The sequence below is a fragment of the Arvicanthis niloticus genome, chromosome 18, assembly GCF_011762505.2.
Source record: "Arvicanthis niloticus isolate mArvNil1 chromosome 18, mArvNil1.pat.X, whole genome shotgun sequence".
Classification (NCBI taxonomy): Eukaryota; Metazoa; Chordata; class Mammalia; order Rodentia; family Muridae; genus Arvicanthis; species Arvicanthis niloticus.
The window spans coordinates 37,695,364-37,755,626 of NC_047675.1; the positions used below are offsets into that span (position 1 = coordinate 37,695,364).

A 60,263-nucleotide genomic window follows, 5' to 3' on the forward strand; every position below is an offset into this window, starting at 1 on the left:
ACCTTGTCTGTGTGTCACCTCCCTCAGCCTTTCTCTCAGGAGCCTTGTGGTTGGATTTAGGACTCAAACCGGTCTACTCATGTCAAGTTCTATAATGGAATCATATCGTACAATCAAGCCTGGCAGTGTTTGATGTATTGCTTATCATACACGAAGCCCTGGGTTCTATCCCTAGCACCACATGCACGCGGCATGGTGGCACAAGCCAGTCTTTGGGGAGCTTAGGTGAAGCAGGAGTTCATGGTTGGGGCTGATGCTATGACTCAAGGTTAAGAGAGCTTGCTTGCTTCTCTTTCGGAAGAACTGAGTTTGGTTCCCAGCACCCACATCCAGCAGCTAACCACTGCCTGGAACTCCAGCCCTGGGGGATCTGACACCCTCTTCTGAAGTCCATTAGGACCCACCCTCATTTCCCTGGGCTCCCTCCCACCTCCCATAAAGAAAATAAAATCTTTTCCTTTTAAATTCAAGGCCATCCTTAGCTACATAGAAAGTTTGAAGCCAACTTGGGATACATACAAGACTCTGTCTCAAAACCAAACAACAACAAAAAAGACTTTTTTCCTTACAAAATAGCATTTATAAGTTCCAGGCACAAAGATGAAATGCCCCTGGTAGCTATCATTTATCCTGTTTTTATATGCATAATTACACCATCATTTAATCCATTATCATATATATTTGCAGAGTCCCTAAGGCAGCAGATTTGGGAAGGGGGTGGCTGAGAAATTTTCTGAAACAGGTTTGAAAAAAAAAACAACTTTTTGGATGTTTTAAGTTCTGTATTTATTATTTATTATTATTAATTTTTGTTTTTTTTCTTTAAAGACAGAGTTTCTCTGTGTAGCCTTGGCTGTCCTAGAATTTGCATTGTAGACCAGGCTAGCCTCAAACTCACAGAAATCCACCTGCCTCTGCTTCCCAAGTGCTGGGATCAAAGGTGAACACCACCACACCCAGCTAAATTCGGTTTATTTTTATTGCATGTGTGTATGTGGGGGGTGGAGCACATGTATGTCAGCACATTCTTGTACAGGTTGGAGGACAGCTCTGTGGAATTGGTTCTCTCCTTCCTGTTTATGTGGGTCCCCAGGTGTAACTCAGATCATCAGGCTTGTGGGACAAGCACTGAGCCATCTCACATACATACAAGAATTCAACCAAGGATAGAGCACAGAAGAAAGCAATGGACAGGGACATGGCTCAGAGAGAGCACTGGCCTGATGGTCACAAGCCCCAGGTTCTGACCCTAGAGCAGCAAATACACAGAACCTAACATCAATGGTTCAAGCCGAGCAGAGTTTGAAAGCATAGATGATAGATAGATGAGAGAAAGAGAGAGAGAGAGAGAGAGAGAGAGAGAGAGAGAGAGAGAGAGAGAGAGAGAGATCGAACAGTGAGATAGCCCAGTAACTCACGTCCTGCCAACCCTGATGACCGGAGTTCAATTCCCAGGACCCACTTTTTGAAAGGAGAGATCTGGCCCCAGGAAACTCCCCTCTGGCCTCCACATGCCCACACACGTGTGCACTTGCACACTAAATGAATGTGATAACGTTTTTTAATCGGTAAAGGAAAAAATGTCTAAAACTGGTAAAGGAATAAACATTTACCCAGTGCACTCTGTGTGAACAGTAACACTAGGGCCTTACATGACAGGCGGGTGGGGGAGGGGTATTCTACTGAAGAATATTCGAGAAAGGTATAAGACTGAGATGAGACTTAGTCAGCCGGGCAATGGTGGCGCATGCCTTTAATCCCAGCACTGGAGGATTTCTGAGTTCGAGGCCAGCCTGTTCTACAGAGTGAGTTCCAGGACAGCCAGGGCTACACAGAGAAACCCTGTCTCGAAAAAACCAAAAAAAGGAAAAAAAAAAAAGACTTGGTCATTCTCCAATAAACAGCATTGAGCGTTGCCGCTGAGGTCAGGTACCCTTACAGGAGGCAGCCCTGACGCAAGGGGGAGCCATTCCATCTGAAACCTGGCAGAGAGATTGAAGTCGGGCAATCTAAACTCCCCAAGGGCAGAAAACACTGCGGACAGGGAGGGGCGAACAGGGAGGGGTGAGAGTGTGGAAGCCATAGAGTGATGTTTTAACAACCAGAAACTGAGAGCCGGGAGGAAGAGCTCAGAGCGAGTGAATCTGGAACAAAAGCAGGGGTGCCGTCTGCAGCAGGAAGGATGCTGTTAGGATATGGGGCACGGGCACAGGAGCCTAAAGGCACAGAAGTGTGTCTCCAGAACAAGGCTCACCACCATTAGATGTCTGACCCTTCGGGGCTGTGGATGATATAGTCTGGCCAAGGACTACTGCCTTCCAGAGAGCCCTGTGCTTCTAGCTGGTTCTAATAGATGTAATCTGAGTTCTGACCTAGGGTGGGGTTCTAAGAAGCAAAGCGGGGAGGCAGAAAGAAGGGCCATCAGGGTATATGTAGCTTAAAGGGAGGGGCCAGTAATCTGTCCCCTTGGTAGATGACAGGGATCATTCCAGTCTTCTGTCCTCTGGACCACAAAGACACAGAGAGAGCCAGTGTTCTAATTAGATGATTTTATTGAGATGCTTGAAGTGGGAGAAGGCAAGAACCATGGACTCAGTTGGCTTCCAAGATCTGCTGAACCCAGGGCATGAGGGCTGTGACTCGGGCGTACACGGCAGGAGTGGAAGTGGAGCAGACACTGCTGCCCCAGGACACAATGCCTGCCAGGGTCCAGACTCCATCCTTCTGGCAGACGAGGGGGCCACCAGAGTCACCCTGAAGAGAAAGATAAAGGACTCTTCAAGCCTGACCTGGGTGCGAGGCAAAGTGTAGGGCAGTTCCTTGGGGTTCACTGACACCCCCAACTGTGCTCTTGTACTCTTGGGGGAGACCTACACAGCCATCTTCCCTCTGTGAGTAAGAGACACAGCTCACAGGGGAAGGGTGGGTTCCGTACAGGCAGTACAGAGCCAGTCTGGACAGAGGTGCTTCCTAGGGGTGTCTGTTAGCCTCAGCCCATCCTTTCCTGGTCCCTGTGTTTTCCCCTAGCCTGATCAGGTTAGGCAGGTCTGTGAGTGGGTCAGGGGTAGGAAGCTGTACCATGCAGGAAGAGACGCCACTGGCGCCTGCGCAGATCATCACATCGGTGATCTTGGAACCCCAGAATTCCTTGCACTCAGCAGGGGACACGATGGGCAGGGCTGCCTGCTGCAGCTTGTCAGGGGTCTTGAGGGCTGCAGGGAGAGAGGGAATGCAGTCAGAGCCCCTAGGCCTATCAGCCTACGGGATACCACCATGGGTTCTTTCAGGAATCGGCAGGGAGAGCTGCCATTAGGTTCCATCACAGGCAGGGCCTGGACCTTGTGGCCACGGGTAGTGGGTGTATAAAATTTTTTTCAAGAGAGTGCGGGTCCCACCCTGTTTAAGGGATATACAATCAGGTCCCGACGCTGAGAGAATCCTCCCTGTTGAGCTGAGGGCTTCCTTCAAGCCCCATCGTATCAGCAACGCTTTGTTTGTGTTGGATGAGTCTTAAATATTAAGTCTTAACTGACACATAGTAATTGTTAATTTTATAGATTATTAGTTAATAAATTTTTTTTCAGACAGCATCTTATTATGTAGCACTGGCTGGCCCAGAACTCATAGGCTCTGCCTGCCTCTGCCTCCCAAGTGCTGGGGATTAAAGTGTGCCACTCTGCCCAGCTTTAATTAACAGATTCCAATTAAGAAATGGAAAGATAGGCCGGGCGGTGGTGGCGCACGCCTTTAATCCCAGCACTTGGGAGGCAGAGGCAGGCGGATTTCTGAGTTCGAGGCCAGCCTGGTCTACAAAGTGAGTTCCAGGACAGCCAGGACTACACAGAAAAACCCTGTCTCAAAAAACCAAAAAAAAAAAAAAAAAAAAAAGAAAGAAAAGAAATGTAAAGATGTATTATCGTTGAAATTTAGAGCAAAATAAAGAAAGGATGGAAGGAAAGAAAGAAGGAAAGAAGGAAGAAGGGCCTGGGGAGATGGCTCAGCGGTGAAGAGCACTGACTGCTCTTCCAGAGGTCCTGAGTTCAATTCCCAGCAACCACATGGTGACTCACAACTATCTATAATGGGATATGATGCCCTCTTCTGGTGTGTCTGAAGACAACAACAGTGTGCTCATATGAACAAAAATAAATTTATTTATTTATTTTTTTAAAAAGAAGGAAGACAGACAGACAGAGGGGGTCACAGCTGGAAGAGCCTGCCATCTGGGCTCCCATTGCAGCAAGGCCACACTCACCATTGTATTTGGTCTTGCCCCAGCCAGTGGTGGCGCACACTGTCCCAGGAGGGAAGTCGTCATCAACAGTGGGCAGACACACGGCAGACACAGTGTCAGAGAACTGGGCAGGAGTTTTCAGCTTCAGCAGGGTGATGTCATTACGCACAGTGAACATATTGAATTTGGGGTTCTTAAAAACCTGTGGGGACAAGAAACTCAGCTAAGACTTGGGGAGGGGGTGGGACCTGGGCTCTGCCATGTTCCAGGGGACAAGCTTCTTTCCTTTTAGCCCCATCAGAACAGACCCAGAAAGAGAATTCTAAGACCAGTCCCAGCTCCACTGTGCTCCCGTCCTTTAAGGAGCTAAGGGCTTCTCCTTCCTGGGCTTGCTCCCCCGGCTGGCAGCCTGTGTACCTTGGCGATCTTCAGGACCTGGACGTTCTCTTCATTGGATCTCTGATCAAACTCCCCGGCCACCACCACATCGGATGTCCTGGGCATTGAGACACATGGGGTGAAGATGAAGAGGGGTCTGATCCCTGCCCCATCCACAAATAAAGCTGGAAGCAGAACCCCGACATAGCCTGGGACTCACTTGACTCCGCAGTGGGCAGCAGTGACCACCCAGTCTTCGCTGATGAGGGAGCCTCCGCAGAAATGGAAGCCAGTGTTGTCCTGGGGAGGGTGAAAAGTAAGGTCAATGGCTCCCACCTTGGCAGCACCCCAGTACAGGCCCTCATGTTCCCAGAGTCTTCCTCTCACCTGCAGGGACACCTGCCAGGGCCAGGAGCCAGGAATAGCATCCTCTCCGTTGACAATCCTGGACAGACCGGCCAGCACAGGTTGGATGGCAGGGACCCCACAGCCTGGGGAGATAATAGTAGTCATGTTGTGGATAGAACTCCTCAGCCAACCCAGGACCCCACTGAGACCATACCACCTCCTCTGGAAACATCTGGCTCCCCTTCACCCTCTTGGCTTAGGGGTCCCTCATACAGACCCTGCTGACCCCAGTTATCCTCCCATGGATGGAGAGAGGCACAGCTGCCCCCAACCAGGTATGTCACAGCAGGAGGAACAGAAAACAAGCCGGACCACCAGGCTGTCTGGCTCAACCGCCAGGCCGGCCATTTCTGTGGTACCTGCCTATTTCAATAGCTATTTGTCATGTGACATTTGGTTCCCCCTCCCCAACTTTTTTTCCTAGACAGGGTTTCCCTGTGTAGCCCTGGCTGTCCTGGAGCTCACTCTGGAGACCAGGCTGGCCTCGAACTCAGAGATCCCCTGCCTCTGCCGCCCCAGTGCTGGGATTAAAAGGAGGACACCACTACTGACCAACTTTGTTCCTTAATTTATAAAAGATTAGACTTTGTTCTAGGTGTATCAATACACTTCTTTAATCTCAACACTCAGGAGACAGGCAGGGAGATCTCTGAGTTTTAGGTCAGCCTGATTTACATAGAGAGTTCCAGGCGGCCAGAAACGGGTACATAATGAGACTCTGTTTCAATTTTTAAAAAAAGAAAGGAAGAAAGAAAGAAAGAAAGAAAAGAGGAAGAAAAAGAGGGCTCAGACTCTACTCCATGAAAGAACACATCACAGAAGAGGGAGACGAGCAGAGGGCGTGGTCAGGCATCCTGGGCATGCTAGGATACACTTGCTATAGTGGCTGGGGGATGTTCACGGTTTGGTTGTACAGTGGCCCCCGTGACCAGCCTCTCCACTTCTGAAGTCCTTTGACCCCCACAAGGGGCCAGCACCTGTCTCTCTTCAGCACAGAGACTAGGAAATGGAAAAGATTCTCCACTGATGACTGAAATACCCCCACAAAGTCACAGTCATCTATTTTATACTAGCCAAAAGATGAGAAACGAGAGTGATGCATTCTCACAGCGCAGTGTATTTAAGTGAGCAAGCTTGGTCTCCATAGTGACATGGCTGGATCTTACACGTTCTGAGTGGAAAAAGAGCATGTTGTAAAACCGACAGAGCCAACTACTATTTATGTAACTTTAAGGCTCTTTGCTTATGGATTTATAACTATGTAGCACATTTGTGTAAGCCTGGAGAGAAATGACTCAGAACGGGACCAGGGAGGGAGCAGCCGGAAGCTCTAGGCTGAATCTGGGTTATCATTCTTAACAAAGTATCTGAGGCTGGATTAGCGCCAAATGCCTGTAGTCTCAGTTGTTCTGAAGGCTGAGGCAGGAGAATTGCTTGAGCCCAGGAGTTGCCAGGCTGAACAACGGGGTAAGACAGTGAGTGTTGCAGGGTAAAATAAACAGCAGCAATAAAAAACAAATGGTGGGGGCTGGAGAGATGGCTCAGAGGTTGAGAGCACTGACAGCTCTTCCTGAGGTCCTAAATTCAATTCCCAGCAACCACATGGTGGCTCACACCCATCTATAAGATCTGATGCCCTCTTCTGGTGTGTCTGAGGAGAGCAATGATGTACTCATATACATAAAATAAATAAACAAATCTTTAAACAAACAAACAAACCAAATGGCAGTGGTGGCGGTGAGAGATGCCTCTGAACTTGACTGTGGAATATGCCATAATCCTAGCATTTGGGAGATGGAGGCAGGAGGATCAGGATAGACTACAAAAGACCCTGTCTCTGTAAGGAGTACCTGTTTCCTAATTGCTAGGACTACAGGCGTGTACCCCAACCTCTAGCTAATCTCTCCCCCTTTTGTTTTTCCTTCTTTTTATAAATGAAAAGCAAAATGGTAAGCTAGATGTGGCAGCATAAGTCTTTAACTGAAGCACTCAGGAGGCCCAGGTAAGAGGATTGCTCTAAGTCTGAACCTGCCTGGGTTACATAGTAAACTCCGGGCTAACCTGGGCTACAGAGTGAGATCCTGTCTCAAACAATAAAACATAAAGGCAAATAGAAAGAAAACAAAAGGCTTGGCATCTGCCAGCCCGCTCCTGCTGGGCTGCCATAGCGCCCCCTACCTGAGCCACATCTGGATCTAGAGACCACAGCTGGACCCAGGCATGTCTTTTTGCGCCTGAAGCAGGGCATAAGCCCAGAGAGTCCTAGAAGGACTTCTGTCCTCCCTGAGGCTTCAGGGTACTGGTCCTTAGATAAGGTTCAAACAGGAAGGGTGGGAGATCAGCTATTTCAAGATAAACCCCGCTCTGCCCTTCCCCCTCTAATAATGCCTGGTTAGGCCAGCTGAGCCCCAGCACTTACCAAAGGTGGTCCCCACAAGGGCGAAGCAGGACACGAGCCAAAGGAATGCCATGGTGCTGGTCTAGGGAATGAGGCTTGCCTACTCTGAGGCTCTTTTATGTCTCCTAGGGTCCTGAAGCCCTGCCCAATCCCTATGATCCTACCCAACCAGGAAGGTCCAAGAGCTCCCCTCCCTGTTATCCAGAGACCTTGGATGGAAGTGGGGGGCCAAGCTCCTTATCGTAGTCTTGCTTGGCTCTTAGCCTGTAACGCTCAACCCATGGGAAAAGGACAGCTGCCCTGATTAACAGTGCCCATGAACATTGGTAATGCCCCAGGACACCTTGTAGCATCCCCCAAGGCACCGTGGGCAAGAGCCCTTCTGGAACAGAACCATGCGCACTGCAGAGCCCTGCTCATGCAGACTTTCTGGGAGGTGGGCTAGGAGACTCAGTGCCCATCCTGATGACACAGAAAGGCTTCCCAACTCTTAGCTGAAGGAAGTCCCAGGATGGACTCAAAGGAGATGGTGGCTGGCGGGTTCTCCACATGAGCTGATAGTCCATGACCACAAATTCGTTCACTCATTTAAAACAAAGGATTACATGGCCAATCAGGACTATCCAAGGATCACCCTGTCTCCAGTCCCACCAAACAGTCTAAGTATGGAGAAGACAAGCAAGAATGAGTGCAGGCAACAGGGCAGGACCCCTGTGAGGCCGCTGTGGTCAGGGGAGTGCCTGCCTAATACACATGAGGCCCTGGGTCCAGCTCCCACTGCCTCACCTATCAGACTTGCTGGTCTACACTATAATCTGAGCATTCCAGAAGTAGAGGCAGGAGAATCAGAAGTTCAAGGTCCCTCTTAGCTACATAGTGCATTCTAGGCTAGCCTAGGCTACATGAGAGCCTGTCTCAAACGAAGAGAAGGAGGAGAATGAAAAGAAAGAGGAAAGAGAGAGAGAGATAGTCTTTGTCTTTGTATAACATTTTGTATAACCTTTTTTTTTGTATAACATTTCTTTGTATAACATTTCTTTTCAAAAAGATTTATTTACTGCACTGGAGTAATGGCCCAAGGATTAAGAGCACTGGTTGCTCTTCCAGAGGACCCAGGTTTGAGTCGAAGCACCCACATGGCAGCTCACAACAGTCTGAAACCCTGGTTCAAGGGGATCTGACTCCTTCTTTCTGTCTCTTTTGGCACTGCATGCATGTGAGGGATAGACAGATCTGCAGGCAAAACACCAACACACATTTTTATTCATTCATTCATTCATTCATTCGTTCGTTCATTCATTCATTATAAATACACAGTAGCTGTTTTTAGACACACCAGAAGAGGTCATCAGATCCCATTACAGATGGTTGTGAGCCACCATGTGGTTGATGGGAATTGAACTCAGGACCTCTGGAAGAGTAGACAGTGCTCTTAACCACTGAGCCATCTCTCGAGCCCCACCAACACACATTTTAAAAAATTGCTTCCTTATAGGGATTGGCACACATGCATGGCATGGTGCACATGTGGAGGTCAAAGGGCACCTTGTAGGAGTCACTTCTCTCCTTCTATCACATGGGTCCTAGGGATTGGACTCAGGTTTTCAGGATTGGTGGCAAGCTCCTTTACCCACTGAGCCATCTCACTAGCCCAGAGCTTTGCTTCTGTAAAACGAAGTTATATTTTTGCCTCAGGTGTGGGGCTGAGGCCGGTGAAATGGTGCCCCTGCCTGTATGGGCAGAGGAGCCAGAGACAAGAGGGGACACTAACTCAATAAGACTATGAAGCAGAGACAAGAGGGACAAGTTAAGGATTTTGGTGGTGGGACTGCAGCTGTTGCAGAGGGTGCTACACAGGCCTTGCAGTCCGGGCAGGTGACAGCAAGGCAGTAGGGCGGCTATAGTGACACATGCCTATGATCCCAGCACTATGGATACAGAGACCTACAGATTGAGGTTAGCCTAGGGACTATCCCCAATCTCAGCTATGGCTTTTCAACCATTATATAAGAGACTGGCGAGATGGCTCAGTAGTTAGGGAGCATTTGCTCTTTATCCAGGGGACCAGAGTTTTATTCCCAGCACTTTTGTCCAGTGGTTTGTAACACCTGTAGCTCTAACTTTAGGGGATCTGACACCCTCTCTTCTGCCTTCTGAGTATACACATAAGTGCACATTCTTGGACACAGCCACAGCCACACTCAGCCACACAGACACACACAGAGAGACAAAGAAATAAAAATAAAATATTTAGAGGATAGCCTGGACTACATAGCAAGTTTGTAGGTAGCCTGGGTTGGAGATCATGTGTTAAAAAAAAATGTTGAAAGGAGGGTGGGGGAGGAGGCAGGAACTGTAGAGGAGGCTTCATCTAAGGCCCTGAGGCCCTTTGGTCATCAAGGCTGCAAGACAGTAGCAGAGTTGAGTCTGAGTCACGGGACACGTGTCCCTAGGCCTTCTGAAGCAAAGCTGTTCATTTGAATTTGTTTTAGTCTTTAACTCACAGGTTCCTTGTGAGCAGATGTCTCTCCAGGACATTCAGCTCTTCAGCAGCTAGAGTAACAGTCAGGTCACCCTGGGAGGGTCCTGCAGACCCTGGGCCAGCAGCTCTCCAGCTGCTGCTAGGGCTTTATTCCCGTTGTAGCATCTGTGCAGCTGTCCAGGGGCGTGACCCTTAGCCACTTTGATGTGAGGAATCCATGCTTCAGCTCCAAGCCAGAGTGACTTACTGAAACCTAGCAAATGCTATACTTCTCTCGCCAGCTTTTTCAAGCAGGTGGCCCCATTTGGACTTTCCGTGCCTAGGGGATTTTTCCAGAGCAGAAGACAAAAGCAGCTCCCAAATTATTGGCTCATCTGGCTTCTGTGAGAGCTACTCATCCCAGAGTCGAGGACAAGGGTTGTCTGGCTCCAGACAGAAGAGACTCTAGGTTACATCCCAAAGGGCTACCGTGGAGTCTCTCTTCTCTTTTTCTCTATCTTCTTCTTCTTCTTGATAAGTGAGATTAAAGGGTACCTTGGACAAGGTTGCAATCTGATAAGATAAAGCCATGGGTCACAAGGGTTGCACAAGGGAGTTGGGACATGTCTCATGTCTCTTACTGTAAATGGGATTTTCTTCTCTTTCTTTTCCTTTCCTTTCTTTCTTTTAGAGATTCCTAGAAAACTGCAGGTTCACTGCTGGGGAGGTCCATGTACACGTGGCCTTCATTACCAGTCACTCCTATTTTAATATCCTCCTCTGAAACATCCCATATAAAGAGAGGTTGTCTCTGTAGGCAACTTCTACAGAGTCTGTTGTGCTGGGATTCTCAGACTCCCAGCTGGTGAAAGACTTCAACCAGACTCTGGGTAAGGCTGGCTTGCCTCAGGAGAAAAGAGGATCTATTCTCTGGCTCCTGAGAGGGCTGTAGGTGGCTGTCTCTCTCTCCTTAGGAGGTCCTCTGTACTATCTAGCCATTGTTTCTGTGTCCTATAATGACCTCTAACCTTGTCCCTTTCAGCATTCGGGGCATGTGTTCCTGCTCATTTCACTAGCTTTTGCTGGCTTCCACAGGCTTCGCCCACCTCTGTAACAATAGCTTTGTTAAAGCCCTTTTCTATCTATCCTGCTGTGACTCTCCAAATAATGCCGGCTTGGGGACTGGAGAGATAGCTCAACAGTTAAGTGCACTGCTGCTCTTTCAGAGGACCTGGGTTCAATTCCCAACACCCACATGTTACCATTGTCCATAACTTCAGTTACGGTTACCTGCGGCTTACCATTGTCTTACCATTGTAATGCCCTCGCATTACAGGCACAGACCTGGTGCTCGTACATGCATGCAAACATTGAACATAAATTCAATGTTTTCTGATCTGATAACTGTAATTCCAACATGCCAAGAGGTAGAGGCAGGGGTGTTGCTGGACTCAACCAAACAGAAATCCTCCTCCAATTACTTGGAGATTTTTGTTTTGGCTTTTGGAGACCAGACTGTAACTAAGACTAGCCTGGAACTCATGATGTAGCCCAGGGTAGCCTGATGATTACATGAAAAGATGGGAAAGGCCACCAAGGAGGACAAAGGGCAAAGCAGAGCCGTGTGAGGCATCACTTCCTGGCTACTAGGATACCTGCAGGATCTCAGTCTGTAGCCCAGGCTGACTGAGAATTTATCATATAGCCCATGCTGGCCTTAAATTCCATGCTGGAATTAGAGGCATGAGCCCGCCATGACTAGCCTATAATTTAAACCACAAAAATGGTTCTGCAGATGTAGCTGGTTGATAGAGTGTCTCAAAAAAAAAAAAAAAAAAAAAAAAAAAAAGGAAAAAGAAAACACAGGAAGGAAGGAATGCTGGAGAGATGGGGGAGGAATAAGGATGGAACAGCTGTCGAGGAGAAGTTCACAAGCTCCCAGAAAGCTAAAAATAGCATCGTTTAATGACCTAACAATTCCATGGGGAAAAAAAAATCCTCAAAAGCAAGGACTTGAACAAACAGTCACACACGGATGTTCACAGCAGCCGTGTTCACAAACAGCCAGCAGTAGCCAATTAACCAATGAGTGGCTGGATGCACACAATATAGACTAAATGCATAATTGAATATTATTCAGTTATGAGAAGGAATGCAATGTAGCCACCAACCACTGTAGTTAAGTCATGAAAACAGAAAGACAAAGGAGGTTATATGAGTCCCTTATAGAAATATGGGAACGTGATGTTCCCATAGGGAATCATATGTTAGCAGGGACTACAGAAAAAAAAAAAAAAACTAAAATTGGATGTTAGGTTCAGTGGGCAGAGTTTCTGTTCAGAGTGATCAAAAGAAGTTTGGGGTTGGAGAAGTGGCTAGGTTAAAGGCTAGGTCCATGACCAAAAAATAAAATAAGTCTTGAAGACTGGCATGGTGGTGCACGCCTTTGATTCCAGTACTCAGGAGGTAGAGGCAGACAGATCTCTGAGTTTGAGGCCAGGCTGGTCTACACTGCAAGCTCCAGACCAGCCAGGTTGACATAGTGTCATCCTGTCTAAATCAACCAACAAACCAAAACCAAAACCAAACAAAAGCCCCGACCTAATCTGTGCAGAACTGGCTCAGCAGTTAAGTGTAAAATGAATTTGTAATTCTGGCTAAATCCAGGTATTTTATTTACAAACCATAAGCCTAGATTGGGCAGGTTTGGAGCTCTATTGACTTATTCCCCAGCTATAAAGTCCCTTGTCACTTGCTGTTTCTCCTGACCATGTGGTCCATCTCCTCTCACGGCGGCCTCCCTCACCTCCGTCTCCTTTCTTCTGCCTTCTTTCTCCCTGCAACCCCTCACTCGATCCTCGAATCTCACCTTTCCCCCTCTGCCGCCCACTCACAGGCTCTAGCCTTTTAGTGACCAGTTAAATCTCGGGGTGCAAGTTTTCCACAGCCTCACCGGGGGTACTTTAGGATTCAAGTGACAGGCAGTATTTAGCATTAGAATTAGAATACAAACAGCATCAGACCGACCCACTACAGTTAAGGGCACTGGCTTCACTTCCAGAGGACCTGTGTTTGATTCTCAGCGTCCATATGGTGGCTCATAACCATCTATAACTCCAGTACCAGGTGAGATCTCAAGCCTTCTTCCAAGGACAGTCTCTAGAATACCAGGCACACTTGTACACACATATACATATAAGCAAAACACTCATACACATTAAATAAATGTGAAAAGAGTGCAGATTCTTCCCATGGGGTGAAGGCATTTGCTGCAGGCTCGATGACCTTTGTGTCCCTTGCCACACCGACATTCCTCCCCCTCTGAGGAAGCCAACCTTCCTCTGTATAAAAGCTTCCAAGCACACCCAGATTAGAGGCTTCAGGGGAGATATAAAATCTTCTCAGAACTGGCCCCCATTGGGTCCCCATCTCTCAGGAGACCGGGGAATGAACCCAGCTTTCCACCTCCTTGCCCATAGTTTGCTGAGAAACAATGTATGGACTGTGACTGAAAGGAACAATGTGTAAAATCAGAACCCTGGCCCCCTCAGAGCAGCCAGACCCAGGAAGCAGAGCAGTAACAAACTCCAATCACCACGTTGGCCAAAATGGCTGGCACGCCACACCTAGCGAAGGCTTCTGTCTTAATCAGTCTTCTACTGCTGTAAAGAGACACCAAGACCACAGCAAGTCTTATAAAAGAAAACATTTAATTGGGGCTGGCTTACAGTTTCAGAGGTTCAGTCCATCATGATGGGCAGCATGGTGGCATGCAGACAGACACGGTGCTGGAGGAGCTGAAAGCCCTACCTAGTCTTGATCTGCAGGCAGATAACAGGAAGTGAGTGAAACAGGTGGGCCTGGCTCGGGCTTTTGAAACTTCAAAGCCCACTCCCAATGACACACTTCCTCCAACAAGGCCACACCCACTCCAGCAAGGCCACACCTCCTAGTCACTCCCAAGTACCGCTACCCTGATGACTACATATTCAAATATATGAATGAGCCTCTGGGAGCCATTACTTATTCAAACCACCACAGCTTCCCGGTCTTCTTATTTCTGATTTAGGAGAGAGATCGCCCAATATAACCCCTTTTCCCCCAAACAACCCGGCAGGATGTCCCACTTGTGTTAACTTGTTCTTGCATCCGGCTTGTGCTGCCAAAACAGGGTACCCATGTCCCGACTCTTAAAGTGGCGAAAGGTACCTTGGCAGGCTAGGGGCCAAGGTGTCTCATGCTGCTAAGATGATCTAAGAGAGAGGTTGTGAGAGAGCAAAAGGCTGTCTCGGAGCGGGAGCACGAGAGAGAATTAGACAGAGACGGAGACGGGAAACAGAATAAATAAGACACAGAGTAACCTGGGCTGGCTGGGACCTTTTAAGGGTCGTGCATGTCGTTCAACCCGCATCGGTGGAAATGGGTCACACCTGGCCGCGGGGTAAGCTGCGTGATGTAAGCTGCGTTGCTCAAAAATGGCAGCTTGGCATAGCGCACCTGATTTATAACACAGACAACTTCTAGCAAACAGAAATTGAGTTTTGCCCTGTTCCAGAGGCTGCAAGTTCAAGATCAAGGTGCCAGTTGATTTGGTGAATTTGAGTCGAAGACAGCCCCGGGAAAGAAGACCTTGCAGGTCTCCACCAGAAGAAGGGTGGAAGGGCCTAGAGCGGCAAAATGGGCCCTTTCATCGGAGTAAGAGACCTTAGGGCCCAATCATCTCTTAAAGGTCTTGTCTTTTAATAGTGTTCTGATGGCTCTGTGCTCCAGCCTCCAGCCTGGGCCTGGTGCTTTTGCACTGGCTATGCAGGTCCTCCAGTGCTGAGCTACAGCCCCTTGTAACTGCTCTCAAAGGGTGCATTCAAGCAGCCACCCATCCTGTAGTGAGACTTCTAATATTTGGGCTAGAGTGTTGTTCAGCAAGACAGCTTTTTGCCCACCATGCACGAGAACCTGGGTATGATCTCCGGCACTGCCCTCCCCGTCCCCCAGTGCTGGATTCGGGGTAACAAGGTCTAGGTTGATTCCCAGGACTGGAAAAAAACAAAACAAAACAAAAACAACAACAACAAAAAACCCCAAACAAAACCAAACCAAAATCCTGTAAGACTTAAGACATGGGTGTATTTTTAAGCCAGTGAAATGGCTCAGCAGTAAAGGTGCCTGTTGCCATGTCTAATGACCTCAGTCCCAGGACCCATATATACGGTGGAGAACTGATTCTACCAAGTTGTCCTCTGGTGTCCAAACTTGCTCCTAGCCTATGAAATAAAAATGATCCATGAATCCAGGCATGGTGGCCTATGCCTGAAAATCCCATCGTTCTAGAAGCTGTTACATGAGGCACATGCATTTGACGTCAGCCTTTCTGCTTTAAAAAAAAAAAAACAAAACGGTGACATCTTCAGCTAACTCTCAAGTAGTGCAGCAAAATGTATATGTCTAGTGCAGCCTGTTGATGTGTTCCTGTAATCCAAGCACGGTGGTTCTCAACCTGTGGGTTCTGACCCCCTTTAAGGGTGCATATCAGATATCCTGCATATCAGATATCTACATTATGATTCATAGCAGTAGCAAAATTAGAGTTATGAAGTAGCAACAAAATAATTTCATGGTTAGGGATCACCACCACGTGAGAAACTGTACCAAAGGGCTGCTGCATTAGAAAAGTTGAGAACCACTGTCCTGGCACATTGGGAGGCAGGAGGGTTGCTACAAGTCTGAGGCCAGCTTGATACACATGTGCGTTCCAGGACAGTCAAGACTACGGGGTAAGACACTGTCAATCTGTGTGTATCAATCAACGTGTGTCAAAACATGTTAGCCGGCTGTAGTGAGAATTTTGGTTTCTTTAAAACACACAGAAATAATATAAGAATGTTTTCCTTTTAATCCCAGGTGTGGGAGGTAGAGCTGCTTCAGACTGGACACAGCAGCTGACTGTGATTTGCCTCGTGCTCTAGCAGGGGCGTGGCCTTGTTACCCGCATCGAGTTTCTGCAGCTGCGGTGTATAAATGCTAGAGCCCCCGACAGAAGGGGCTGGTTGCCTGGCTGGTTGTGGTTTGTCGAGTAGTCATATATAAAGAGGCGAAAAGAAGAAATTAGGTGGCCTGAGGATGAAAAATCAAACCTGCCCCAATGTATTTGACACCTCTAATCAGCAGGAAGTAATCTAAGGAGATTGTCATCTCCTTTCCCCTCTATCCTTTTTTTCTCTCCTACCTACGGTTAGGGGGTTGAAAGGGTGGAAGATAAAAGAATCCACAAAGTAGCCAAAAAAAAAAAAAAAAAAAAAAAAATCCAGCTACAGCTGGTAAATCTAGGTGAATTGGAGTGATCACGAGCCTAATTTGATTTTTCTGAAGACCTGAAGATTCTCTAAAGAAAAGTTGGAACAAAGTATTCTTCTTAAAGTCTCTTGAATGAATGGGGTTGGAGAGGTGACTCAACGGTTAGGAGCACTGGCTGCTCCCGTGGAGGAACCAGGTTGGATTCCCAGTGCTCACGTGGCAGCTTCCAATTGCCTGTAGCTCGAGTTCCAAAGGATCCTATAGCATCTGTTGGCACCAGGCACCCATGTAGTACACAGACAGACATGTAGGCAAAACACCCATGTACATAAAAATAAATAAGCCAGGGCTGGAGAGATGGCTCAGTGGTTAAGAGCACTGACTGTTCTTCCAGAGGACCTGGGTTCAATTCCCAGCACCCACATGGCAGCTCACAACTGTCTGTAACGCCAAGATCTGACACTATCACACAGACATACATGCAAGCAAAACACCAAAGCACATAACATGAAAATAAATTAATTAAAAATAAATATAAGTAAATACATCTTAAAAAAGCAACAGTCTGGTTTCCACAGCACTGACAGCAGCCACCAAGAGTGACGCACATGGTGACATTCCAGGGCAGGTTATGCAGGTAGGTTCCAGGCTGGCTGTAATTCTGTGGGTCTGCCTTATCTGCATGGTGGCTTCTTTTGGCACCAAGAGACAGCTGGAAAGAAGAAAGTATGGAGGTGCCACACTGGGAGACTTCCCTGGGCTGAGTTGAAAAGTGGAGAACAAGCCGGGCGGTGGTGGCACACACCTTTAATCCCAGCACTTGGGAGGCAGAGGCAGGTGGGTTTCTGAGTTCGAGGACAACCTGGTCTACTGAGTGAGTGGCAGGACAGCCAGGGCTATACAGAGAAACCCTGTCTCGAAAAACCAAAAAAAAAAAAAAGTAGAAAACATCAGACACTCCATTGTCCAGTCTGAGTTACATGGCCATGACCTCTTCTGAGAACCAGGGCTGTCCAGGGACTAGAGGGCCCATTTGTTTTGGTAAGCAGGTAGCTCTGAGTGTAAGTGGGAAGCATTCATTTAGGAACACAGGAGTTGGGGACACGGATAGTCGCTGGTGTTCCATCCAAGGTGTTGGTGACTCTGGTATGTTTGTTCTTAGCACAGGTTGGGTGTCAGGCAGGTGTGGGCAAATTATTATATTTACCTCTCTGACCTATTTAACATATATATATATATATATATATATATATATGTAAATACTTATATATACATACATTCATCGTGTGTGTGTGTGTGTGTGTGTGTGTGTAATACACATCACAGGGAGCTGAGAAGGTAACTATTTTTATCATTATTTGACACAAAGGACAGGGACCCACTCTGAAGCAGACAGTCTGCCTAAGAGCATAGAGGACACTGAAGGCATCTCTGGAGGAGGTGGCATTTAGGCCATCAGAAGAGCAAGGCAAGCATTGTGTGTGGGTGTGTCTCTGGAACATTAGGAGGCCCGCACGGGAGGTGAAGAGCCCAGGGCAGCATGTCTCCAGGACCTAGCCAGCATGGCTCCTAAGAAGCCCCAGGCTGGCAGTGAACTTGGGATCCTCCTGTCTAAGCCTTCAGAGTAGCTGGGTTCCAGACCTGTGCACAGGGGAAGAAGGGTGGGCGGCAGGTGGGTGGATGCTTTGTGTTGATCAGGCCACAGAGGGAATGGTTTCCAGTGGGGTCTCTGGTTGGTTCACTGGGAGAACTATGTTTTCATTGTTCTCTGAAGTCACTTAGAGATTAGCCTGGGAAAGAAGGGATTAGCCCATTACTTACAACACGCTGTGACAAAGGCCCCAATTCTTGGGTAAGCCCCCCAATTTTTTTTTTTTTTTTCTGTTCAGAAGCAGGGAAATTTCATGAAGGTGATTCTCAGAATGGGGCAGGGTTTGAACCTTTTCTGTACTGCTATTAAAAGAAACTTCTAGATAATCGGCATGGAAAACTGCTAAGAGTTTCCACTTCCTGCTACAGTGCCTCACAGGTGTGTGGCTCACCTGGCTGCCACGGGGAAGGCGGGCATGGCTGAACAAACAGACCAACGAAATCATTTGTCCAAGGTCCAGATCACAAGCAACCAGGCTAAGGTTCAGACCACAGAACTTTTACACTCAGGCTTAGGAGACGGAGACTCATGTTCAGCCCTGCCCGGGGTCACCTGTAGCCGGCAGCTGCCATTCTTCTGGGCTCCCATGCCAGCCCTGCTATGGAATCTCCTGTCTACCCATGTGCAAGCCCACGGAAAGGGTTATCACCTCAGTACCTAAGGTGGTATAGCCCAGCCTGCAGGCAAGGATATAATAAACCTCTTCCAGCTTCCCACACAAACACAATACACGTCTGTGTCCATAGCACCATGGCCTGCCTGTGGCTCCTCTCCTGCTGGGCCCTCTGCGGCACTACCTTTGGTAGACACCCAGCCTGACCGAGGCAGGAAGGCTGATTCCTTTTGTCTTTGCTCACTAAGGGGTTGAGAGTCCAAGGGAGTTTGTTCTCCTGAGACTCACCAGTGCTGCCTCTACAATGGGGCTGCAGGAGGAAGGCTCTGAATCGTATGACCCCGCCCAGGCCCAGAATCACTTCAGAATCTGGCACCCTCTGGTCCCATCCTCTTCCTCATGCCCAGACAATCCGAAGTCCCTCTTCCTTCTCTAAGAAATTGCTCACCTGGGGGGATTAACTCAATGTGGCCTATGCTTAGTATGAGGACTCCTGCTTAGCTCCTCAGCCCTGGCAAGTCATGGGGTGTGAGGTGGGTGGCAGGCCCAGGGTTTGGACCAACATGGAGTCTCAGTGTCAGCAACTGAGGCAATGGTCACACCACTGCTAGCTTCATAAGACTGGTGTGAGGATCTGTGATGGATGAGTTAACAGTTCTCACTCTCTTCTTGATGTGCATCAAAGCAACGACATTAAAAACAAAAACAAGCCAGGCAGTGGTGGTACACACTTTTAATCCCAGCACTTGGGAGGCAGAGGCAGGCAGATTTCTGAGTTCGAGGCCAGCCTGGTCTACAGAGTGAGTGAGTTCCAAGACAGCCAGGGCTACACAGAGAAACACTGTCTCACCCCCCCCCCCAAAAAAAACCCAAACAAACAAAAACAAAGCAAAAAACCAAAAACAAAACAAGTATGTGAGTGCTCTACCTTCCTGTGCATCTGCGTGCCAGAAGAAGGCATCAGAACCCATTATAGATGGTGCTGAGCCACATGTGGTTAGTGGGAACTGAACTCAGGACCTCTGGAAGAGCAGCTAGTGCCCTTAACCACTGATCCATGTCTCCATCCCCAAAGCACAGGCATTTAAAGGGTCAAATATCAAGGTCCTAAGTGTGCCAAGCCACCAGCACCCACATGCTCATCTCCCAGCGTTAAGAGGATCTTCTGTCCTTCCAAACTTGTCTTCCCTGGGCCCAGCCGTAAGAACATCAGCCTTGTCTCCTGAAGACCTCAGACTAGCTGGGTATGGGGAAGAGAATAGGGCCGGAAGCTGCCAGGTTCTGAGGCGATTCCGGGACTCACAGTGGGTGGGTGATCTAGAGTCACCCTCTGACACTCCCATTTTGGAGGCAGCACTGGTGAGATCCAGGAGAACAGACTCCCTTGGGCTCTCAACACTCAGCTGAGAGAACTGAAGCCAAGCGATCAGTCTTCGTGGGCCCCAGATATTGGGATAGGTCAGGGGTGGAAAAGAAGCAGGGGGCAAAAAGAAGCAAGACTTAAGAGGTCATTGGAGTCAACTCTGGGTCCCCCTTCCACTCCCAGGGTGTGGAGAATTGTCACCTGGGAGGATGCAGGTGACAATTCAGGTTCTTGGTTCTGGGACAGCATGATCACAGATGAGTCGGTCCCCACAGGAGCCAGTGGTGCCACCCATTGCACAGTACTGCCTCCTGGATTCTTCCCATACCCTCTCCCCTCTCACCCTGTTGGAGACTCAGGCAAAAGCCTCAGACCAGGTCTTGGGCAGAAGTGATGAAGGTATTAATTAAGTAGGCCTTTCTGCAGGGCCTTCTCAGTTTTCCCTGGACATACCTGCCTAACATGATCAAGGAGCCAGGGATCCACATGGATCATTGATAAGCTTAGCTGAAGGGCAAGGGTAGGCTGGAAGATTCCAGAAGATGCCCAGGTCTTCCCCTCTGCCAGTGGCCCCGTGATAAGCTCCACTTCCAGCTCCATTGAACTTCTGTTATATGATGTTGCCCTGGAGGTAGACCTGACTTCCAAGGCATAGACCACACAGGAACTGGATAGACTCTTTCATAAATTCACCCAGTAAGTGTGAGCATGGTGTCTACTGGTGTCAGGTCTAGCCCTAGGGGATAGGCTCAACGGCTAGGCTGCCTGATGGTCAGATCGAAGCTCCTTCCCTTTTCCTGGAGTACAAATGGAGCCTGTGCTCTTATGGGTATCATGTCCTAGGGCAGTGACACCGGCTGTACCTTCACGCCTGCCATGTGTTGTGTCTATGTCAAACTGCTCATGCCCCGGGTGCCGCAGACCCTGGCAGCCAACTGAGCCAAGTTGCCTGCCTCCTATTTGGGGGACCCCACGGCTGCACTCTGTGGCTGAACATCGTTTCACTGGGTTAGATCATACCACTCGAGGTCAGATCAAGTTGTGGGGGGTTCTGGAAGGGTCCCTTCTTGATCCTTGTCCCTACTCCACCTCTCCAGAGGGTAGTAAGGAAGGACTCATGAGTGTCCCAGGGAGGGATCTAGCTGAGTCCTCCGGGTCAGCCTGGCTCCTCTACCTGCAAGGCAATAGGGTTGTCGATTGTTGGAGTGGTGCTCAGGGGCCCCGAGCTGGGGAGAAGGCATGTGGGAAGGAACGAATTCTGACCTTAGACACCTGTGGCTCTGTGACTCTTCCCCACAGTGCTCTCTCCAGACCCTGGCTTTCCCAAGCCGTGCTAGAGTCACTGGCTTTATCAGACCAAGGACTTGTGATAAGGGGGAATGTGGGGGCAGGTTGTGACAGGAAGGCCCAGGAGGCCATCAGGTGGGGCTCTCCCAGTCACACACCATGGTGACCTTGTTCTGGGTGGTTCTCAGCTATCAGCTTTAGTTGAGTAGAGGCACAGACAGCTGGGAAGCCTAGGCCACACCTACCTATTGTGGCCCAAATACCCAGCAAGAGGGAGTGGAGAGAGCAAGGGGACGGTGTAAGGGCTTGTGGGATGCTAGTACATCCTGGAAGCCAGATGGGTCATCTCATACAGGGTCTCTCTACACAGCCCTGGCTGTCCTGAAATTCACTCTGCAGACCAGGCCTCACACTCAAGAGATCTACCTGCCTCTGAGTCCTGAGTGCTGGGATTAAAGGCATGTGCCACCACGCCTGGCTTACAGGGGAGTCTTAAACGCAAATGGACACACCCTGGTCCCCCTCCTGCCTTGCCCTTGTCCATCTACTCAGCTGCCCACAGAGCTCCTCATTGCTTTCAAGCCCCTCCTGTCTGATGCTCAGGCGGCCTCCTTGATTTGTCTCCACAGGAGTCTCAATTCTCTCCTGACACCTGCTCTTGGAACATAGCAGTCAGGACCCCAGGAACAGCGTGTCCTAGGACTCAGCTCTAAACAGGATGACATTCCTCTTGTGTGCACAGCTGGGCAAAGGTTACCTACTGTGGAGCTCCTGGATCCGACTTCCTAGCCCCAGGACCCAACTTTAGATGCCTCTCCCCCACAGCGGCTCTCTGAAGATGGCTGAGCCAAGCTAAGGGCCCTGTAGAGACCAAACAGCTGAGTGTTAGGGAGCTACACAGGGCCTTACTCTGGCCTGCTGTGAACCAATTCACTAGCTGTCCTGTCTATAGCTTTCATGCTCTATGACCATCTATAGCCACGTGCTGAACTGGCCTTTTAGAGTTATCACTGGGGAGGCTGCTGTCCCTGGCTCCTGGCCTTGGCAGGCATCTTTGAACACGAGATGGGGGTTCTGGGTATGCAGGGGCTACTCTACAGTTAAAAGTGCTGTTCAGCTGAACCCTGTGACTTCCTGCTTTCTCACTGGAATAGCAATGTCTGCCTCTCTTGTAGGGGAACCTACTTCATCAAGGGCTGAATTGTCACTACTGTTCACCTGGGGGGGGGGTGTGTGTGAAATGAGGCCTACCACAGGGAGCTGGAATCCTCTGGGAGTCAGGGAATGGTGTGTCTCTAACTCCAGTCAAAACAGTGTCCAGAAGGAAAAGGATCTGAGAGACCACAGGCTGGGGGCAAGTGATCCCCAACAGCAGGCAGGACAGCAGTCTACCAGAGATGCAAACCTATCCAGTGGGGTCACCCACCACCCTCACGTGCATGTAGAGAAACTGAGACCCACGGTAAGGGTCGTTTGCTGGAAATTCAGAGGTCAAGCTGTGGCTCACCCCACCATCACACTTCTGTAAGGAGAGCCACCTTATGGCAGCCAGAGAGTGAGTACTTGACACTGGCTCTGTCCAGGAGTGTCTGGGTGCTGAGGGACAGATGAGGTAGTTGGAAGGTGAGCTTGTGTGACCAAGGTAAGGTGGTTAGGGAGGGAAATGGGGGTGCACACGAGTGCCTCCAGCACTGTGCTTTGCCCCACGTGAAGCTTATTTGCATACACAGACAGCTGCTTCTGATTAGAAGGCAACAGGGAGGGAGAGCTGGATCAGTGGTTACAAGCATTGGCTGCTCTTCTCGAGGACCTCAGTTCAGTTCCCAGTACCCCAGGAACCAGCATCTCTACATGGTGCGCGCGCGCGCGCGCGCACTCACACACACACACACACACACACACACACACACACACACACACACACACACACACCTTGCTTGGGCTGGGGTGCATCTCGGTGATAGAATGTTCGTTCTCCTGGTGTGTGCAAAGCCCTGGGTTGAATCTCCAAACTAAATTAAGTAAGCCTGTCTTATTATTGGGAAACGTGATGCAGATACAAAAACTGAATATCCCTGTATGTCATGATGACTGCACCAAAGCCGCTTCATCTCTGTGCCATTTCCCAGGATCGTGGGCACCCTCAACTCAGGTCTACCCAGCCTGGTCCCAAAAGATTTGTATGCATGCCCATGTTCCCACAAGACCCACCATGACATCTCTCTGCTGAGCCTGACCACATCAGCTCATCTCTCCCAAGATGCTGTCCTTGTCTGCCTGAATAGCAGCTTGCTACAGGCTAAGTGCCATGGCAGCCAGTGCCACGTGTCCCTGTAGGGCTTGTTGGAGGGTGAGCTCTGTCTTGTTTAGGGGCCCAAATCCCAAAGGTATTCATGAATTGTAACTTCCCACTTCTTTGAAAATCCTCTAAGTTAAAAACCTATCAAACATGGGGTCTGTGGAGATGGCCCGTGGTTAAGACACTTGGTACTCTTGCAGAGGATCCAGCATCTATAAGGTATTCAAAACCCACCATGTAATTCCACTTCCAGGAAGTCCAATGTTCTCTTCTGACCTCTGTGGATACCAGGCACACATGTGGTGCACGGACATACATGTAGGCAAAACACTCAAACAATCCAAAAACAAAAACCAACCAACCAAACCAAAAACCAGTTAAACCAAACTGGGAGACGGCTCAGCAGTTGAGCGCACTTGCTGCCCTTCCAGTGGCCCCAGCTCAGTTCCCAACACCCATATCAAGGGCTCACAATTCATGAGTTCAGCCTCAAGGAGCCCAAGCCTCTGGCCTCTTCAGGTATCTGCACTCAGGTGCCCATACCCACATGCAGGCACCCCTCATATAGTTAAAAATTAATCTTAAAATCCACCAAACAGCTGGACATGGAGCTCAGGGCCATCCTTGGCTGAGCTGGAGGTCAACTTTGGCTATAGTCTCCCCAGTGGGAAAATAAATAAAAAAATTTCAAAACTCAGCAAATACAAATAGAAAAAGCTATTAACAGGGTCCTGGAGAAAGCTTTGAACAAAAGATGGCAGACACCCAGGAAGCCTGCTGTAAGTCTCTAGCTCTTGAAAGGTGGGATTGTTCTGCCCTGTGGTCTTGGCTGGGAGGATTTTGTTTTTTCTGTTTTTTCAAGACAAGGTTTCTCTGTGTAGTCCCTGGCTGCCCTAGAACTTGCTCTGTAAACCAGATAGGCCTCAAACTCACAAAGTGCTATAATTAAAGGTGGGTGTGTCACCACCGCTGGCCCTCAGCTGGGAGTCTTCTGGCTGGGTAAGCTGTCCCATAGTGTCTCTGATTGCCTTCCTGTTAGCACAAGCATGTCTGATTGTCCTACAGATTCTGAAGCTGTGCTACCCAGGCTTCAATTCCCCATGGATCCTGTCTCCTATCACTGACAGGGGTGCCAGAAAAGGGACACATATGTTAAATCCCCTCTATATCTATCAGGGATATCTACCCGTACACCTCTGAGGGCCACGGCTTGTGGCCATAGTACCAGGCTCCTTGCCCAGGGAGAGTAGGACTAGTGACAGCCCTGGTTGAGGCCCAGCTCTTACCTGGGATAGAACCTGACAGCAGCTCTTCCAAAGATGTTCAGGACCCAGGGCTGTTTTCACTGACCTGGTAGAACGAGGGTCTATGACTGTGACCCCGAACTCCCTCTGCCCCTGAAACCAAGATCTCACACAGCCCCATCAGGTGGCTGTGTTCTTGTCCTGTCCAACACCCTTCCTGCCTGCAAGCTCTGGGGCAGTGAGATTACCAGTCTCTTCCTGCATGGTGCAGCTTCTGGCCCCCTCTACTCACTGACCTGCTGAGACCTTGTTGGGCCAGGACCACAGTTCCCTGCTCCCCTGGCTTCCTCTTCTGAACCTCGGCCTGTCTCCGTGAACCAAAAAGCTGACAACCCTGGGAGGAGCCTCTGCTCAGGAGGGGAGCTGGGTGAGCCTTCTGATCATAGAGGTTGCCCAGGTCCCTTAAGAGGTTAGAAGTTAGACATAGGGTTACCACTGAACCTAGACCTGAGTAATGAGTAAAACCAACAACTGTACCAACACTATCAAATCCTAAACACCCTTCCCCTGCTGAGGCACCCAGAGACTTTGGAAACAAGTCCTGTTCCCCTCTAAGCAGGATACTCTGATAGGCCCCTGGTGGGCATCTTGTCCTGGGGCACCATGACCCACCCTACTGTCTCTCAGCCTGTTATGTCCAGGTTTGGAAGGTACTAGAAGCTGAACCCCTCCCATCTCTGCATCTGAGTAAAATCCAAATAAAACCAAGAGCAAACACTTGAGCTTTCGCTTCTGCTCCCGGGCAGCTCTGGGGTGGGAGGCAGGGACCCTCAGTGAGGGTCCTTGGTGGCAGATCTTGTTCTCACCATTAAGGAAGCTGAAGCCCACATTCATATGCACAATGGTCAACGCTGAGACCACCAGGGTGCCAACCATACACTCTAGTCTTCCCTCTGGGCCAGAGGCTGCCAAAACTCCCAGAACACCAACCAGTTCAAGGCCTGTTGTAGGTCTCAAACCTCCCAGCTTGTTTAATCTAGGGAAGGCTCTTTGGGTGTCCCAGACTAAAGTTCTCTCTAGAGAACTTCATCAAGTTTGATAAAGACTGGAAGGTGAGGTTGTTTTGTGCAATGCCTTGGCTTGTAAACTTTCTCCTTGGGGTACAGAAGATCCAGAAGGTACCTTGCTGCTCTGGGCCTCAGGCCCTGAATCTGTAACATGCTCCCAGGCACAAAGGACACTGCCTAGCCAGACCAGCCCCTGCCTTCCCCACAGGTCCCTGGGCCTTCATTTTGTTCTGAAGGGACCCACCTTCTGGGAAGGGACTTTACCGTTCCTAAGACTCTTTACCACTTCCAGTCACTTCGGTGGGTCAGGGAGACATTCACCTCCCACCTAGAGGCAGTAGTCTCAAGCATTTCTGTAGGCTCCTTCTCATTTTTAAAATTTTATTAAATGTAGACTATTAGTCAAATGATTGGAAAAATCAATAGTGAAAAATAGTTCTTTAGGGTTTTTTCTTGGTGCAGAGGTGTACACTACACTGTACTTGCCTGTCACAGGGAGCCCTGAGGACATGTGTCCCAACCCTGGTGATCCCTAGCCCACGGCACACTCTTAGCCGGTTCCTCAGCTTCTCTGAGGAGGCATCCCACATCCTGCCTTAATATAAATATGTACAAATCTCTGGACAGTTGAGGGCACCAGGCCCAAGGCAGAGCTGGGGTTACCTGTCCCCAAACCTGCAGGAGCTCCACTTTCAAGACGACGCCTGGGTAGCTCAGACCATCCCTGCCCACTCCCCAGCCTCATATCCCAGGCCTCTGTTCTCAGGCAGCAGCCAGCTGGCCCAGGACGCGGCGGAACTGCTGAGTGCTGTGGCCTAGCTCCTTCACCCTGTCCACCATGTCCTGGGCAGCAGAGGGGGATGGGTACTGTAGGGCAGCCGCCTTGGTGGTGGCCACGATGCCACGCAGGAGGTCACACAGCAGATTGCTGTAGTGGGTCACTTGGCTTCGGACATCAGCTGCCTTAGCTTGCCGTGATAGTGTGTCTCCAATGAACACAAGCTTGTGTGCACTGAGAATGACAAACTTGCTGTGGGCCACAAAGATCTTGGGTGGCTGGTTGGTGGCCACTGCAGTGAAGAAGGCGTCCACTGCATCTGTCAGTGTGGTCAGGTTGGCCTCGCACTGTTCCAAGTAGAAGAGCAGCAGCTGTCGGTCTGAAGGCCCCAGGCCCCCTGTCCTCCCCGGCACCAGGGGCTGGGCTGGTGTCCAGTTGGCCAGGTCATGGTCTATGGGACGAGACACCTCCTGCTCCAGTCGCTCAAACTGTTTCAGCTGTGGGAGGCAGGACAAGGTTAGCCTCTCAGCTGACAGACATGTGCAAACATCTGTACTCATGAGAGCACTGCTCACCAAAGCAGAGGGAAGCACCAGTGTCACAGCAGCATCACTGCCTGAGGACATGCTGAGAGTGCACAGGAAAGACATTGGCCAGCTTCTTCAAACAGTGGCACTCCATGGCTACACACGTTCAGCTATTTTAACTATTATTAAGGAGGAGAATTTTCCACATGTCCTGGTTGGCTCTGCCTCCTGAGTACTGCAATTACAGGAGTGTGCCTGGCTTATTTTAATCAACATGCATTCCCTGTCACTTACTACGTGGCACACACATCCCAAGCAGTTCACACATGTCTCATTTACTTCCACTTCATACTTGTGAAGCAGCTACCAACCACAAGCCCCACAGTGAGCAGCCCAGCTCAGGGGGTTAAGCTATCCCTTGCCTTCCTTCTCTACATCTAGAGGAGGAGCAGTGAGAGAGGTTTTCATAGACCCTTTGTGTTATCTTCACAATCAAAACTGAACGTCTTCAGTATTTTTCAGAAATACTTTCTTACCCTGAGAAATGATTCAAAATATGTAGAAAACTGTGGCTAAACACAGCACTGTTATTTGTAAGAACTGGATACAATGTAAACATTAAACAATAGACATTATGTGGTCTATAAAAAGGAGTTAAGAACAACATTGGCCAAGAGTGTGACAGCTTACAAGTGTCATCTCTAGCAGGCACAGGGAGGCACAGTTTGTGGAGAGCTGACCAGTGGGAAGTCAGCTTCTGTGACTGTGGCTGCCAGTGCTTCTAGTTCTAGTGTTCTGTGCTCTCTACGAGGTACACGTTACTGACATTAACTACATTTGTGTTTTACTGCTGTGCCTGTAATGTCTCAAGCACACTAGTAAACTGCTACAGCCTCAGCTCTCTGATGACAGTTTCAAAATGAGCCGCATCAGACTGAGGGGTGGGGCACAGCTGTGGTCCCAGCTACTCAAGACGGTGCAGCAGGAGATTAGCTGAGCTCAGGTGGCGTTCGACATGAAGCTAGGCAACATAGTGAGACTGCCATCTTTAACTAGCCAGAAGATAGTGCTGGCCATTATGCTGGCTGGCGACTGGCTGGTGACTGGCTGGACAGAAGGCAAGCAGGGTTCTCTCTCTCTCCCTGGTGGGTCTCACCGTGAGAGATGACGAACAGAAGCCTTACCTGCTGCAGCTCCAGCTGGCCCTTTCCCTGCCGCATGATGTTGCCCTTCTCCAGCAGTTCCTTCTGGGTCTTCTCGAACTCCTCCTTCCCCTAGAGGAAAAGAGGAGACCTGGACTGAGAAGTCTCTTCTGGGACAGAAGCACTAGCAGGTCCCATGGGTGTGAGGGCTGGAAAACCACCAGGTGGCAGTGTAGGTACACCAGTCCCAGGCACAGCTGGGCAAAGAAGGATTCCATGTAAAGGGTGCACTCACTCCACAAGGCCACAGCCCTCCTGGAATGGCTCCCATATCAGAAATCAAATCCAAATTCTGCCCTTGGCCCACAGATGAAATGGCAATGCAAGTGTCTTTTCAGAGGTCCTCTTACCCACCTTCTCATTCCCCTTGTTTACTCCCCTGGATCCCAGTGTGTCTCCTTGGAATGTCTATACACAGAATGAGTTACATCTATGGTGATGTCACCAGAGAAACCCATCCCCGAGGTTTCTGGAGTCATCCTGGTTAGCATTTCAATCCTCAAGGACATAGCCATGTTGATTATCAGTCCAAAAACAGGGAAAATTACAGGAAGGGCACCAGGGTTCACCAGTGGCCAATCCTGGAGCCCAAATTCCCTATGACCACAGATCTCTCTGTGTGGGATGAGAGGGGAATTGGGGTGTCAGGGTCCCTGCAACAACAGTGGAAGATCAGAGTTCTTGGGACTAGGCAGGGTGAACACCCACCTGCAGATGGACGTAGTCATAATCCTCCATCCAACCTCCTTCACTGTTTTCATACTGGCCGTCTGGAGAGTCCTGGGAGGTGAACTTTGGAGGCGAGGGTAGAGGGCGTGATTGGATGCTGCTGGCTTTATCAGTGGGGTTGGGGTGCAGGGAACTGCTTCCTTCAGGCCCTGGGCCAGGGGCTTTGGTCCGTCTGAAAAGCAGCGAGGCATTGCCATGCAAAAAGGAGGCTAGCTGCTTGGCATCCTCGGGCACGGCCCGAGAGCAGGCCACCAGGCGGTCCAGGTCTTCAAGAGTGAATCCTGGGCCTCCCCGGCCATTGTCAAGGACCTGACCATGGACCACCAGTGTCTGGTGCACATCCTCCATCTTCTGTAGCTGCCGGCTAAGCTTGGCATGCAAGGTGCGGTCTGAAGTGTGGGTGGCATTGCTCACAGCACTGCGGGCGAACTCCAGGAGCTCATGCACTGCCCCATGAACTGCTGCTACTGCAGCCTTCAGGTCCTGCACGGGAGGCTCCTGCGGCTCAGAGGGACTACGCCAGCCCCCGGGCCCACTGGCACTGCCCACCAGGTCCAGAAGGTGGGCTACAGTGGTGCTCACACCTTGCTGCAACCGAGCCAGGGACTCCACAGCAACCTCCAGCTCCAGGGGCTCCCGGCCTGGCACCACTCCCTCCAAGGAAGATGCTGACTGGCTGCTGCGTGTGCTGCCCGTGCTGGAGGCTGACAGGCGCTTGCCATCCGTTGGGGCCTCTCGCTCGGCTGGTGGGGGCACAGCATACACACCATCGTCAATTACACTCCCATCAGCCACCTCAGGAGGGAGCACCCGCTCACGAGGCACGTCATACAGTGTTCCAGGGCCAGGCCGCCGCAAACCAGGGGGTACATCATAGAGGTCAGGAGCAGGGGGTGGCACATCATACACATCCTCAGCTGGTGGGGAGTCCGGAGGAGGTGCAGCAAGGATCAATGGGTGTCGGGTCGGATCAAAGGGCTTGGGCTTGGCGAAGGCAGGAGGTACATCGTAAGTCTCCTCACGAAGCAGTGGGCCATCAGGCACATCCTTGCTCACAGAAGGAGGAACATCATACACCTAGAGGACCAAGACTGGTTAAGGCTCTTGTCCATCGGTCCAGCAATGGAACTGAAGGCAAGACGCAGCTGGTGTACACATCAAGCGTGAGTCTTAGCTAAAATGACTATGTCAAGAGCCTAGCTCTGGGCCAGATGACTAATTTTCTGTGTGTGGCTATTCATCTAAAAGATGGGGAACCACCCCACAGTATGAGGGCCGTCTGTTACTTGCAGACATGTAGGAGAGACATGCCACCATACTGCCAGTGCTGCCTCGGTCAGCCTAGCCACATCACCTGACCTCGCGGTCACTGACAGACTTTCTGTTCTATAGCAAGCACTTAGCTGGGCTTGGTGTTATAGTCCAGTTGGCTCTCAAGACAACTCTATATGACTATTGGTCCCCTTTCACATCCCAAGTGTCCCAGTTTGGAAGACAGATTCTGTGGTCTCCTTGCTGATGCCTCTCAGAGCATGTACTGATAAGAGCATGACTGAGGCGCAGAAGGGCAACTTTATTTTTAAAGTTAATTTATGTATTTTATGTGTATGGATGTTTTGTCTGTGTGTATGTCTATGTACCACAAGCATGCCTGGTGCCAAGAGGTCAGAAAGAAGCACTGGATCACCTGAAACTGCAGTCACAGATAGTGGCAGATACCTGACACTGCACAGATGCTAGGAACTGACCCTTGGTCCTCAAGAGAAGCAAATAGTGCCTTGACCACAGAGCCATCTCTACAGCCTGGGCATTCAGTTTCTACATCTGTCTCCAGAGCAAGTGAGGGCAGAGCTGGGCTCTGCAGACAGCAGCCAAGTCCAGAGCACACACTCAGCCTTGCCTTCTCCACCTCTAGAAGCCAAGGCCTCAGCACTCAGAGACTCCTTACCGAGTGATGGTTGGATGGCGGCAGGCCTTTCTCCACACTAGGGGGCACGTCATACACTTCCAACAAAGGGTCTCGGCCATTGGGGCCTTTGACCGCCATAGGGGGGGTGTCATATACCTGGAGGGCACAAAAGAAGGTGCAGTGACACAACTGTCAGGCACACCTGGTCTAATGGGTAGAGTGGAGTCCCCAGAAACCTAGAAACCTACCTTAGGTGCTATGCTACCCAGGCCTTGGCTAGGCTGAGAAAATGCAACTCCCCGAGCAAGGCCCAGCCCCTACCCTCTCCCGTGTTTCTGATCCCCAGCACTTACCTCCTGGCCATACTGGTTGGGAAGCAGTCCTCGCACAGGGGGCACATCATAGATGTCCTGGGGACCAGGAGCCAGCAGGTGGCGTGGAGTGTCGTACTCATCCTGCTCGGTCTGGGAGGCCTCGTACACATAGCCCTGTCCCACCCGCGTAGGAACCACCACCTGGGAACAAACAGCAGCTGTACCACTGGCCCTCAGGAGACTGATTCCCTTGGGGGTGGGGGGTGAGACACACAGAGTAATGCGGTTCTGCGAGGCTGGAATGGAGGCACTGCTACTCTTTCCCAGGGTGCTCCTTTTCTGGAGTGGAATGCAGTGCTTGTGAAATAATAATGAGACCCCTAAGTTTTGTTTAGAGCTTCTTGGTCCTGGGCCATGAAACAGGAAGTCTCTATAGTTGGATAAGCCAGGAGATTCCACAGAATAGAGTGCAATTATGGTTGTACAGAAGTCGACAAGATGGAATAGGAAGGGTACAAAGGCCTGGCTCCAGAGGCAATGCCAGCGGGCAAGAGGTAGCCTGCACTGGAGTCCTGAGCACAGCAGGACCCATGTAAGGGGCTCCTGTGTCATACCTGTAATACCTCTCAGCCCTGCCTGCCTCAGAAGTTCTGCTTAGCAGGAGAACGACCCAATCACCATCACCTCTAGACTCTGGAGGCAAAGACTGCTGCCTGGAATTGCAGCAAGCAACCTTCCCTTGCTCACAGCATAACTTAGTGGGACTCTTGAGCATAATGACCTCAGAGCTAAAGGACACACAAGGCTAGAATACAAGGCAAGCTATACACACGGCAAAGGATTCTAAGTGGGACCACAACCCTATGCTCTCTGTACCCACACCCACGACTGCCTTGCTCACCTGAAACACCTGAAAGGGTGAGCACTCGGGGGAATCACTGGTCAGAGAGAGCCAACCCTTTCCTCCCCAGGGCCCCGACCCTGGGATCCGTGGCAGTGAGCCACAGCAGCAAAGCTATGGCTCTGTGTGGAGAAGAGGCAGGGTCAGGAGGTGATTCTGGGATACTCAAACACTAACCCCAGACCATGCTGTCCACTGACAGCAGCACTCAGCCTGGTGGGAATGAAATGAGGCCAGGCAGCCTCCCCTCCACAAGATTCTCCAGCCAGGCTCAGGGTAACCTCCCCCATGGGGCTCCCTGCTCAGCCTTCTCCAAAGAAAGGCCTTTTGTTTTCTAATCAAAGGGGATGTCTGGGACAGGGTTGACTCAGGGCCTCTACACACATACCCTGCCTCCTTCAGGCTCAGCATCCTAGAATCCAATTGCAGCTTCAGCAGGCACACACCAGTGCCATCTCCCCATTCCCAGCCCCCACAGGACACAGGCACTCAGCACACCCAGAGCTGACAACCTCCCAGGCAGCACATCGGAGCTAGGCAGTTGACATTCAGGCCAGCTGGGCTGCTCTCTGGGCTCCCTCTGGCAGACGGCCTGGTAGGCTGGTGTGTGCACTGTAGCAGCTTCAGGGTCTCCTCTGTGGGGTGTCCCCAGCCACCAATAAGAGGGCCTGCGGGCGGAGTTGCAGCTGCCTCTCCAGACTCATCTCCCTGCTCAGGCCCCAGACTTGAGTTCCCCTCCAGGGTTATTTTTAGATGTTGGAACCTGCCCATGGCACAGCAGACTGGGGCTGGAGGGACGTGGCAGGCAGGATAAAGAAGCCTGTGGCAAGGCCTGAGGCTTCTCTAGGCCCAAAACTTCCTAGGTGGGAATTCAAACCCCAAAGGGGTAGACAGTGCACCTCTCAGACACAGGCAAGCCAAGCCTCAGTATAGAGAGCAGCTCTGCCTTGTCAGCACCCATCCGGGGCCTTATGTAGACAGGGCTGCAAGCACAGGCCAGAGGCTCTCATGTCAGACTCCCAGTGGTTAGTCCTAACGTTAAAGGGAACTGCTATTCCTACACCGAGTCAGGTGACAGCAAGCAGCTATATTGGCTAGCAAATGTTTTTCTGTTAGGAATTTTCTGTTAGCAAATATTTCTCTATTGCTCAATAGAGAAAGCAGGGGAAAGAGAAGCTCATTAGGGAAACAGATTTATCAGACAGCTACTGAGCCCTGCTAATCACAGGCTACACCGCTCTGCACCTGATGCCCCATTAGCAGGTCCTGGAGGAAGAGACAGAGACAGACAGACATGCTTGTTAGGCTGGGCTGGAGAGGGTTGTTGTTCTTTCTAGCCTATACCTCCCCACAAGTGTAAAGGAAAAGGGAGACTGAACCCAGAAGCACACCCCAGCTTATCAGTTCTAAATGGGGACGAAACCTTCAGAGTAGCCCTGCTCTACAGGAACCAAGGCAGGTATCCAAGCAGCAGGAGTCAAGTAGGAGGAACAAAGACAAGAGGAGCCTCTCTTGGCTGTCCATCTGTGTCGGGGCCCCTCCCCTCCAGACAGCTTGCCTGCTTATCTTTCTCACTGCAAAATGGACAACATCTCACTAGCCTACGCCAGCTGCTGGCTCGGTTGCTCACAATCTATCCCTCCTCCCATAGAGAGGTTGTCTATCCTTCTTCTGGGAATGGAGTACCACAGAAATAGCATGAGGCCTGACAGGTGCCTACCTGGCGAGCAACCATCACCCTCTGCTGACCAGGAAGTGCTGCTTCCCAGAAAGACACCCCTTAGTTTACATGTATTTCTCTCCCCTGGCAAGCTGTAGTTCCTGACCCAGGAATACTCCTTCAAAAGTGGCCTTGCAGACAGATGCCTTCTATGCTAGGGTCCTATCTGCATGCTTAGAGCCTTTGTCCCTCAGCCTTTGGTGCCCATGCCTAGCCCGAAGACCCTGGGTTCTCTGGACCTTGCTTTCCCCACCTACACAGGAGGTGGCCACTCTTCTGGGGGCAAGCTCTCCTGGCCCCGTCCTTATCACTTAACTCCCACAGGTAATACACGTGATGGCACTGTCCCCTCAGTCCCTGGAATAAAGGGTCATAGTTTCATAGACACCAGAGGCACAGTGTGCACATCAGGTGTCATGCTCTCTGTAATAAAATCAAGCTTCATGGTTTACCAAGAGAGAGAACATTAAAAAAAAAAAAAAAAAAAAAATAAGCCAGGTGGTGGTGGCTCACGCCTTTAGTGCCAGCACTCTGGAGGCAGAGGCAGGTGGATCTCCATGAATTTGAGGGCCAGCCTGGTCTACAGAGTCAGTTTCAGGACAGCCAGGGCTACAGTGAAACTTCCCTGTCTTGAAAAACCAAATGAAGTAAAAAAGTATATATACGGATCTGTGAAAGACAAATAGAGAGAAGACGCTAGACAAAATGTGCTAACATTTCTCAGTGATTATCCCCTAAGCAGGGTTTATCTCTAGACTTTCTCATACATTATGCATTTTCTATGGCAAACAAGAATTTCTTTCATGTTCATAAAATAAAAGCAATGCAATGGCTGCCCAGCCCAGGAATGACAAAGCTTCTTAGGAATGGGCACAGGGCTTCTCTTCCTAGGCTATTGGTTGGGTCAGAGTCTCAGGAATACTGGCCTGGATGGTTCCACCAAAGGCAGCCAAGGACACAGCTAGTGAGCCTCTGGGTGAGTGAGGGCAGGCTTACTCCTCCAGCCCAGATGAACAGCTGACCCAAGCTTCACTGCACGGGCAGACAGTGAGGAAGTGACTGGGACGAGTGTAATAGGTGTGGACTGCACTCCTGTGGGGAGTGCGGAGGGGATGAACCTTGGCCTGTCTCAAGGCTCACTGGACAGGTACTGCTCCCATCTCTCTACAGGATACCCCCCAGCACCACCCACCTTGTTGGCAGGGCCTTGATGGTAGGCTTTTATTACCAGCTTTTTATTAGCCACGTGACTAAAGAGGCAGGTCCTGCACTAAGTGGGGTCCAGAGACTCAGGGACCGCAGGTGGTCAGACCTGAGAAATCTCATCCTCTGCGGGCCTGCTTGTGCCACCTAGATGCCAAGCTTCTCTGTGGGCAGGCACGGGGTGACGCTACCTGCTTTCTAGCTGGTATCCATTAGGTGGCTTTGAAGACAAAGGCTCAGTGCCATGGCTAAGCATTCGCAAGGCCAATGCCTCAGCAGACATAGGTGGCTCTGTACTAGACATTGTCAGAACATGAAACTGACTTAGCTGAGCCTGTCCTGTTCTCCTAAGGCTGCTGTGCCCACCACCGTTGGCTGTCTCCACCAGAGCCTCTGGGACACCTGTCTAGCTGTTAAGGCCTTCTAGGGAATATGGCAGAGAATCAGGGACCTGGGCATGGTAACTCTATCCTCAACATCTGGAGGACAGGCCCAGGAATTCCATTCCCTAGTTTTTTTTGTCTTTTTGAGACAGGGTCTTCACTATGTAGCTCTGGCTGTTCTAGAACTCACTATGTAGACCAGGCTGGCCTCAAACTCACAGAGATCAATCTGCCTCTACCCCCGTGTGCTGGAATTAAAGGTGTGTACCACCAGGGCCCAGCTCCATTGCCTAGTTCTTAAAAGGCTTTGCTCCAGGAAAACAAGCCAAAATGAACATAAGAAAGAGTGGCTGCTGATTCAGTGTGAAGTCAGAGGGTCTCTCCTTCTATTTCAGTCCTGCTCATTCCATGAGCAGAGGGACAGGAGGAGGCATGGAGAAACTGAGGACACAAGGGTCCTTAGGAAGTAGGCAGTCTCTTTGGTCCCTGCCTGCTGCCTCGAGATGCAATTTCCAAGAGGAGATGCTCTGCCACTCTCAGCTCTCCCTCTGTGCTGTCACACTAAGCCATACAACTGCCTTTTCCTGGCCCACCCACGGGTTTTACGCTCTGCTGTATTTTCCACTCAGGCCACAGTAAATTGACCTCAACGTGAGCTGTGGCTGGTTCCTCCTGCCTGAGCTCTTCACCTTCAGTTTCGGTTACCAGGCCCCTGAGACTGTCCCTGGCTTGCTGTGCTGGCTGTTCCTGCTCACTTGGAACACAGGACACTTCTTTACACCTCTAGACTTGTCACAGGCTTTTAGTCTTTGTTTGACATTCTCCAGCTCAGGACAGCCTGCTGAAGACTTCCTCATGCTCTATGGCCACTTTAATGTCCCTTACTCACCTACCTGAAGCAGAAAAATAGACACGTTTATCCAGATAACCCTCCTTGACCTCAGACCGAATGCATAATGATACTGGAGAGTGGGCACTTTGCTGGCCAGGGCCCTAGGCTAACCCCATGAGGTTTCACAGCTATGCCAAGTTGGCCTTACCTTTGCCGGTGGCTTCATTCCCTCCCAGCTGCGGGTGTCCAAAGATGGAGGGACTTGGTAGATGTCATGCCCTATGCCAGCAGAAGGTGGCACCTGGTAAATGTCCTGGGCTGGACTTCCAGGCCCTGGGGGCACCTGGTAAAGGTCTGTGGCTGGGCTGGGAAATGAGTGATGAGGTGTTTGCTTTGAGAATGTGGAGGTCTGTTTGGCTGGGGGTGACTGGAACTGTGGGTTGGGCCCAGGGGCTTGGTAGAGGCCTTGCTGAGTCTTGCTGGGAGTGGGTACCAGGTACACATTGTCAGACTGGGGCTGGTATGCAGTGGGGAGCATGGGACTGTACTGGGAAGCTGGAGGTACCGGAGCATGGACGCCCTGGGGGAGGCTGGACTGAGGCTGTGGTGGGGTGGCAGGTGGGCCGGGTCCAGGCCCTGCTGGCTTCTTGTCATACATGCCAACCAGAATCTTGAGGCGGTTACCAGGCACAATGCCCTGGCGCCCATGCAGTGAGCAGAGCCACCAGCCATCCAGGCCCTGAGTGTCCCGCTCCAGCACTGTCATGATGTCACCCTTCCGGAAGGAGAGCTCATCCGGGGATTCAGCTACGTTGTCATAGAGAGCTTTGGCCAGCACGTTCTGGGGAGAGAAGACACAGGTGGTCATGAAGGTAGGAGGACAGGCACAGGCCTCACCCAATTCCAGCCACTCCAGAATCAGTAGGCACCAACCAGTTTTGGCTTTCAAAAGGGACTTGGTCACATCTGGCAATAGCAGGAGACCTTTGCCCTGTCCATCAGGAGCAAAGTGGAGTTGAGCCCAGTGTATATTTCAGCTGAGCTGGGGGCCTCCAGTGTGCAGTGGCAGCACCTACCATCAGCACTCCAGAGATGGCTCAGCAGTGAAAAGGGAGCTTCCTGCTATGGCAGAGGGGCTGACTTTGGTTTCCAGCATTAATAGTGGATGGCTCACAACCTAGGCCCCGGGAGCCAACGCCCTCTTCTGGACTCTGTAGACCTGTACTCACGCATGTATGCAGACAATACATACCACACATATTTTTTAAATAAAATAAAATCTTTAAAATATTCCTGAAGTCTGAAGTCATATGACAGTCTATACCAGAAAAGTTAAGGATATGTCAATTCAGCCACTGGGTTACCAATGGGTTTAGTAGCGTCGAGAAACAAACTGACAAAAAAAAAAAAAAAAAAAAAAAAAAAACAGCTGCGTTTCATTTCTTTCATATTCATATTCTCTCTCTCTCTCTCTCTCTCTCTCTCTCTCTCTCTCTCTCTTTCTCTCTCTCTCCTCTCTTTCTTGGTTTTTCAAGACAAGGTTTCTCTGTATAGCTTTGGCTATCCTAGAACTTGCTCTGTAGACTGGGCTAGCCTCGAACTCACAGAGAGCCACCTGCCTCTGCCTCTGGAGTGCTGGGATTAAAGGAGTGTGTCACCAATGCCCAGCAACCACAGTTTCTTAAGATAAAAACACAGGAGCAGTAACTCTTATTTGAAATAATTCAAATTTGCCTAAAAGAAGCTATAAAGGTGCATCTGTTAAGTAAAAAGGTTAAAGTTAATAATTTATATTTTTAGAGGGACCAATCACTTAACTTTTATAATAATATATTACAATTGTTCTATTATTGTTATTAATCTCTTACCAAACCACATTTATTTATTTATTTATTTATTTATTTATTTATTTTTGGTTTTTCAAGACAGGGTTTCTCTGTATAGCCCTGGCTGTCCTGGAACTCACTCTGTAGACCAGGCTGGCCTCGAACTCAGAGATCTGCCTGCCTCTGCCACCCAAGTACTGGGATTAAAGGTGTGCACCACCACTGCCTGGCCCAAACCACATTTATAAATTAAACTATTATAGACAAAAGCCAGGCATGGCAGTGCACTCCTTTAATCCCAGCACTTGAGGGAGGGCAGAGGCAGGTGGATCTCTGTGAGTCTGAGGCCAGCCTGGTCTACATAATGAGTTCCAGGCCAACCAGGGATATATGGTAAAACCTTGTCTCAGACTAAAAGAAAGAAAGAACGAAACAAACAAACAAACAAACAAACAAAAAAATCTATTATAGACAATACATACTGGAAAAAATATAGTATACAGAATGCTTAATACTAATCTGAAGTTTTGGGGCATTCTTTGGAAAAAGTCTTGAAATGTACCCAAGACTGAGAGGGGAACAATGTGAATTCATATAATAGAGCGTTATAATTCATCACGAATTATTATGCCATAGGGCTTTTTAATTTTATTTCTGAGGGATTCTTTTAGAATGAAATGGAGGTTCAGAGGCCAATACATGAACAAGCCACTTCTAAAAGGCACAAGCACTCTTCCCTAGCTATGAGGACAACTCAAAGCAGGGGTGGGGTGGGACAGGGCTGGGAAGCGATGAGAAAAGGCTAAGACCCTACGACGACAGGCGAATGTAGGAAATTCACTGTAGGAAGGCAGCCAGCGTGGACCTGACCTGGCACCACAGGCTACTAATCAGACGTCAAATACAAAAGGCCCAGTGCTGGGCAAAAAGTTAGTAGGAATCTGGAGGAGATCATACAATCAAAAAGAAAAGACAAGACCGACAGAAAACCTACACTATATAGAGAGGTCATCCAAGGGAAATGGAGGCCTGCTGACTGACGCTCAGTTCCATCAAGTGCAGACACAGGATCAGGCCACGGTCCTTCCTTCGTGTGTTTCCGGTGTTTAAGGAAGTGGTGCAGACAGAGTGAGGATTCACAGGGGAGCGATGAGGAGGTATAGGTGAGTCGGGTCAGCCCTTCCCTCTTGAGTTATAGTCACAATTATCCAGAGCAGGTCCCAGACATATTACTACTGTGAGTTCTGGGGCTTGAGGAAGATGCAACAGGGAAAACAGAGGCACTAGGCAAAGGAAGAGCAGCACTCCCCACCTTTACTGGAGCTCTTGTCAACTCTCACAGCTGCTATAAGACATGGGTACTATGATGGCCTTTCCATAATGGGCAAACGCTCCCAGAGTGCACTTCATGTGGCCCAGGAGCTAAGTAGCCTGTGCTGAGGCTATGTGACGTGAAGCAGGAGGACAGCAGTATGGCAGACAGGGAAGAAGGCACAAGATGGAGTGGGAGGCTCCAAGACGGCCTCTGTAACTGAGCAGTCCTGCTCTTACTGTCTCCTTGCCCAAGAGCTGGGCTTAGAGATGGCAGAGGGCAAGAGGAAGGCAGGAGTCTGGTCTGGGTATGGCTAGGACATCTGTCCTCTTAGAGTATCAGAAGACTGCTTCAGCAGGGCTGACTAAGACCCCCACTGGGGACTCGAGAAAGTCAGATGCACCCCTTTGACCTCCAGGTGAACATTAATTATTAGTGTCCTACAAGGTTCCTAAGTTTCCTGGGTCTGAAGATACAGAGAGATCTAAACCTAAAAATGGGACCTGGGCTCTGGCTACTTGCTGTGTGGCCTTGGCTACTTAGACCCAAGAAGTAAAACCATCCCCTGGCCAGGCTGGTGGTATACAACCTGCAATCAAACCAAAGCTAAACCAACCAAACAACAAAACCCACCAGCATCTTACAGACCTCAGCTCCTTCATGGAATCAATTAGGAGCTGGAATTCCAGGCAGCAGGAAAGGCCATGCCACTGGGACAAAAATCCAAAGTGAGAGTCCAGGCTCTGAAGCAGAAGAGTCCCAGAGGCTACCTCTAAGTTGTCTCTCAGGCCTGCCACACTGACAGGTAAGGAACACTGGACGGAAGAGTGCCCCAAGAGTCACAAGCTGGAAGCCATTGCTCCTGGACAGCTTGGAGTCTCCAGCAGAGGAGCTGGGAGCCAAAAAGAACAAGTCCCAGGGAGGAGCCAAGCAGGCAGGCAGGCAACCTAGAGAGGCAGAGCCCCTGAAACTGCCACAGTCCCTGAAGTCTGGTCACACCAGTTACAGAAGTTACAGTGCACTGAATAAGCTGGGCATAGAGTATTTCAGTACTTCTTCCAGCATTCAGGAAGCCGAGGCAGGAGGACTCGAGTTTTAGGTTAGTCTATAGTGATATCCCCACCCCCAAAAAAACTCCTCCATAATAAAACATCATTTGAAATTTTAAAATGAAGTGTCAGAATACCACTGAAAATATAAGACAATGGGGGTAGATATTCTCCCTTCTTATTTACAAAATTTTCCAACTTGTATTTGATAAGTATTCCTTATTTTGAAGTTGAAAAAAGTATGTTTGAGGGGGAAATCGGTCAAAATTAAATATGTATGAAAGTGTCATTAAGAGACACTATTATACGGCGGGCGGTGGTGGCGCACACCTTTAATCCCAGAACTTGGGAGGCAGAGGCAGGCGGATTTCTGAGTTCCAGGCCAGCCTGGTCTACAGAGTGAGTGAGTTCCAGGACAGCCAGGACTACACAGAGAAACCCTGTCTCGAAAAAACCAAAAAAAAAAAAAAAAAAAAAAAAACCAACAACAACAACAAGAGACACTATTATTCTAAATGCAATCTTTTTAAAGGAAAGGAAAAAAAAATACTTATCCAGAAAAAGAAAATAGTGGACCACCTCCCAAGTCTGGCTGGAACAGAGGCAGACAGTTAGTGTCCAGAGGCCAGAGCTCTAATGAGCAGGCCTGGGTGGGAACTACCTTACAGCCCACCAGGCTCAGAGTCCCCATTCCCAAGTTGCAGACAAGAAAAACCAATTTCCCAAATATGGTCTGCAGCCTGCCTCCGGGAATCACCAGGCCCACCCTCCCTCAATGACCCCAGAACACCAAGCCGCCTGGCTGGGTCCCCCTGGCCCCAGGCCTGGTGACCACAGGAAGTGCCAGCAGAGTGAGTCACAGGGAAATTCCCTCCAGCCAAGTCAAAGGCGGGTGGAAGTGTAGACAGAAGGGCCCCACTACCGAGTCCCCTCACCTCTATGACTACTGCTTAGGCTCATCAAGAGGCCCTACTGCGTGGGTCTGGGAACACCAGGAGAGAGAGAGAGTGAAAGCATGAAGACTAGAAGTGTCTGCTGAGGAAAAGGTTCAGTGACAAACCATGCAGGAAAGAAACTGCCCAGTCCAGGGGAGCCACTTGGGCTCCTAGCCTCCCAGAGCTGCTCGCTCTACCTACAGCACAAGCTCACTGAAGGTCTGCCAAGTGTGCCTTGGCCAAGTAGGGTTCTAACTGTACAGTCAAAAGGCAGCTGGAGCCAGGGAAGCACCTCATGGACTGGGCACGTGGCATCAAGAGCCTGGCACCGGGGGTTGCTCTGCCTGTGTCAGCTGGTGTGCTCTGGCCCAGAGCCCTTGCAGCAGCCTCTCTCCTGCCCAACCCAAGTCCTAAGCACTGCCAGTGCCTGACCTCTTTAGATGGCCAAGCAAAGGGCTTTCAGCCTCTCTGCCTCCCCAGTTAGCTACTATTCAAGGCCACATTGCTCCCTCACTCCCTCTCTCAAGTCCCTGGACAGCAGCTCAGCCGCAGAGCAGGCCTAGCTCTCACCCCCACTGCTGTGTGACCTTGGGAAAGTTCCTTCTCCCGCAGACAACCAGACTGTTGAAGCTAAGATGACAGCTGGCTTCAGAAGACTGTACTTTTGTTCAACAACATCACCCTGGTTCCTGCTCTTATCAAACTCCTAAAGCAGTGGTTCTCAATCTGTGGCTCACAACCGCTTTGGGGTGGCTGCATATCAGACAGCCTGCATATTAGATATTTATATTACAATACATTAACAGTAGCAAAATTAGAGTTATGAAGTAGCAACAAAATAATGTTATGGTTGGGGTCACTACAACGTGAGGAACAGTGTTAAAGGGTCATAGCACTAGGAAGGTTGAGAACCGCTGTCCTAAAGAGTGTCCACCTGTATTCTTGAGGCAAGGTCAGCACAAAGCTTACCACTGCCGTAGGGCGGAAAGATATCCAGCAATAATTTGCCATGTCTAGGAGTGTAGCTCAGTGCCTAGCTTATGTGAAGCTCATGAAATTAATAATTGCCAAGATGGGGGAAAAGTGGGGTGCCAGAAATAATGAAGGACAGACCTTTGCACATACATGACTTTCCAAGGACGTCATACTATAGCTGAGTTAACTGGCTAAGCACAAACATACAGAGACTGACTTCTGTGAGCCCAGAATGGCAGGTAGGCAGGGGCTGACTGCTCTAGGATTCCACAGATTATCCATCCCTCTATCATCCCAGGGCCAATAAATGCCATCCACATAGAGGCTCTCCACAGCCAAATAAACCCAGATGGGTCCAAGTCCTGCAACCTGAACATTCCTGCTGTGGAGATGCTCCAGGCCCCAGCAGTCTGCCATGAGACTCTATTTGGAAGATCACAGGGATTCTGTGTTGTGACTGAAGCTCGAAAAGCAGTCAGTCTTCTAAGCCCAGTTTCCCAGTCTCCATCCGCTGGACAGTTGGATGGCCTATGATATGCTATATATGGTATGTTCCAAACTCTAAGGGATGCAGAGCCAGGTTACACTCATCTGTCTAATTCAGTGGTTTTCAACCTGTGGGTAGCAAACCCTTTGTCAAACCTCTATTTCCAAAAAATATTTAATTATGATTTATAACAATAGCAAATTGTTGGGGATCACCATGACATGATGAAACTGGATTAAAATGTCACAGCATTAGAAAGATTGATGCTGCCAAAGATTGATGCTGTCAGTTACGTAGAAGACACCACAAAGGCTGCTGCCTGACTTGCCAATCTCTGGCCACCTCACTCTGGGAACCTTCTGTTGCATCCTCCGCCTACAGGACCCAGTCAGACATCACCTCCTCTGCTCCTTTAGGAAGGCCAATGTCTGCCTTAAGACACCCACTTCCCCTTTTGCCCATCTCACATACCGACATTTCTTGTTACTAATTCTTGTTCCTACCACAAGCATGGGAGGCACAAGTCTGTCTTCAGCAGAACCTCGGTTGCAAGAGCAACCGGCTTGTCCATAAGAGGTGCTAGAGCAATTGCCTGCTGAGTGAGCAGAGCCAAGAGAAACCCTTAGCCCGATGCCAGTGCTCCCATTCCACACACCCTCGCCCATGGGAGCCAAGAGAGCTGCCCCACAGGTACTGTCTGGCTGCAAATGACTCTCATTGTATCTGGGGCCTGTGGAAGCTTCAGACCCAACAGGGTTCCAGCTAACCTTGACATGCAGAAGAGCAGAGGGAGAGCAGCTGTAATGATGGCTACTCTTCTTAGCTCCAGCTGACTTGGGGGAGTCCTGAAGTGCTGTGGGATTTCCCAAACTCCCTATAATAGGGCAGGGGTGCAAGCTGGTGGCTTGAAGTACCGAGAAAAGACACTACAGTTTCCTCTCCACAGAGCCTTTAAGCAGTGCCAGCCTGAGTCCACTAACCAAAGGACCCTCCACAGCCATGCCTACTTCCACAACTTGTTCATACTTATTTATACAGCAAATCATGTTCTCAGTGGCCCTAAACCAGCTCAAGATGGGAACCGGGGGAGTCAGAAAAGGAACTGGACAACATGCTGCAACTGATAGGTTTCTAAAGACAAGAAAAGTGAATTTATTGGCCTAGGCCAGAGGCCAAGCTCCTTCCTCCCATGATCAACTCACTAAATCTTCAGAATGACCCAGGACACTCAGAATTGTGTCTCTTACCTGAAGGAAAGTGGAAGTTCAGAATGGGCACATCTGTCTCACCCAGGTTCACAGAGACAAGACAAGTTTACACAGGCAGGTCTAGGGCTCTGAGATACAAGTGGAAATGGAGATTTGGGGGGAAATGTTGAGTTCACAGAATCCAGAGCATTAGTGGCATAAGGCTTTCCTACCCTGTGTAGTCCCACCCCCAATGCATACACACAGGCACCCACCCCAAGCACAGAGCCTCACACACAGCAGGCACTAAGGAAACACTGGCTCCCTTCATACTCAGAACCACTGCAAACGTGAGCCAAGTTTATTTCTGGGATATTCTGTTTGCTTGTCCCAAAGAGCCCCACTCTCAGTGGTGGCCGATGGCTATGGCCCAGTGACTGTGTGCCTAACTGGCAGTCACACTCACCATCCCTCTGCACTCATGCCCAGACATCTACCTGGAGCAACATGCAGCCATAAACCCACTGACTAGGGACCTGGCAGCCCTCCTTGCCCCAATCCAGAATCCAACGGAGCCCTGAGAGACACTTCTTCCCTCCCTTCCATGTCCTGTATCTGGGGTGGAATTCTAAGACAAACTAGGTTTGGCAGCATCCAGCCCTAGCATTCCCATAGACAACCGAGCAGCCAGTCCATGTGCCTGACATGCTGATAAGGAACAGGAGTGTGAGAACTGGTGCTCAAAATGGCCTGTGCACGAGCCCCGCATTCCAGAGCCAGCTCACAGGAGTCAGCTCCAGCTCTGCCTTCCTCAGAAGACTGTGTGCCAGGACACAGGCAGGGAGGCACAATAGGTGGCTCCCAGCTCAATGTCTGACACTCCACAGCCAGGGCAAAGGTCTGGAAATGGAAGGAGTGAAAACCCATCTGCACTGGGGGTGGCTATTGCCAGAGATTCACCCTCACACACAGATGCTAACCTTGGCTCTAGAAGCAACAGCAAATGATTTTTGTGTCTAAGCCCAGCTGTGGACCGGAAGCAGGTTCCTGCTTCAGCTCTTGCCACAGAGTCAGACACTGCCTTGGGGAGTCTGGGCAGAGGTGAAGTAGCATGAGGAATCCTCCTGTGGAAGAATGTGGCCTCTGCAAGCCCCCATCACACCACGTAGGGTAGGATAATAACAACGGCTTCCTTCCCTGGCTCTAGGATTGTAATGGAGAATTGGTCAAACTATCAGTGGGTGGGCTCTAGTCCACTTTTGTGATTTGGTGCCTTAGCAAAGCTCAGTATAAGACTGATCCTTCACTGTAAGGACAACATGGGGCCCAGAATAAAGTTAATCTTTATCCCTGACTCTGTTATCATAGTGGGGTCTAGAGATCAGAGCAAAGGGACAGTAGGATCTTAGTTTATTCATCTTCAGATCTTAAGGCCCCTGGAGCTTCGACACTCTACAGCCTGAACTATAAATAATAGCCTTTAGGAGCTCTTGATGTTCATCTATATGAGGACCTCCTCATGTGGTCCCACATAGGGACAGGGGACAGTATAACAGAGACTGTTGTTCTCCAGCACACAGAGCTTACCTCCCCCACTACAAGACCTGACCTTGTGCCTCACCTAGAGGTGTATGTGGGGGCGGGGGGGCTCACCAAGAAAGCATGGAGCCTTGACTCTTCCTAGAGCTCAGAGAACCAGACAAGATTGTACAGCCTCGTCATTTGGGTCTGAGACCACCCCTCCACCCAGTTTATCTGCTGGAGAACGATCACCACTCACTATCACTCCTCAATATCAAACCTGACTAACACTACCTCTCTCCAAAGGCCTTCCAGACTGAGAAGGTTGGGTTAGGGGGTGGGCAAAGGATAAAGCTGTCTGGACTTGGGGAAAATTTGTGGTGGGGCCTCCTAAAAGAATGGTTGTTAGCAGAGAGCCACAGTAGAACCTGTCAGCCCAAAGCCAAGTTCCCTCATCCCAGGCAAGGAGCAGGGAGCACAAATGGTACAGCACACAGACACCAGGTTGCTCCGCTCTCTGCCTCAGTTTCCACACTTAAAACCTTACAACCAGGATGGGGATAGCACTGGACTCAAGGGTCTTTCTTGTGCAGTCAGATCCCCTTGAGACACTGCCTTGGCCAGACCTAGGGAGATCACACTGCACTCACTTTCCTGTTCAAACACAACCACTAATGGCTAGAAGCTCCATTCTTCCTCCTCTGAGCAAAGGTGACTTTACAGGTACAACCTAGGGACTGCCTTACCCTGCCGTCTCCACCCAGTTTCCAATGGGTTCCTTCCTTGCTCAGGGCAAAGGGAAGGTAAGTATTAGTGCCAGGAGGGTGTGCCGGCAGTTACGTCCCAAGGGCTCCCTTCCCTAAGGCACCACCTGGCTTCTGGCTCCTGATCTTCTAGGCATCCACACCTGCTATTCTGGCCTGTCAGCCCAGGCCGGTCACCATCCAACTCTCCACCCGAAGAAAGGAGGGCGTGTCCCCTGGCCCAAGACAATCGGAAACTTTCTCACTTAGCAAGGAACGGACACATGGTCGTTATGTATAGGTGACTAAACTCACAGCAAACCCTACTTCGGGAGTGTTTCTCAGCCTAGACCTTTCTACAATCCGGAGTGAAAATAAGCTGCCGCCTTCACTGGGATCCTCAACTCCTCAAATCCCCCCAGGTTCTGACCTATCGCGGCTGCCTCCAGTTTGCAGCCCTCAGCAAATCTCAGTTTCTCAGTCCCTCTGTGTACCGCCTCCGCTTAGCCTCAGGCAACCCGGCCGCCCGGCTGCCCAAGGACGCCAGGACCCAAGGGCTACAGAGGGCGGGCATCACGCTAGCCCCATGGGCTGCGGGGAATGGAAGGGCGGACCGAGGGAGGGACTCGTTTACACGCCGAGCTGCCTGGTAATTCTGCGGCCGGCGGGACACTCGGGCCCGCAGGAAACGTCCTCCTCCCAGCCAGGCCGTCCCCACGCCCACACTCACCAGGTACTTCATGGTGCTCCCCAGCCAGAGGCCGCGCTGTCCGCGTACCGCCTGCCGCCCGCGCCTCACGTCTCAGCAGCCACCTCGGCCGCCCGCACCGGTCCACTTCGCTCCGCCCGCCCGGCTCCCGGCATGCCCAGCCGCGCTACCATTGGCCGCCGTTGTCCCCCATGCAAATGAACCGCCGAGGTGGGCGGGCCGAGCTGGCCACTGCCCGTTGTGGACATCCCCGCCTCCCGCGGCTGCTGGCCCTGCTAGCAAAGACGCCGCCCAGCCCCGTCGCTCAGCTCTGGTGCAGCCCCTCCTTCCCCTCCAGATGCTGGCCTTTTGCCTTCCTTACTCACCAACCTTACCCACTAACACTGGAGTATTCACGCGTGTCCACGGCATACAATTCAGATCTGAATTCCTACGCAAAATGGGGGGTGGGGGGTAAGTATGCCCTCAAAAGCAATTACTAAGAACAACAATATTGTAAGACTATTGTGGACAAGCCATACTGTGTAAGGATCCTAGGAACCCGGGGTGAGGGTTTATGTCTAAGATTCCAGTAATAGGGAGGCAAAGACAGGAAGCCAGCCTGGGTGACAGGGTAAGATCCTGTCTAATAACAAATAAGACAGACCTCAGGGTTGGCCAGCTACAGTCTGACCTGCTGCTTTTCATTGGCAGCACCAACTCCTACCACTTTGTATTCCTCGACTTTGGGGGATTCCAGCTGGTCCCCTGAAGCCCAGGGGGAGTGAATGAAGCCAGGGCTAACTATGTCCACTCCATATATGCCTCTGGGCCCTAAGCAAGGAACCAGAGGCTTGCCGACTCCTGCACCAGTTCTCCCCTGAACTGAATCCAAGCTCTGGAAGAAGGCTGCCCATGTTCAGGTCAGTCATGCCCCAGGAGCGGCCCCTCCACCTTTTCTGAGTCAGTCTTGTCCAGACATAAAACTCCTCGTGCCCAGCAATCTTCCTGAAACCTGCTCCAGCTTGTCTGTTTCAGCAACGTCCAAATGTGCACTAGGACTGGGAGAAGAGCACCTGGGGAAGCAGTGGACAGAGCCTCAGCACCTTGGTGCTTGCTCCTTGCTAGGTTGCAGTTCAGTAAGGTTATCCCCAAGCAGCAAAATGTGGGTGCCAGAGTCTCTAAGCACAAACTGCTGGAAAAATAGGAAGGAAACTTATTTCAGAGCACACAGGACCCTGACCAGTCGGTCGGCAGTCCCTAGACCCTCAGTGCACACTACCGGCAGCTGCTGCTGTGAGGAAGCAGTGAGCCAGACCACACTGCATTTCAGCAGAGTTCTGATGACTAGTGGCCATCACACACATGCTCAAGGCCAACCTCCACTTGACAGGCACCAGGCAGGCTTTTACCCAGAGCTCCTTCATCAGGAGCTGGGCTACAGCAGACCAGAAAGCGCTCAAGTCCTGTGAACACCTGGTTAAACCAGATTCCTGGGTCTTAACCCTGCTGAAAAGCTAGACACCTGCATTTCCTTGGAGCTTCTGGCTTAAGAACCACTGGCCAGAGATCACAGTATGAGAAGACAGGAGGGGGATGGGGAGCAAGGAGAAATGACCCAGTGTCCTGGAACATTCCTGCTGGTCACCACACACTACTCCCTGTCTCTCTCTCCTACACCTCCCCCCCCCCCCTTCAGCTATTCAATGGCCCTAAGCCAATGGGAACATGCCTAAGCATTTGTCCCACTGTGTTGGGGTTGAAGGGTCCATAACATGTCACCTAGTCTCTAATTTGGAGGGGAGGAGCAGGGCCCAGATACCCAGGAAGTCTCTGCAGGATGGATAGGAACAAAAAAGGCTGGGTTAAAAGGGGATAGCCTCTATTCCACCCCTGGCCAAGGGAAGGCACCACAGAGATGCAGTGACTCGCTAGGATCTTGGGAAAGGGAGATCCTCTCTCAGAAGTGGGCTAGGGGTGAGTGTGGAGGTGGGGGAAGGGAACTGGGCTCAGGCATTTCAAAAATTTGCTCCTTTTCCACTTAACTCCCCCCAAGCCTGTGAATCTTGGAATGGCATTTCCGCTTTGGAAACAAGACCCCAGGATTGACACCCCACTGTGCTAGGGGAGTACTCCTTCCCAAGCTATTGGGGAGGAAGCACCCATCAGAGTGGTTATGACAAAGGGCTGACAGGGCTACACACACACACACACACACACACACACACACAGTGGTCTGTGCTGGCCTGGACATACATGCTCAGTGATACGGTCCTCCCTCCCCCACACTGATCCGACCTCCGTGATGCCTAGGGACTCCTCTGTCTTGTCTCATGCCCACAGCAGGGTTACACACAATCTACTGCTGGCCTCTTTACAGTGATGAGACTGACACACAGTCCAGGGGTCCTTGTCTCATTCCACATAATATGTACCCAGGACTGACAGAGCTGACTCCCAGAGGAGGATGGTGGAGACACCTTAACCCACACTGACTTCTCTGCAGTGGAAAGCTAAAGACCTCTGCCACACTCAAACTGACTCCAGATGGACAGGTGTCTGAGACCCAAGAAAAATCTCCCATCACCCCAACAAAAATAAAACAACAACAAGAAGCCTGCATCCAGCACTGGAGCCAGCATTCCTCTGAAGTTGCGCTTCATCGATAAGGAGTGTGTAAAGTAGGGTGGAACCTAAGTGGTTACTCTTGTGGGAAGAGCTGGCTTGAGAGCTGGCCGAGCTTCAAAAATATTGGAAGGTCAAGTCACACATAGCACATACAGGCACACACAGAGGCAGCATATGCAGGCATAAGCACACACTGGGACAAGCTCACCTAAGTACAGCTACATACATACAGGTGTAACATACACAGACAGAGTCCAGTATACATGGTTGTATATGCAGAGGAGGAGCTTAAAGAGGATGGTGCTGAAGAAAGACTGCACATGCCTGGCTAGACAACAATTCCCACCCTCCAGGACAGATGACAATCATCCCAGGAGTGGCCTGGAGTCTCTTTACCAGGTTAAAGATGAGCTTACAGGCTGCAGAAGGATATCCCCGTCCTCTGGAAGGGGCGTTTGCACAGTAAACATAGTAAGCCACTTTCCTACCTATTACTGTTTGTCCTGGACCCCCATTGAGGAAAGAGGGTTGGAGCTTTCTGGCCTTCTGAGCCTCCCAGAAGGGCCATCACTGCTTAATGCCCTGCAGTGTCCACTGTAGCATTTACCACAGCAGAAGGGTAAGGGTATAGTGGAAATGTCCAACTCTAGGGGAATGGCTGGACAAAGCAGCCCCTCCAAGAAGACCACATAGCTACACAGAGAACCACTTCCAAAGAACAAATTATACAGAAGAACTTCGGTTTATGACTAAGAAGAGTGAACAGAGGAGGCCTAAACTGACCAGCACAAGATAAGGCGCACAGCTTCTCCCCTCCTGAAGCTTGGGCTGGACGATGGCTAGCTCTGGGAGTGGCAATGGGAAAGGATTTCCTGAGACCGGAGGTAAGCGTTGCAAGCCCTAGGGACAGGAAGACATGTTGTCCCTAAAGGGCCACAGGGGCTGTTCCTTCCTTCTGAGAGGACTACTTACAGGGTCAAGCTCAAGACCTGGGCAAGCCTACAGGGACCTAGGACACAGCCTATCACAGTCAATCCTCACCGCTCTGGGTACCAGAGAGGGAAATACCATCTCTCAGAGGCTCAGAGGGCAGTGCCAGCTCACACAGGAAGTGGTAGGAGAGCTTACATCTGCACCTGCCCATTCAGCAATCCAAGCATGTCTGTAAAGCACCCCAGGTGACATCCCAGCACCCCCCCCACACACAGAGCACAGACTCTCAGGAGCTCTTAGCCATAAAGAGCTTGCCTGAGCTCGAAGGCTGGGATGAGCAATGAGGGCACTCACTCTTCATTACACTGGTGACTGTAGAAAGGTGGGCAGAACCTACAGCCTGGAGCCAGACTCTTCCTGGCCGGGTCCCCATGTCATCCTTTTGGCAAGTCCCTATGGACCTGGATGGATACAGAGGTAGGATCAGAGGCAATGCTACCTGCTATGGAAGGACAGAGCCCAGGGGTGAGAAGGGTACAAACTGACAGGCCTCCTAGGAAGCCTAGCACCCCCTCTCAGTTCCTCTTTTTCCCTTGAGGTATGGTCCTGGGATAAAACAGGGGATAGGTAGGGCCTTCTTTCACATTTTTCTGCAGCAGTGGCATCGTCAAGGATGTGCTTATTTCAGACAGGACTTCCCTCCAGCAGAGGCCCCACTGCGGGCTGACAGACAAGAACAGGCAAGACCTGAGTACCACTGCTTCATGTGTGGACCAGAGGCTGGGGCCTAGTCTGCCTGCCTTTGAAGCCACTTCTGGGATCTGGCTCATCTTATCCCCTCAGCATTAGGGAGGAGTCTGAGTAGCAGAAGAAACCCGTCAAGGAAGAGAAGAACATGGACAGGTCCCTAGCCCTGGGGGAAACTCAGCTGCCAGTGGCTGCCCTGCTTCCATCAGCTAGGCTGGGTGGGCAGGGACAGGGTGTGGTCAAGAGACCTCCTGAGCTGGGCCATCTGCTCTCCCTCTCCCATAGCAACCAGCAGTTCAGACAGAGGGGTGACTTCACATGCCATCTGCTACACGCCCTCAGCACTTCCACTGAGCACCGTGCCCACACCCACAGATACCCAGATGGGCAGAGAACAGACAGGGCTGGAGACAGTGAGCTGCAGGGCCAATAGGGTCACAGGCAGCAACCAGGAACTACAGACTATGTAAAAGCAGCTCCTCTCTTGTTAAAAAAATATATGTGTGTGTGTGTGTGTGTGTGTGTGTGTGTGTGTGTGTGTGTGTGTGTGGAGGGGGGGGAGAGAGAGAGAGAGACAGAGAGAGAGAGACAGAGGGGGGGGGGATCCCACGTGAGCCTACAGCGCAGGTCCAGTTTGCTTCTCTAGACTAAGCCTACACAATGACCCCAGCTGTCTGTGGCACGCTCAACTGGTCACTGCCCTTCAGGTGGTCATGCACATTGGCAAGGACAACCGTTACCAGCATCTGTGCCCACACTCAGGGACTGATATGGACGCATACAGGACTCTGGTGTGTCTCCATGGCAGCAGCACACCCACATCCCATACCACCATACATCAAGTTCCACCCACTAGGAGGCAGGACCCACCCTCTCTTGCACCACCCCCACAAACACAAGTATACCTCTAAACCATTTCCCAGGCTTCCCTGCTCTCCTTCCTCCCGCTTCAGATGCTCGAAGTTTCCCCACGTTCCCTCAAACATTACTTGAGGACCTGGGTGCAATTCTTCCTTGGAGCACAGCTGCCCCAGACCCACAGATAATGCTGGAGGTGGGTGGGGACCTCCCTCACACCAAACTGGGGGTGACCAGTTATGCAATCCACCTCTCTCATTTGCACGCATGATCTGAGCATCAAATGCATGTCAAGTTGTGTTGTACTAGGACACTGCCATGGAAGAAGTCCCCTCTGAGAACTCACGCTTGGGCTGTGGGAGGTGGGCATGAGCTGCAATCACACCTGTCTACGGTGACAAGAACTCAAGGAGGGCAAAGAAGGTGGCAGGGGTGGGGGGTTGTTTCATGCAAGGCGTATGCAGCTTCCTGAAGGAGAAGGCATGTGAGTAAAGGTGTGCGTCTTTTGCTAAGGCTCTCGATGCCAATCAATCAATCAAGCAATCAATCAATAACAGTGAAAGCTGGTGTAAAAAGCACAGACAAGTGAGCTGCCTAGGAGTGGAAGAGCAGACTAAGGGCTGAAGTGCTGGTACCAGGTAGGGCTTCTGGCTTCTTGGAGGGTAAGGTGTATCCTGGACTTGGGCTCTCACCGTGGCTTGTGAGTGGGAGCACCACTGAGCTGGAGCACCAGGTGGGAGTGGCTGGGGAGGGTGGAAAGGACCAGTCAGAATTCTTATGTTCAGAATTGATCTCTGATGTGTTCCCCTGCAGTCCTCCAGCCAGAAACTCTTGGGACAGAATGAGGCCCTGAGAAAATCACAGGTGACACAAAAGCCTAACGTTAACCCGCAATGACTGTGTGAGAGAGAATGCAAACCCTTCGGCCGGATGGAGGGCTGTGCACGGGAAGACTGTGGTCTCAACACAGCCCGAGCAGACCATTTTGGTAGATACAGTGTTTGAGGGCAAGTCAGTGTTTGAGTCATGACCCAAGGTTGTATGATTAGATATCAGACTTTCTAATACCAACAGTATATCAGTGTTCCGATACTTTAAAATACACATTACAAAAGAGACCGCTATCCATCAACCAGAGGACAGGTTAAATGCACTGTGGTTATATTTATAAGTAGAATATTATTCAGCAAACAAAAAGGCACAAGCCAGTAGTAATTCACCCATGTAGATGGCAATTTCTAAACTATTTGCTGAGTGAAAGAAGCCAAACTAACACAGAATGAAGAGGCACATCTAAGTCAGTGATAAAAACCAGAGTGGGAGCTGCTCATGGGGGCCTCTGAGAACCTTCTGAGAGATGGTGACAGCCCTTATCTTTTTTTTTAGATTTTATTTGTTGTATCTATATGAGTACACTGGTATGTCAGACACACCAGAAGAGAGCATCAGATGCTATTACACGTGATTGTGAGCCACCATGTGGTTGCTGGGAATTGAACTCAGGACCTGTGGAAGAGCAGTCGGTGCTCTTAACCACTGAGCTATCTCTCCAGCCCCCGACATCCCTTATCTTGATGGAGCTCTTCATTTGCCCAAACCTACTTATTGTACATTTAGTACCTGCATGTTTCACAACGTGGAAAAAACCTACCTCGATATAAAAGTCTCAACAGACAAAAGTGAGACAAAGCCCAGAAGGCTGCACGGCATTAGGCAGTATTTTGAAAGACCCCAAAGCAGGTATTATGATCCTAAATCCACTAAGTTCCCCTTTTTGTAAGTTCCCTGCTACCCAGGAAACTGGGTACAGTTCCTAGGTTTACCTACCCTCATTTATTACATGGCTCTGGAGGTTTTGAGGATCCCAGACTATTGTGTCTTCCATTATAATCTGTTTCAAATCCTTCTTGGAATTTGGCAGGGTTTAACAATAAAATTACAGAAAAGCCCCCTTAATCTCTAATCTCTCCCCTAGAAAAGAGATTAACTTTAGAGCCACAACTTGTGACCATCTCTCCTGCCAGAATGGGAGTCCCTCCTCACCTCTGTGGAGGTCCTGTCTCTCTCTCTGGGAGAGACGAAGACGCCGCCTCAGCAAACAGTGAGTCTAAGAGAAGACAGGAGTGGGGCCACAGAGGACAGGGGCCCTTGCTGAGCAAGTCTGAAAGCCTTAGGTCCATCTCTGGAGCTACATGAAAGCAAGAGAGAACTGGCCTGGCAAAGTCATCCTTGGGCCATCCTCTATGCTTGCATGTGTCCACACACATATCATATACACACATGATGATAAAGCCAACAATGACCACACACACACACACACACACACACACACACACACACACACAAAAAAAAAAAAACAAAACAAAACAAAAAAAAAACAAAAAAAAAAGGAAGGAAGGAAATAAATAAATAAATAAATAAATAAATAATGCAGTTTGGCCAGAAAACAAGGAAAGCAAGCAGCTTTGAAGAGGCCGAGTCTGAGGCTGGGAGGTGGAAAAGATCTCAGGGCAGTAGGGAGGAGGGGGCAAAGCTGACTACAAGGAGTACCCTGGAGTTTGGGGGGGGGGGGGCCTCACCTTTTCACGGTCAACATTAGCATCTTAAAGTACTTAGCATCTTAGGTTAGTGCGGTGGTACTGAGAGCTACAGACTGGGGTAGAGGTCCTGCCTCCATCCGTTCACTGCTGTCCTTCCATACTGCTTGCTGCAGACCACGTTTGAGGACAAGCCTGCCGTTCAGTAGCTTTACCTACACTTGACCCTGTCCATTCCAGACAGCATGGCAGCAGAGCGCCCAGCTGGCCTGAGATGTGGTGGACCAGCCAACAGCCCCGTCAGAGGCTACTCTATTGGGCAGTGAGGACTGTTTCAAGAGGATGGGAATCCACAGGCTGTGCAGAGCAGGGTAGAGGCCAGGTCATCTCACCACTAAGGCCTTCCTTAATGGGAACTAAACTGAACCGCAAAGAGCGAGCCACCAGAGGGAGATGGTGTACCACAGAGGACTGTGCAGGGGTCAGCAAAAGGTGCTTGGTTACCACAGCTGCCAACAGACAGAGGCTGGAAACAGACTGTCTCTCAGCAGCAGCACTACACAGCCTCTCATGAAGAGCTGCACGCATCCCTTGCTGGCTTCCTTCCAAATGCTAGGGCCCCATGCATTCTGGTAACACCCCCAAGGAAACTGAGGCATGCTGAGGTTCTCTAACTGGCTTTTGTAGACACCAGCACCATTCCTTCTGGAGCCCTAGCCCTGACATATCAAAACGTTCACCCATCCTGAGGCAGCCTCTTCTTTAATCCCCACTTGGCCTTCAATAAAGCCGCCTGGAAAGAAACTGAGCAATCTTAAGGTTTATGTGGGGCCCTGGCATCCCCTGCCTGGCATGATGGCAGAGAGAGGAGGTAAGAGCTGCACTGCATACCCTTAGCAGGTGAGAGAGAGCATAAGGTGGTCATAGGTCCTGCCCCATAGAAGCCTGCAGTCCTATGACAGAATCTGCTAGCAACCACACGACCCCATCTTCAAATACACAATGGCAAATGGGGCCAGGAAGTGTCCAGGGGCAAAGCTGTGTGGGTGAGCAGGGGTAAGCTACCTGACAAAGTGGGTACAAGGTTTGAGACCAGTTCCTGTAAGGGGACGGGCAAGAAGGACAAAGTACAGTAACAGGAGAAGGCATAGCATGGGCTTTGGGTATTGAGGTGAGGGACTGAACTGTTTCTCCAACCTCCTGTGCCCTTCCCATGAGGCTGCAGCTGGATACAGGGCCAGCTGTAAGCCCTGGTTCAGACCTCTGGCTCCCTGGCCAACTCTCCCAAGCACAGCATGGACCCCAGGATCATCCAGGTTCAATCGAGTGCCTACTGATCTCCACTGGCTGTTGCTAGATTGATCAAAATTAGACCAACTCTGTTGCTTTGCCATGGGCAAGCTGCCTGGCCTCTGTGAACCTGGGACGGCTATCTGCAGGGACAACAAAGAAACTCTGGGTTTGCTCTCCAACACAGCAAAAGAGAAAAACTGTAGGTCTTACGTGGAAAGCCGCAGGGAGCTGTCAACAGCAATCTGGGCTGCAGCCCTGAAATTAGTGCGGCCATGCAGGATGATGGTCATTTTACCACTCTGAATGTTGCCAGGCCTGGTTCTGACCCTACCTTACCTCCATGGGTCACATGACTATGGCCACTATGGTCCTCCCTCAGGCCCAGCACATAGGACATGCTTACACCAGGCAGCATCTGTGTTCCTTGAAAGTGCCCATCGTCCAAGAAAGGGCACAGTAGAGGCTAGAAGAGCTACCCAGTTTCACAGAAAAGAGGCAACAGGCAGGGCCATACTGCAGTGGGCTGCTCTGCACAGGACTGGCTCTTCACCTTACTGTGGCAGGGCAGCCAACCTCTGCTCACTTGTGAACATGGGTCTGAGATGGCAACCAGTCATTTTCAAGTGCAAACCTCAAGCTAGGACAGAGACTGCCTGATAGGCCTATGGCACTGGCCAGGCCTGCCCAGAAGGAAGGCAGATGTCAGAGGAAGTCAGGAAATGAGTAGCCAAGCACTGCCCAGGTACCTCTGCTCTCAGCTCCCAGCAGAGGAGGGGGCATAAGCTGGCAGCCAAGGGCTATCATGGTGCCTTCCTCCCTCTGGACCCCATGTCCCACAGGGGTCAGATAACAAGAGTTAAGAGCCCAGGCACAGCTGGGAGTGATGGTGCACACCTTTTAGACCAACACTTGGAGGAGGCAGAGGCAGATGGATTTCTGTATGAATGCAAGGCCAGCCTGGTCTACAGAGTAAATTCCAGGCTATTCAGGGCTGTACAATGAGATCTTATCTCAAAAAAACAAAACAAAACCCTATTCAGGCCCAGCCTGGATACCGAGGAAACTACATCAACTCAACCTTGTCCGCCCCAAGTTCTCTCTGCTGTCATCTCCCATCACCGTCCGTTAGCATCTTGTCATTTCTGTGGGCCAAAGTGCCTGCGTCAGCTTTATCCAGGAAAAGACTGCCCAAATGAGTGGGTGTGCTTAAAACGCAAACGTGTCCCTAAGTACCACATGGCCGGTCACCATTCTGAGCTCCCTGGGTAGGGACCGAGCAGGAAGATCTTTCTAGAAGCCTGCCAGGGCTCCCAGCAAAGGAAAGCTGTCTTCTGCTTCAGAAATGAACTCTCCACAGCCCCACCACCTCACACACAACCAAGGTCTCAGGAGAGAGGGCAATGGTCTGACAGCCTAGCTACACACCGTGCAGAATTACCAAGGGTTATGGCTACAAGTGACTTGAAGTGGATCATGGTGGGACAGACCTTCACTTCAGTTCTCCACCGAGATTCTTATCTGTACAAGTTTCACCAGACCCCTTATCCTCTCTAGTTACAGATGGTGCCACTGTGGCACACAGCTAAGGATGACTATCTGAATCTTGTGAGGTAAGGGTCTGCGTGTCATCTAAGACTGCTTGTCCTATACAGAGCTCTCTACCTAGTCTAGACACTAAAGCAATCCTGGACCTCCCGACCCCCCGACCAGAGGCCTGTCCAGAGGGGTACTCCATGGTCATTACTGCCTTGGGGACCCTGGGCCTCCAGCACACTCAGCAGGTCAGCCTTGTTTTCCTGACCAGTGTCCACAGGGGTGGAGCTGGCTGGTGCCCTATGCCCCAAGCCAGAGAAAATCCTGAGCTTTGCAGAACAGCGGAGCAGAACAGAAGAGAGGCTTGGCAGGCTTTCTCTGTCTCTTCCTAGAGATGAGACAATTATGCTTTGAACCAGAAGAGATGGGGGTGGGGGCTCCCATCAGCATAGCCTGGAAGCCCTAATTTTTTCATCTGTAACTCAGCATTACCGCTTCTGGGGGCGGGCAGGAGCTGAGATCTTTAATTCTGTAATAACAATGCTTTGCATTTACAGAACCCTCTCTTCTCCAGGAATCTCCATATCCTACGGTGGTTAATTAAGAAGCCACTTGCCCTGCCAGGAAGCCTGACTATCTGCATCATGGAGAGAACCCTGGTCCCCAAGTGGATGAAGAGCAGTTCCAGAATAAGGCCAGGCTAGGCAAAAACCCATTGCCCCTTCCTGTCATTGGGAAAAAACGCCTGAGTCAGCAGAGAAATGGTGGCTGCAGGCCATGACTTCAGGGCAGACAGGATGAAGGCTGAAGGCGTGGTCTCACACCTCTGTCTGTCCGTCTGTAAAGTAGGTTGGAGCCAGTACCTGAGTCCATTCCCCTGGTAGAATAATTACTGGCCATCTCAGGAGGAGAACCAAGGCCCAACTGTTAAGGACTGGACCAAGGGCTGCTCAAGTCTGCCTGGTGGATTAGGAAGACAGAAGACCAGGTGTTGAGCAAAGGAGGAAGCCCCTACAGAAAGGAGCTGCTAGTCAAAGGGCCCTGGGGTTCAATGGGCCAACAAAACTTCCCACAAAGTGAGTGTACAAACCAGAGGTAGGGGGAGGTACGCTATCCCCATCAGCCAGCCAAGCCAACCATTCTGGGGTAAGGGTGTCTCCGGGGACACAACAGACCCCGCCCCACGCCTGGCCATCCGGGTAGGGACCCGAGAGCACAATAGGGCAGCCCTCCCAGGGAGTTTTCTGGGGGAACAGCACAGCCCTTCCCACCCTTCGCTCGGCCCAGCTGACCTGGCCATGGGTTTCTAAGGAGTGACAGAGCCCTCTTCTCGGTAGGCCCGGCCACTCTGGTAGGAGGTCGAGGAAAAGCACGGACCCCACCGGGCCCACCAGTCCCAGAGGCTCTCAGAAGGCCCCCAAACATCCCTGCCCAACCCAGCCGTCCCGGGGAGCTCCCCGTGGGGCTAGCACGGGCCCCCATCCTACTCTGCTGTCCTAGAAGAGGCTGGAAAAGCCGGGTCAGGGAAGCCGGCTATGGGGCGGCGCCCCGACTCTGACCCCCACCTCGGCCTGAAAAGAACCTCCGGCGACCCCCCGGTGGCCCAGGCCTGCGGCGGGGGGCGCGGGGTCTCAGGCGGTCAGCACTCACCGGCACGGTCATCTTGGCCGCCGCCCCCGGGGCCCTGCGGCAGCGGCGCGGGCTAGCTCGGGCTCGGTGGGCCCGCGCCGCTCACAGCCCCCGGCGCGGGGTCCCGGCGCTCTCCGTTGCCCACGGGCTGCTTTCCGCCACCGGACAGTCCGGCCGCTCCCCCCCCCCCCGCGCCGCGCATGCGCTGCTCGCGCCGCCCCTCCCCCTCCCGGCTGCTCCGCTGCCGGCCGCGTTAAAGGCGAGGAGCCGGGACCCCGGCATTTTTCTGTCGGCACAACTGGGAGAGAAGACTGGGTTCCCCACACCTTGCCTATCCTTCCAAAGGCCACCTCCAGACTCATTATTAGACAATCCCATCCGATCCGCCCATCCAGTTCTGGAGCCCAGAACCCCCACCCCCACACATCACGTCCCTCAGTGAGGGTCCCAGAGCTTCTACAACCCTAGTTTGGAAGCAGATTAGTCTGGCTGAAGGCGATCTTAGATCAGCCTAGCGCTACACCAGAATTCCTCTGCCCTCCCCCAGCTGAGAAGGAGCCTAGGTCTCCTCCAGGGCCCACTCTATCCTCCAGGGAGCTTCAGACTCCCAAGAAGCAGTTTGATTTAACATTGGATCTCTCTGAAAGTAAAATCTAGAGAGGCTTTTAGGGAAGGTCCCACAATGGACCCCCCCTGCCCAACCCCGCCCAACGCTGGAAGACAGGCAGGCCTTCGGGGATCTGAGCCTTCCTTTCCTCCATGTTAATCACCCCTAATTTCTTCAGCTGTTTCACACTTGGTATGATGCCCAAACATGCACCTGCAAGCAGTGGGCACAAGGTCTTCCAACTGCCACACCCTTTTCCCTTCCCTCTCAGTTCACTGAGGCTCTGAGCTCCATCAGCTACCAAAGACATAAGACCCAGTGGTCTGTTCTTCTGCCCAACCACACACAGCCTGTCACTGCTCCGTGGGACCTCTTCCAGGGTAAGGCCAGATCCAGGGTAATTAATGGCTGCCACACCGTGAGTAGGAGAGTGCGTATCTACATTAAATGGGAGATAAACTCAATGGCTTTGACTAGGAGGAACTCAGACTAAGGCTTTTCTAATGGAGCCTGTTCCAAAAAGCTGATTGCCAGCAACCTTCCCTCCCGAGAGGGCGAGAGCTTCAGCCAGCTAGTATAAAGT

The 60,263-nt window shown here is 50.8% G+C and overlaps 2 protein-coding genes across 4 annotated transcripts; both read right to left on the bottom strand.

Annotated features, from left to right (window-relative positions):
- Window positions 1-2,534: 2,534 nt before the first annotated feature.
- On the bottom strand, window positions 2,535-7,596 carry Ctrb2 (chymotrypsinogen B2). The gene is made up of 7 exons (XM_034522654.2): window positions 7,440-7,596; window positions 5,000-5,103; window positions 4,833-4,912; window positions 4,652-4,730; window positions 4,256-4,436; window positions 3,079-3,212; window positions 2,535-2,754 (listed from the first exon to the last, which is right to left on the bottom strand). The coding sequence occupies exons 1-7, from the start codon at window positions 7,489-7,491 to the stop codon at window positions 2,593-2,595; spliced, it is 792 nt and encodes a 263-aa protein (XP_034378545.1). The 5' UTR covers window positions 7,492-7,596; the 3' UTR covers window positions 2,535-2,592.
- An 18,462-nt stretch (window positions 7,597-26,058) lies between these two features.
- Bcar1 (BCAR1 scaffold protein, Cas family member) lies at window positions 26,059-59,267 on the bottom strand. 3 transcript variants are annotated; one of them, XM_076915907.1, is made up of 8 exons: window positions 46,958-47,242; window positions 44,024-44,112; window positions 36,401-37,033; window positions 31,193-31,354; window positions 30,879-30,995; window positions 28,910-30,007; window positions 28,184-28,273; window positions 26,059-26,969 (listed from the first exon to the last, which is right to left on the bottom strand). In XM_076915907.1, the coding sequence occupies exons 3-8, from the start codon at window positions 36,956-36,958 to the stop codon at window positions 26,457-26,459; spliced, it is 2,538 nt and encodes an 845-aa protein (XP_076772022.1). In that variant the 5' UTR covers window positions 36,959-37,033; window positions 44,024-44,112; window positions 46,958-47,242; the 3' UTR covers window positions 26,059-26,456. The 3 variants fall into 3 exon arrangements, with proteins under 3 accessions (XP_076772022.1, XP_034378295.1, XP_034378296.1); XM_034522404.2 differs by lacking the exons at window positions 44,024-44,112; window positions 46,958-47,242 and adding an exon at window positions 59,095-59,267; XM_034522405.2 differs by lacking the exon at window positions 44,024-44,112 and having other exon boundaries at window positions 46,958-47,247.
- Window positions 59,268-60,263: the final 996 nt, after the last annotated feature.

What these genes read in the sequence shown, in the direction of transcription:
- Ctrb2 (XM_034522654.2), bottom strand. Translation starts at nt 7,491, where the DNA reads ATGGCATTCCTTTGGCTCGTGTCCTGCTTCGCCCTTGTGGGGACCACC. An exon ending in CCTTGTGGGGACCACCTTTG is followed by an intron (nt 5,104 to 7,439) that starts GTAAGTGCTGGG and finishes TTATCTCCCCAG; the next exon opens with GCTGTGGGGTCCCTGCCATC. An exon ending in CCTGGCAGGTGTCCCTGCAG is followed by an intron (nt 4,913 to 4,999) that starts GTGAGAGGAAGA and finishes CACCCTCCCCAG; the next exon opens with GACAACACTGGCTTCCATTT.
- Bcar1 (XM_034522404.2), bottom strand. An exon ending in GAATGAAGCCACCGGCAAAG is followed by an intron (nt 31,355 to 36,400) that starts GTAAGGCCAACT and finishes GTTTGTTCCCAG; the next exon opens with GTGGTGGTTCCTACGCGGGT. An exon ending in CGCCATCCAACCATCACTCG is followed by an intron (nt 30,008 to 30,878) that starts GTAAGGAGTCTC and finishes TTGGTCCTCTAG; the next exon opens with GTGTATGATGTTCCTCCTTC.